The 62180-nt window shown below is 47.8% G+C and overlaps 1 protein-coding gene across 6 annotated transcripts; it reads right to left on the bottom strand.

Annotated features, from left to right (window-relative positions):
* Window positions 1-2867: 2867 nt before the first annotated feature.
* On the bottom strand, window positions 2868-59094 carry arnt2 (aryl-hydrocarbon receptor nuclear translocator 2). Of its 6 annotated transcripts, none has more exons than XM_030377168.1 (21): window positions 58809-59094; window positions 54327-54438; window positions 51031-51078; window positions 49249-49299; window positions 48348-48371; window positions 47723-47936; window positions 46918-47131; window positions 37569-37671; window positions 34473-34538; window positions 33738-33823; window positions 29614-29690; window positions 28168-28302; window positions 26487-26561; window positions 23993-24144; window positions 15445-15520; window positions 14646-14769; window positions 14256-14358; window positions 12987-13125; window positions 9637-9787; window positions 5185-5330; window positions 2868-4588 (listed from the first exon to the last, which is right to left on the bottom strand). In XM_030377168.1, exons 1-21 carry the CDS (start codon window positions 58837-58839, stop codon window positions 4490-4492), a joined length of 2226 nt encoding a protein of 741 aa, XP_030233028.1. In that variant the 5' UTR covers window positions 58840-59094; the 3' UTR covers window positions 2868-4489. The 6 variants fall into 6 exon arrangements, with proteins under 6 accessions (XP_030233028.1, XP_030233031.1, XP_030233029.1 ...); XM_030377171.1 differs by lacking the exon at window positions 58809-59094 and adding an exon at window positions 56015-56129; XM_030377169.1 differs by lacking the exon at window positions 48348-48371.
* Between the last annotated feature and the right edge of the window lie 3086 nt (window positions 59095-62180).

The following is a 62180-nucleotide window of genomic DNA, read 5'->3' as shown; positions in this document are numbered from 1 at the left end:
TCAGTGGCTGTATTCTGCCTCGCTATGACTCCCCAGAGATTAACAAACAAAGTTGTTGTTTTTGGCAAGCTCTGATAGAGAATAAAGGGGAATGATGGCAGAAGCAAAATGATCCAAAATAAATTCAACACTTTTAAATAGATAATTCCATTACAATTTGGATTCAATTAAAAGCAATTATATCCCAATAACAGCCTATGAAACACCAATTAAGCGTGCGTGCGTGTCTCTAATTAGACAGCATGCACAAAAAGAGCTTTCCATTTTCTTAAAAAAGAGAACGATGATTTCTCTTTGGATGAAGAAAGATCTTTCCATTTCTGTGCATCCTGATATGAGCATAAAAATAGATCAACCATCTCAGGCTGTGCTACTCTGAGTCACAAAAACACTTCAGCAGGTAGTTTCTGGAGGTCTGACAGGGGTTTACTTTCCGGCTCAAATAGATGTAGCTTTCAAAAGAACGCTCGGCCAATATACCCCTGCTCCCCCTGATCCCGGATGGGGAGAAATCGAATCGGCTCTCTCGGTTTCACTAAACGAAAAACAAATCCCAATGAAGGAGAGAGCCCCCATCATACTACTTCTGCAAGTGCGGATACAATTACTTTTCTTGTATGATGTGGCAGCAGAGAACGTTAATGTCTCGATTCATTCTCATGTCTGGCGTGATTGAAAGGCATGTTTGATAGGGTTCATGGTGTTATGAGCTCCATTGTTAGTCTATCGCTGTGTGTATCAGAGATCGAAGGACAGCCCTGGTACCCCTGGTATCTGTACGAGCATGCCGAAGGGATGGAAAACAAGAGATCTGGAAAAAACATGTCAGTAAGGATGATGTTTCCTTGGGAGGTGTTGCGTTTTGTGTGTTGTGCTGCTGAACCAAACAAGCAGTTCTATTGAGGGTATGGTGTGTATCTCTTGTTCAAGTAAGGGATGCATTTGTATGCAAGTTGAAAACCAAAAGCCTAAACGATAACACAATTACTCAAGCGGGGAATAATCTGATATTCCATCAAGTATTCAGTATTTGTTTTTGTTTTTGTACAAGGAGGAGGAAGACAATAGAGTGATGGTGCAGATCCTGTGAGTAACAGCTACAAACATCATTTCCCATCCCAGACGAGTGAGGGTGACTGGTGGAGCATGAAAGAAAGCAGAGGCTTGAAAGCAACACAATATCTTGTTTGTTTTTTTCTCTCAAAAATAAACCCTTTATTTGAGGACGGCGCAAGAACAACTTGATAGCCTGGATGGGGATTCATCACAGCCCTCCTGATGCTGGGAAGATGAATGTTATGTTAGTTTGGAATACATTCTGATCTAGTGGAATCATAATGTCAGTGAGATGTTGTAAATGTCATCTTGAGTTTAAGATCTAGGCTTATGTCTTGGTTAATCCACTGCAGTCAAGCAGACTTTAAGCAGTAGTCTGCACCATCGATGCATTTTCCATTAACTTTATTATCAGTATATAGTATTCAAAGCATTATCAAAGTAAGATGTAGGATTACAATATATGGCATTTCTTAAACGTGTTTGAACTGAGCAGCTCACAATACCATCCGTTCTTTCCCAGTGGGAATCGAACCCCACGGCCTGGCTCTACCGAAAGATTTATCTACCAGATGAGCTAGACAAGAGCAGAGGACCAAATTGAAATAAACATTTGACTATATTTCCTTTTTAAATTAAATGTGCTTCTTTAATTGAACCAAAACTCCTTGCAGGGCTTCTGGCTACAACCAGAAGGTCTACCACTGGCGTTGCCTTGATGTGACACAGCTGTGAGCCTCATCAAGAATATTTTAAGTACCATCAAAACCCCACCATGTTTTTTTAACGCTCCATCTGGGAAGAAATCATTGCTTCAGCCAATGAAGATGTGTTTAATGCAGCTAATAATACCGGCTGAGGCACATAAACCATAGGAACCAAAATAGATAAATATCACTATGGTGGAGATATGCTCTGCACCATGTTACTCATGTGAATAAGGTTTAGCATTGAGGGGATAACTGGTTTACTACTTCACAACACTATTAAGATTCAACAAAGCAATATCCTGAGGTTTTAATATTTTCTAGTTTCAACTCAAACGATATGACTACACCAAGCCAGTTCTAGTCAATGAAATTGTGAGCTTTGACAAATTGTTTTTTCTGAAGAACCACCTCTGACTGTAGACATCTCAAACCTTCTAAGAGCAGCATTGCCGAATCCCCCTAACAATGCTAATATGAATACATCTTACAACAAGAGAATACATTTTCTTAAGTCTATATATTTCATGAATTTCATTACCAATGTTTAACAGTCTTTTCGTCTTTTTGTGAGTGGCAGCCAACGATAATATAATATATATCGACATCCATTGCAACCATAAGCTCAAAATCTCTCCAGCTATGCACAAGTTCACATAAAGCACACCACAGAGCGTACTACAATTCTGTTAAGTTTCTCCCCGGAGCTTGTTTAAACAGTTGCTAGGGCCCTCAAGAGCATTTCCAGAAGGTAAATGTTTCTTCTTCTCTCTTAGTACTAATAAATGTATAACTCATGCAATTTAAGTTTATTAAGCCTCATTGTGTTCCCAAGCTGAGGCCGGTATAATGGGGCCTTTCATCATGCAGGAGGCTTAAGGAACAAGGTGGACATGATTGTGAGGTCAAGCCCAGATGGTGTTGAATATAAACAGGCAGGCTCTCTGTGATGAGTGGGGATAGTTCCTAGTGAGATATAGGAAATATTTAGCATAGTGCTCTACAAACACTGAAAACGCATTAAATGACCTAAGGAATCCCTTCCAACTTCCCATTCAACAATTGGCACGTATAAAATGCATTATATAGCCACACACCATGATGGAAGACACATTTCCAATAAGAATTTATTGTCACAAGCACAATTTGTTACACAAAATAATGGGTCACATTTACACAATTTATACAGGTCTAGAACTCAATGTACATTAACAGACTAACTACATACCAATAGTTAAATATGTACTCACATTGCACACAATGATATCATTAAAACCTACACAAACATGTACTGTGTAAAAGTAACACAGGTCAACATAAAAATCACATTATTTACAAAAACAAACATTGATTGGACGTTTATTTTTTTTTAACAAAAGGATTCCCAAGATCAGTTCAACAATTTCCTGTTTTGTGTTGCCCTGGTACACATTTATACAATCTATTGTGTAAAAGACCCCCCCCCGCCCGCCCGCCCCCTCTATAAAGTGTTATTCAGTCTCTGTTAATAGTCGAAAAAAGATAATTGAAAAGTAATAAAGTCAAGTAGCAAGAGCAACACCAAATACACTAGTAAATACTGCGCTTTGACCGTATGGCGTGATTTTTTTTTTCTTTCCCATTTTTCCTTCACCCCCCCCCCCCCCATCAGGCTGGTGAGTAGCGAACGGTAGCTTATGAAGTGCACGTTAAGCCTTAGCTCCGCCACTGTAAGCGGTCAGCTTGTTGTTCGCGTGTGTGTGTTTGCTTACTTCGTGGGTGTCTTCTATACCCTGGGAACCGTGGGGTGATGTCCGAGGACGAGGACGAGGACGAGGGTGATAGACATCGAAACGATAGTTTGAGTCTTTATTGATAGGTGTTTATTGAATTTACAACCGATGGCTGGACCCCTGGGGGGCGGGCCCCTGGGCGGCGGGCCCCTGGGCGGCGGGCCCCAGGGGGGCGGGCCCCTGGGCGGCGGGCGTGTCACCGCACCGTCTCTGTCCCCTGGTGCGGCGTTAGCTGTTTGTCAAGAAATAAGTTGTGCGCAAGTTGCGGCTCCCCCCCTCCCCCACACACACACACACACACACACACACACACACACACACACACACACACACACACACACACACACACATTGAACAATGGACCAGGTGGTCAGGAGAAGGAGTGGGAAATAAACCCATTGGTACACTTTGTATATCAACGTGTTTCTGGAACATGGTGAACACTTTTGAACTGAAGCTTTCTTCTTCATCATCTTTATCTTCTTCTTCTACTACCGGAATGAGGTACGCGCGTTACAATGAGCTATACATACTGCAGAGGGGGCATGGAGACAAGGGGGGGAAGGAGCGCAGAGTGTGGGAGGGATGTACACACACACACACACCGAAACGGACCATCCGGGGGCGACACGCACACCCCGTACGGGCGGCACGCGTGGTAATACATTGACGCCGCGTGTGTGAGGTGGGTGCGTGCTCGCCCTGCGTTGCACGTGTGTGTTTTTCTGCGGAAAAGCCGTTAAAAAAGGAAGGTTTTGCGGCGCAAAGGCCATCGAAGAGACGCAACCCGCTCCCGCAACGATCTTCGGCCGCATGTCGAGGGTTCGGCCGAGCGAGAGCGAAAGAGAGACGGGGGGAAAACAAAAAACAGACTTTTGAGATTCGGAGAAAGGAGGGTGAGGCCGTAACAGGGGAGGCGGGGGGAGGGGGGAGGGGGGAGGGGGGGGGGTGCGGCTACTCGGAGAATGGCGGGAACATGCCAAGGTCAGCAAAGTCCTCAATGTTGTAGTTGGCCGTTCCCTGGGTGGGGTCCCCGGCCATGGGCAACATGTCCTGCAGAGACAGAGAGATAAGACACACAGAAGAGAGGGCGGGGTTAGTGGGGGGGGATCACGGGTTCTCTGGGTCGCCGGTCGAGAGAGAGAGAGAGAGGCTAGCCCCGGCCGGGCTATGATGTTGTCTCTGGAGCCCGGCCAAGCACTGCAGCCTGTGCGCTGGAGGCCCGGTCCAACGCGCCACGGGCGGCCCCGGGGCCCGAGAACCGGCACAGCCTGTGTCTGGGAAGTGACGGGGCATGGTGTGTTTGTGGAAGGAATGAAAGGAAGCGATAAAGAAGGAGGGGAGGAACGACAGAACGAAAGCAAAACAGGTGAGAGACTTTTGTGTTTGTGTGTCCAAGTGTTTTTTTTTGTCCCTGTGTGTGTTTAGGTGGGATTGTCCGTGCGTGTGTGTACGGTGCGTGTGTGTGGGTGCCAGGGAGTACAATGTGGACCTGCCCGGGGTTGGGGTTCTGTGTGTGCGAGTGCGAGGAGAGAGGAGAGAGGAGAGAGGAGAGAGGAGAGAGAGAGAGAGAGAGACAGAGAGAGAGAGAGAGCGAGACAGAGACAGAGACAGAGACAGAGACAGAGACAGAGACAGAGAGCCCGTACCTGGAAGACCTCGGTCTGTCCGGGGTTGGGGTGTGTGTGCTGCTCGCCGGGCTGCTGGGAGTGGTGCTGGTTCTGCCACTGGGACCACACCTCGCTGGGACGCCCCTGGAACTGAGCCCCGCTCTGGCTGCTCTCCCCCGACACATCTGCACAAACAAACACGCGCAGGAAATGAAATGAGACCCGCTTTGAAAAGGGTCTTTGAGAAGGCACAATGAAACTCGAGCCGGCAGTCGGGCCCTTCAGCAGCAGGACAAGCACAAGAGGGCAATCTCAAGTGCTGGGGAGAGAGGATAGTCCAGTGGGGAGGGTGGTGCACTCCCAGAAGAAGGGCTGTGGGATTGACGCCCGATGATTGCACTCTGACTGTTATGGTGTGTTCCAGATGCCTCGTGCACCCCCTGCACGTAAGTGGGGGAATCTCTTGCGGCATTTCACGGAAGGAGTCCTCCTCTTGGTCGGTCCCACTCGGAATTCTGAGAGTAGACCGAGTTCAGTGAGGCGACTCGACAACAAAAATGTCTGCGCCCGTCAAGAGAATTATTTTTATTTGTATTTGTACTACGTTGGTTATTTTAATGTAATTTGTTAAATGCTCTTACACACTTGATTACATTTCTACTTTATTCCGGTCACCAATTTATTCGTTGCACGGTCTTGCTGTGTGTGCAGTACAATGTAAAGTTGTGTTGTTTGTTTTCGAGCTGGTTTGCTATAGAGGCTAATGTAGCTGACAATAACAATGACTAGCCAACGACATGAACGCAATAAGTGCTACATGCCAGGAAATGACGTTACAAGAGATACTTGTGCGGGAGGTGTACGAGGCATCTGGAACACACCATTAGCCCCCCTGAGCAGGGAGTCAGGACCCCTGCCTGCTCTTTAATGACCCAAGTCCTTTAATAAACATGTTTCAAGCTCAAAGCGCCTGCCTCTGTATGACACCATTAACATTTCACTCCCTGCTTATTCACGACCGATCAGGGACGTTAGTTGGGTTCTCTCCAGTTTTGTTTTTGGTCAAAAATAGTCCCTCTCCGTGCAACTCTTGAACCTCACCTCCAGCACCTGTCATAGCAACACACAGAGCGGTTTGTTGGATCTCAAACGTCAACACGCCTGGCCGCCGCCCAGTCAGCGGCGCCACGGCAGTGACCGTGGCGATACTCTAGCCGTGATGACTGTCTGTTTGAGGCATTCCTGGTTAAGGCAGAATGCTGGGGTTGCTGGTATGAGGATCATAATAACAGGCCTGGGAGTAGGGCCCGAACCTGGCATGACTGTGGCATTGTGCCCTGTCTTAATGTCAGACAGACACGTGGGCTGCAGTGATGGCACACACACACAAACACACACACACAGCTGCGTGGGCACACCAAACCCTGCCTACATGCACACTCGCAGTTGCTTAGGCCCACACAAAAAGGACACATACTACACATATACACGCACGCATACCACACTTGGACCCACAACACACACACACACACACACATACCACAATTGTCCCACAACGCACACACACACACGCACACACACACACACACACACACACACACACACACACACACACACACACACACACACACAAACATATACCACACTTGGACCCAAAACACAGATACACATGTGCACACACATCAGCACACCCACACATTAAAAGACAAACAGCAAAAGGTTGCGCTGCAGCCACAATCAAATGTTCTTGTCCTCTGGCAGATCCGCCGGAAAGCACTTGCCACTTTTTTCGCCGACATGGGAGGACGGACAATAAATCCTTTTAAATCATTTCTCCAAATGACTGGCAAGGCTACGCTTCTGTATCACGCTCACTGCCAGTAATGGCCATCCAACGCGCGGGCATTCACAGCGCGGCGGGTTACTGCCCACCGCCTCGCTCCACAGAGCGGCTGCCATCATAAGGACTGCGGATGTGTTGAGTGGGGGACTTTCAGGCAAATACTGAATGTGTAATGAAGCGCTGCCAGTTAACACCGGAGACTCTTATTGGCTGAGGGAGCGTTCACAGGCCCCGGCCCCCTCTCTTCCTCGCACTGCGTCTCACACACACACACGCTGGCACTAACACACGCGCGCGCGCGCACGCACGCACGCACGCACGCACGCACACACACACAGTCTAATAAAGATATTTAACATGAACAAGCAAATTAAATACTATCTGTAGCTCAACTCTGCAAGTACACACATGCACACACACACGCACGCACGCATGCACGCACGCACCCATACACCCTATGCCCAATAGCTGCAGGGCTGCTGTGGGAGCTTATATGTGAAAAAAAATAAATAAAAAAAAAGTGAGCGCCAAGCCCATTAGAGCAAGACAGATTGTTAAGCTGATTGCTCCGCCTGGCGCATGGAATACGCCCGCGGTTTGACAATCAACACTCTGAGCTCCCCTCCTCTCTCCTCCTATCCTCCACCCAGAGGTTGGACGTGGGGAGGCGTGTCAGTGCGATGGACGCGGAGGGCGGGAGGAGAAGGAGAACATTGAAGATGAAGAGCAATTAGGGGAGGAGGGTGCAGGAGGCTGACGCTAAGCGCGTTTACAGAGGCAAGGAAGAAAACACAAGAATGTAAATATGGATGCGAGTGAGGGAGGGGGGGTGAGAGAGGGTGAGAGGGGGGGGGGGGGGGGGGGGGGGTGACAGCCGGGAAAGCATCAACAGAAGAAATACGAGCTTGTCGTGCGAGGGCTTTCCTGCGCAGTCGACGCACGAGAGATAAATGAGTCGCTCGGCGGAGGGGAATGCACGCAGAGAGTCGTGTCTCTCTCCGTTGCTGTTGCTGCCGCTGACAGCCTCCACTCCAGCTGTAGAGGACAACGCCCCCGTCCACACACAGAGCGTCAGATCACAACAACATGCGGAGGATTAGTGCGCACAGGTGGCACGCTTCGGCGAAAAAACTTAAAACATCACGATTGTAAACGCGGTGCGTCAGTACCACTCTATGAGACTTGTACTGGTGTACAAAGTGTAGTAAATCAAACTCGACGTTGTGTTTCTTTCTACTCGAGACTTTAAACATAAAACACATTAGCCGGCGTCGGCGTGGCCAGCCGCGGTCCGACCCGACCACGGGGGAGTCGCTCGGCGCTGCTTCGACGCGAGGCGGGAAATGTGACCACGGCTGATACGCTTGTGACTCTTCGGCACAATGCGGCGTCCTGCTGTCAAAAGGTGGGCCGAGTGCCGGGAGCGGCCCCGTGGGGCCGCGGTGGCCCCCGGCGGTATTCGCCGAAGAGTGGCGTGGGAGCCATTAACTCCGCGTGAGGCCGGCGATTAGCCTGACACACTTGAGTGATACATGTGAGCCCTGAGACACGTAATGGGCAACTTTAACATTGTCTGGGTTTGTAATTACCTCTTATTCACTGGCGCAATCTCACAATCTGGACTTTCTGTGGCGCAGCGGTACTTATAGTCTCGTTTTTTTGTCCCGAAAGTGTTTTGAAAGACATGAGCTCATGGCCATTATGTTGCACGGTTTCCGCGTGTCTTTGCCTGCTCGGTGGTAGGGGGGGGGCGGGTTTAATGGGGCTGGGCTGTCAATCAAGGCATCCAAATGAGATGGGCTAAAGATACACCCGAGATAGGACTCAACCCCATCCCCCCCCAGGATCCAGTCAATCCCGCTGCAGCCAAGGTGTCAGAGGAAGGAAGCAGAGGGAACAATGCCCTTGTATACAGAACAAGGAATGCATACCATTATTAAAGGGGAGTTTGTTTAGGTCTTTCTGTGGGGGTTGGTTGGCGGTCAGAAGGCATTAAGGGGATACAGTTGTCTTTCAGTGAGGATCACAAGGTCGATCCCCATGCCAGACTATGGGGCTTTTCTAAGTCCTAGCAGTCATAGACCTCAAGGCAGACCCTGCCCCAGGTGGCGGTCCAACCTGGCAGACAGGGGACTCTGGCGTCAGAGAGTCATGGGTGTGTGTTTGAACGTAAAGGTGAGATTCATTGAATGCTACAAGTACCTATGTACCTATGTACTTGTACAATTTTAAATTTTACTTACTAAAAAGACTTTTTAACTTTCAATTTAATTTTCTATTTTTACCAGAAAGATACATGATCTGATACCAGAGAGAAAGGATAAGGGCTAGTAGAATCCGGGTTGGAGTCCCAGAGAAAGTACCAAGTTCCTTTAGGTCGGGTTGGAGTCCCGACGCGGATACCAGAGAGACTGTTGATCTGATCTTAAATACATTGCACTTTCTATTTTACTCATTTCTTTGCATACGTTTTCTTTTACTTATCTATTATTTTATTTTATTGTATGACAATGTTTATACGTGAAGCACTTTGAGTCTGCCTTGTGTATGAAAAATGCTACATAAATAAAGTTGCCTTGCCTTGCCTTGTCTATGTAAAATCTAAATTGACAAAAAGCAGTGGGAACAATCAACATGGGATCTCTTACCAAAAGCTGTGCTGCGGTTGGTCAGTCCTGAGTAGGCGTTGCCACTGGGAGAGGAGGTGGCCGGGGAAGACAGGGGGCTGTAGGACGCCGGGTCCGCCTGGTAGCTGTGTCCGGAGCCGATGCCAAACGGGCTGGACTGGGCCTTGTTGGTCTGGAGGGGCAGAGGGGCAGACGCCGTATAAACACCCCCACTCCAAACAAAGCCCCCCCCTGCCCGCGGAGCCACGGCGGATCAGCCCCAGAGCCGTCGTGGGGGGCTCTCGTGGTCGGGTTTGCGCAAACAAACTCTGCTTCGAGACTTGGCAGACAGTAGGTTTTAGCGGGGGATGTCGAGTTAGGTTTCATCCTAACTCAGTGGAATTATAGTGACGTGAGGGTGTGTGTGTGTGTGTGTGTGTGTGTGTGTGTGTGTGTGTGTGTGTGTGTGTGTGTGTGTGTGTGTGTGTGTGTGCGTGGTACATGCTTTGGTGGGCTGAGCTAAGGAAGATGGATGAGCCTGTTAAGAACCATATGCTGCTGGACACACTACTGCTCTCCTCAGGCTTTCACACACACTGACACGGGCACACACACAAACACACTCACATACTGAAACGCACACACGCGCACTAGATACACACACGCACACGCACAAAACCAACTATAGGGCCCATGAGTCCATTGCCTGGCAACCAAAAATTTGAGAGATGGAGCGAAGCAACAGCGGTATCCAGGGAAACCGGGAGGGCCTTGTATTAGTGATTCCAATGGCGAAGCCCTGCTGGCCCATAGACAGGAGATCAGCATTCAGCTGACCGTCCGGACGCCCGCTGTCACCCGACCACTGAACTACAGCTTCAGGAGGAGGTATGAGTGGGGCACAGCAGTAGCTGAGGAAGGCTCCCTTATCTTAAAGTAACCCAACACCTTCACTCTCTGTCCCTGAAAACCTCAATCAAAGCCAGAAATCTAGGGGTTATCATGGATTCAGATTTACATTTTGACAGTCACATCAAATCAGTTACAAAATCGGCATATTATCACCTTAAAAATGTAGCAAGACTTAGAGGGCTCATGTCCACAGAAGACTTACAAAAACGTGTACATGCCTTTATCACTAGTAAGCTTGGTTACTGCAATGGTCTCCTCACAGGTCTCCCAAAACAAACTCTGAGGAAGCTTCAGCTTGTTCAGAATGCTGCTGCTAGAGTTCTAACAAAGACCAAAAAATTTGATCATATTACACCAATTCTGAAATCGTTACATTGGCTTCCTGTAGGTCAGAGAATTGATTTTAAAATCATGTTGCTAACCTATAAATCCCTACATGGTTTAGGCCCAAAATATTTAACTGATATGCTTCCACTACATCAGCCTTCTAGACCACTAAGATCCTCTGAGACCAATCTGTTAATTATCCCCAGAGTAAACACAAAACATGGGAAAGCAGGATTTAGTTACTATGCAACAAATAGCTGGAATAAACTCCCAGAGGATTTAAGACTTGCCCCAACTCTGAGCACCTTTAAAACAAGACTGAAGACTTTTATGTTTGCTCTAGCCTTCTGCTAAAATCTTAAATACATTGCACTTTCTAAAAAGCTTTTTAACTTTGCCTCTATTTTCTATTTTAATACTACCTTTATTTTACTAAAATGCCTTTTTAACTTTTTACTTACTAAAAAGCCTTTTTAACTTTCAATTTCATTTTAAATAAATACATTGCACTTTCTATTTTACTCATTTCTTGCATATGTTTTCTTTTACTTATCTATTATTTTATTTTATTGTATGACAATGTTTATATGTGAAGCACTTTGAGTCTGCCTTGTGTATGAAAAGTGCTATATAAATAAAGTTGCCTTGCCTTGCCTATCTCTCCCAGAGGATAGAACGTTTGGAGTGCCGCAAGGCGTGTCATCGTGTGTCACATGATCAATGTTGAATGCAGCGTGGATGGGTGGGTTGGGGGGGGGGGGGGGGGGGGGGGGGGTGGCGAAGACACTCAGGTGTTCAAATCCAATCTGAACAGTACTGAGATCCACAATCCCAAATGTCTGAAGGGTACCTGTGGGCATCCTTGAGCTAGATTCGCAACACCTACTTAATCACTAATGACTAATGAATGTGGCCTAAGGGGGGGGTCGATGAACGCATGGGGAAATTCCACCAACCTTTAACATTACATTACATTCATTTAGCAGACGCTTTTGACCGAAGCAGCTGTCAGTGATTGGATCAAGAAATGGAGATTTACCCCAGAAAGTTCAAGAAAAATGTATGCGCATGTAAATTCACAAAATAAGCAAAGCAACTGATTTGAAGTGCTTCAATACAGATACAAGGGATTGAGATTTATAGATAGATAAATAAATAGTTAGAGAGAACTTGAAAGGGGAAAAAGGGAGATTGTTTTTCAAGTAATAATTTGATGATATCATCTGTAATATTTTCCTTCTTATTCTTAAAGAGTGGAAACATGATTCATTGTTTTACTGGTCAGTATGGCCGTTCAGAGATTTGAGGTATCCAAAACACACGCAAGAAAAATGACCTATTGAGCAACATTAACCTAAGTAAACATCATAAAGTTTCTTTCAACAATCTAACCTATCAATATTGACGTTGCCATTACTGTAACACCATGGCCCCTATTGTTACAAACTTGCAATGGGATGAATATAAACTTTACATGTTTTTATCAGTTCCTGCACCTGAAGCTGTTCTCTTGATTAAATCCAGCCAAGACTCCTTTCCACAAACAGAACCAGAGCAAGCACAACAGAACATCTGCAGAGATAACAACAGCATCTATCCGGTTCTGTGTGTGTGTGTCATTGAAAGATTGAGAGACCGATAGTATGGTCACTTTCAGCCTGCAGATTGAATAGCACAAATTCCAATCCTTTCAATAATTCTTTTTAACCGAATTTCTCTCTTGTCGGAACAAGACAAATATTTGGGATGTGAACTTTTCACTTGTCTCCCACAAACACAAGGACAGGCCAGGGTGAGGCTCTCACTTAATTTAGCAGCCAGCTCTTGTGTTAACGGCTAAAGTAACTTTTGGATACATTGCACCGATGCGTGGACTGAATAGTCCAGAAAGTGCAACTTTCAAATGACTGTGCTGAAGTTGTTTCTGCATTGTAAACGCAGAGGTAAACCTGTGAAGTTACCAAGTAATAGATGAATCCATTAGACTGGAATGGACATCAAGACGTACGGTGACATACCAAACAGGCCTACAGAACAGACTCAATCCCACTGTGCCAGTGAACACGCACTACAATACTGTTGGAAGTTATTGCATATGAATCCTGGTCAATTTGACCACTCTGTCATCTTCAGAGTGGCTCTCATGGGCTCACCTGTCCGGAGAAAGGGGGTCTGTTCCCTGACCAGGCCCCCTGTCCGGGGTTGAGTTGTCTGGAGATCTGCGCTAGGTTCTGATTGGACGAGCCTGATGGCTGGATGTCATTCACGCCTGGCACGTGGATCACAGAGGAACTGTAGGGGCAAAGTGTCCACACGCCAAGACATACATCAATATACAAACAGAAAAACAATGATGCCTTTCAGAGTAGCTAGCATAACCCGAGTTCTGATAGTGAGTAAGTGGTTTGTGACGGCAGTCTAGTTCACCACGGGACGACAATTTGTTGTGATTAGTCGCCATGATAGAACCCCTCAGGCGCTCCTCCAAACGATGCCAGCAAACTCAGTTTCAGTCAAAACAATCAGCTGCTGTTTAACTTTCCCAGAGATACCACCCAACCAACCGACCGTCCAGCACATTCCTTTGGCTGGCAATGGGAAAAATCCACTCAAACATGGATGCCGACCTTGGGAGTGTGAACCACTGGCTTTGGGTCCCCTGATATGAATATAAGCTTGCAGTACATTGCTGACATTTTTGATTATGTTGATATGTGATGATACGTTTCTACCGGGGGATATATATTTAAATAGTCCAAAATAAAGACGTCGCCATTGCATTGTTATTGAGACCGAAATCGGTTAGTTTTCCAACCCTTACTGGCTGGCTCGGGCAGGCGTTGTTCCCTATAGGTACCCCTGCCTACCCCATGGTAAAACGATGAGCTGAATGTGAAAGTGATGGCTGTATTGTGCTGCCGTGGTGGTGCGTTCAAAGAATCTGATATCTTAACTGCAGTGCATGTAGCACCATAACTTTCTTCCAAAGATGTTGGACATTCATATTGGCTATGAGACACACTGACATACATGCTACTAGGCCTTCTATCAACAGCAGTTCAGCTTTTATGCTTGTTTATTTCACAACCAGCGTCATATATCGTATAACATGGTGAAATTTCGGGAAGGTATGATGTTAGGACAAAAACATAATAACCCCCTAAGCCTACGACTTAATGATTCATAGCCTAAGTAAACTACAACCACTCATTTAGTATGTGGATGATCAATGGGATTACGGTCACCGGGACATGATATTACTGGCAGATGGGGATTTGATTAAAAAACTATCTGAGTGGAATCAGATGCAGAAAATGTTAAAAGTCGGGGGGTTGCCAAACTTTCCAGAGCTAGAAACAGGGTCACGGGCCAAAGGAGGTTGGGAACCACGGCCTGATATCAAGGAGGTGTGACTGGTGTACCTGAAGCTCTTCCCAGAGTGTCCCTGCTGGAAGGGGGAGGTCTGAGAGTACAGCTGCTGTCCTCCAGCTGTGGAGGCTGGAGCCATCATCTTCTTATCTCCAGCTACACACACACACACACACACACACACACACACACACACACACACACACACACACACGCACACGCACGCACACGCACAATCTTCTTATCAAAGCAGTTCATAATCAGACACACATGGGCAGCAGTGAGCCCATGAAGGACGGGTATCCCCACACACGCCTGTCCGTGTATGTCATTGCGTGCCTGTTTGCTTCTCTGCATGTTTGGTGCAGGTCGCTTGTGCGTGCGTCTCGATCGGCGATCATGCACAGCGTGTGAGTGCGTTTGTTTTTTGCGTTTCATCCTACCGCCAGAGATGCCGGTGTACATCTCGGAGAAGCGCGGGTCTCTCTCCTGGGAGAACAGCGCCTCCGTCTTCTCGATGCTCTTCCCCGCCTCGTGGACTCCACCTCCGACGCTGGTGACGGGCACCTGCGGAGAGAGAGAGAGAACGTAAGAGGGGGGGGGGGGAGACTCAGGGGGCGGGGGCGTGGGGGGGGGGGGGGGGTTCATAACGAGACGAGATGGAGCACACAGCCACGCATTGTATGTGGAGACGCAGGGGCACGTGCCACGACCGTGCACGTGCCTACTATCGAGCAAGTTCAATCCACTTCAAAGTTGCGTCGCGTTGCATCAGCCCCGTCGGCATGACGACCCGTCTCTCAGGTTGAACGGTAGGCGGTCCGGCTCGCATGCCAAAAAAACGCAAATCAAATGAAAAACTGAAATAAGATTGTGACGCGACTGCATTAAATATTAAATCAACGAACACGTTCTTGTCGTCATTTTCTATTACAATAAGATTGCATGGTAGCTTTAAGGATGCAATGCGTACGATTATTAGAATTGTTATTTAAAATACAAAAACAATTAACTCAGCAGAATACGATAACAAAGGGGATGAACTGTGCATTTCCTAGTTTCTTACAACAGGGGGGGACAGCACAACTTTCTGCTACAATTCGGCCCCCGATTTCGTGACTCATTCAACAGTTGGCCTCACACATTGCACCTTAAACCTATTTTTGCTGGAAAGTATCTTGGCAGTTTGCGATGGTTTCTACAGCTGGTACCTGTGATGGACGGGACGGCGGGCGGCGTTACCTGAGAGAGATCGTAAGCAGTCAGTCCATCTCGCTGGTGGACCTCCAGCTCTGCCTGCTGCTGCTGCTGGAGCTGCCTGCACAGCAACACAGAAACACAGAAAGAACCGTCAGGAACAGGAACCATCTGGTGCCAGCCCTGAAGACCAGACCCGGTGGAGGCATCCAGAGACACCCTGCCAACCCATTACCATCAACCCACGAACTGAATATCATGAGAGAACTACACTGAACAAATGCAAATGGATTAGGATAGAATGGGGGTTTGGGGGGTTTGACTCTGAGCCAAGAGTTTGAGTTCGAAACAAAATATCAACAGTTTAGATATCCCTGAGCAGGATGCCTTGCTGACTACCGACTCATTAATGGAATGTGACTGAAAACAACCTAACAAAAAGGTATTCTCAATCAACCAATAGTAGCAAAGGATAATATAAAGCACTCAGAAGTCTCATAATAAATACAAATCAGGGCTGTGTGTTTATATATGTTTGTGTGTGTTTCTCTGCCTGCTATCTAGCCCTGTACATTCTAGCCTCACCCTCCTCATAAAAACAAACATCCCTGTTAATAACTGGTTTGTTACTAGAACTTCTGGTAATTGGTTGAGATCAGACAGAGTGAGATCTTATCTGTTGCCATACAATGGAAACCGTTCGTCATCTGTCAAAGCTCGGGTAGGCAATTTATAAAGCGTTTAGAAGTGTTTTTAGTCATATTTATCCTGACCGCAATCAATCGCTCTGTCAAAGAAATCATGTACATGCCCCGCACACTCATGGTACATGACCAGGGTCTTCCATAATGCCAGGCAGACCCCTTGCTAAAACTAGCGGGATAGTCATATGGTTTGGGCGAGTGGCTTTGTAGGGAGGCCTGGAGGGATAGTCAAGGTTTTTTCTTACTCTAGTTTACACTAGCTTGTTTCTCAAAATTGCCTGGCCTAACTCAAATCATCCGATGAAACATCAATCATTCTAAGATTAGGCGGGATTTTAGCTTTGTTTTCAATCAGGTTCCCTATTTGTTTTAGAAAAGCAGCGATGAGTAACGTTTCAAAAACCGTGTGGCTTAAAATTACATGGGCATATATGTCCTCAATGCTGTTCGCTATTGATTTCAATGTTATCTAAAACCCACTCTATATATAAATGTATGTATGTATGTATTATGCAAATTAGAAATGCTGCCAGCCCATACGGCTCCCTTTGTTTACAAGAATTCTACTATCAACATCCCCTAAACCCCTCCCACCCAATCGGCCAGCCCGACTACGTTAGTCTGCGTCCTGCAGCTGCACATCCAGTTAGTGGACGGAACAATGTTATTTGTTGTTTTTATTCGGAATGACTCCCGCCTACTCACTTGGAGGGGGGGTGGGGGTATTTCACGTTGCAACTTTAAACAACATGGAGCTTGAATCTGACGAGTGAGTCAGAGGTCGAATGCACCAATAACCATGAGATTGAAAAACCTCTTGAAAAAACGAGTGGAAGTAAAACCCATGATAACATCAGGGGAGGCTTCCAATGGTCTCAGACACATTCAATTGCGTCTGAATGCTGTAGTACCTCAGGTGTGAATATGGTTAAAACTGCGCACAGAGGCCTTCCATTGACTGTAGGAATGCCTGCACTGTTGTCCTCTCTCTAGAGGTCTTCAGCAGAGCTCGGAGGTTCTGGAAACGGCAGAAATTTGTGGGAACACACTGAAAATCCCACAAACACCCTTAATCCAATGGACTGAGGCAATGATGTTCGATCTCTTATCCAAGAAATTGCCACAGATCCTTTTTGGTAGAGAAGTCATTTATATCTCGCTCGTGTTCTGGCTCATTAGTAGCATGGCAACTAAACACACTCCAGAATTACGCAGAATCCATTTGGTTGCCGTGCAAATTAAACTAATGTACCCACTTACTTCCAAACACACTCTGTTTTTTAATTCAGTTGTTTTTGCGTCTTTTAGCAGTTTCTCTCCATCTCTCCTGCTTGGCTTAGATCATCCTTTGCGCTGTGAAAGCGTTGCGTTTTACACACAGAAGTGGAGTGAGACGAAGCGTGTCTTCTTTATGTCAATGCGTCACCGACAGGCCCTTAACAACAAGCGCTCGGTTAGTACCTGCGGGTTAGCGTTGAGCTAGGTCCTTTAATATCAATCATAAATCGCACAAACACACACACATCCTTGCCGTGATTATCCTCGACTGCATGTGATTTATATTCAAAATAAGTGTTGTGAACATTAAAGGTGCAGTATATAGAATTTAGTGGCATCACTAAATTCGGGGGAGGGCGGGGGGAGGTCGCAGATTGCAACAAACTGAATACCCCCCATAAAATCGTCCCTTCTCCAACGACGAACGAGAAGCTACGACGGCCTGCACTGTTCCCGAGTGGCGAGTGACAAGGTTTGCTCGAGAGAGAGAAGAGGACCCGTTCCCCTACGTCGATATAAATAAATATATTCACAGGATTATACACTAATTAAAAACATACTTATGCGTAATATATTCCGATTCTGCCAAGTCCGTTCCGCTGAATGCCACTAGAATTCCACACACGCCACATCTTTAAAACCCCACAGCCGTCTGTCCCTGTTTTCTTTTCTGCAGTGACAGCACTCACCTGCGTGCAAACACAATAAAGAGTTGTGGAATTTGTTATCTCTGCCAGGATGCCGCAGGGGGCCATCTGCACACAGGGAAGACACGCTGAAGGATGTGCTGAGCACTCAACGCGTGGACGTGGTGTGCTGCAGCGGCTGATGCGATTGCTAGCCCGGCCTCTTGTTACTGGCAGCCCCTTGGATCGGCCACAACAACAACAACAGCCGCAGCGAGATTCGGTTGCGGGCTGGCTCACTCGCATGCGTGTGAAAAGAGGGAGAGGCGTGGAGATGTGTGCCATGGCCTCTTATTGCTTAAGCCCGACACTTGAAAACAGGGGGATTAGGGCTTTTGCTGCTGGAATGGCTTCCATGGGGCATGGCTGTGTTTGTCTATGGTCTCCGCAGATGGCCATTTGGCCCGTGGATATCCGCCTGAGTGCGTCTGTGTGAGTGTGTGACGGAGGGAAAGTGGGAGAGACCGGGACCGAGAGAAAGAGACCGAGACCGAGAGACAGAGATAAAGAGAGAGAGACCGAGACAGAAAGAGACGGACAGAGACCAAGAAGGAGAGACACAGAGTTGAGACACAGAAAGACAGACAGAGACACAGAGGGAGGGATAGAACGATTGAGAGGGATGGACAGGCACAGTACTATCATCCATTTACAGCGATTCAAATCAAAGCTTGGCCCTCCGCGAGGGTTAGTGAGGGGTTGGGGGGTTGTACCATTTGGCTTCGTGATCCTAGTTTAATGGCTTTGGACTTTGTGAGCGGTGGGGCTGAAGGAGAAGGAAACTAAATGGCAGGCACTAATGGACAGCGACAGAGTAATTGCAGGACTTGTGACCACAACAACAAACCACAAAGAACACAGTTTACCCCGTTGCACTGTTTATTCTCTGCAGAGAGCGGGAAAGCATCAGGCTGCAGATTCTCCTCGCCTATCCCGCATGCGCCCACAAGAGTAAACTATCTAGGTCGAGAGCGGCGACCAATTGGAGAAGGACACAAACGACTTCCATCTCAGGGCAGAGCACAAAGAAAAGCACACCGATTGAGCCACCCCTGCAAAGCAGCAGTCAGTGGGGGAGCACTGCAGGAGTGACACACACATACACAGGGCTGAGTCCTTTGTGTGGCACAGCGCCACCTAGTACGCCATCCTCGATTTCCTCAAAACTGCCAGCCATCAATGTTGTCCTGATCCATATGAGCACAAGGTGTACGCAGTCTTCACCAGGCTAATATGGAGAGAGCTGCACGCACACACGTGGGACTGCTGCGGTCAGAATCCGAGGCACGTGCAACCCGAAATCAGCGAATAATCAAAAGATGATCCGATGACCCGCTGCAAAGCTACAGTCGAGCGATTCCGCGCCTTAAATCAAGCACTGCAATGCTGTAATACAGGCAAAGGACACACAAGGGACAATTACCTGCTGAATGCCCAGCTTAGTGAGTCAACAATTACCAGGTACAGGGCTATAACACTTCCACTGTTTCATCCATCTAGGAGCTGCATGTAGGACTAAGGAGCCCTAATACGATTAACAGCAGCGTCCGTCCAAAATATCCCAATTGATGTACCGATCGACTATCTCCCTGCATATCGACTGGCTCTCCGGTGTGCTTTTATTGTGCGGTGACAGTGTGTGTGTGTGTGTGTGTGTGTGTGTGTGTGTGTGTGTGTGTGTGTGTGTGTGTGTGTGTGTGTGTGTGTGTGTGTGTGTGTTGACTAGCTGGTGTGCATGTATAGGGCACTGCTGTGAGGGGGCTGCTGTGAGCCTGGAGGGGGGGGGGGGGGGGGTGCTCATATATCTGCTGCCTGCTGATAAATGGAGTTCCATTTCTTTTAACTAGGCCCTCATAAATCTTCCCCGCGTTCCGCTAATACCAGGACTCATGGCTCTCACCTCTGCCGCTAAGCATACCCAAAGTGATGTATGTATTTATGCGCCACAGACCACAAAGGCATCAATGCATAGAGAGAGAGAAAGAAAGAGATACCCACGTTGTTTGTCACGCGAGTAAAAAATAAATAAATAAATACACATAGGCTCATCAATGCAGCCAGTCTCGCACTCGCACACACACACAAACCAGTCCAAATGCACACACACACAGACACACACACACACACACACACACGCACACAGGCTTTATAGAGACGACAATGTTTACACAGCGATATGACGGCCTCCTTGACGCATGGTACGACCAAAGAGCGAATACCGTGGACCCCCCCCCCTCAAAATCACGCAACGCCTCATTACATACACAAACGACAAGACACGGGCGACACACATGCACCGGGAGATAGAGAAAGGTAGCCACCGAGGAGGGGGGGCTTGGGGAGAGAGAGAGGGGGAGGAAGGGGACAACAAACAAACCATCTGTCAATATCCATCCCCAATCTACGGTGAATCTGGGGTGTTTACAGGCCGCTGGAGGGCGGGCCATCAACGCGTTTGACAAGATAAGGGAGGGGTGGAGTGGGGTGCTGCGTCATTCATGCTTGGTCTCCCTCTCCGCTCTCCCTCCCTCCCGCCCTCCCGCCCTCCCACTCTCCCTCCCCATGGTGGGAGAACCTCAGCAGGGGCGCCACTGCCCCCTACAGTTGCGCTCCGCTGCCTGCCGGTGCGGCCGGCGTTGCGTGGCCGACGTACTGTCACATTAAATCTGTCTTCCACCGGGGGCCCCCCCCCCCCCTTCGATTCACGGCGGCCATTACGGCGCCCGGAGACCACGGTGGGAGTGAATGGCCGGCGCGGGGGCAGTGAATGGCGACGCCGTTTCCATTTTCATTCGATAATTGGATAACTTTTAGTGGTTTCAAGGTTGGGTGGAATGATAGAATTGATGAAATATCGTTATCACAGTCTTATGAAAAGATTGAGCATCAATATATTACGGCCGGGCCTGAATATTTATACGTTAGGTGGTTGGTTATTCGAATCTCAAGTCAGTATTCGAAGGCTTTGTTTAAGTTTTATTTTAAGGGACATTCTTATTTTCTTTGGGTCTATGGATACTTGTGAACTGAAGGGAGAAGGCTGGTTTACATTTCGTCCGAATATCCCAGTGATCAAGTATATATGAAAGGGTGCTATACGTCAGAGAACGCGTCACGTCAACGCCTCAGTTGAGGCATCTTCAAAGTGGCCAAATATGAGATGAGATTTTGTTGCTGGATATTCTAACATTATTTAAACATTCCAGCAGCACTTTTGACAGCTGCTGTCCTGTGTCGGGATATGCAAGCCATTAACCCCCACATCCACCAAAGCATTCATGGTTTTAAAAGGGTTAAGGGTTTTGGAAGGGTTTGAATAATGAACGTATTTAGCAGCTATTTCGATGTTCTAACGAGTTCAATAGACACTAAAAAGTTCCACCTCCTAATAATAACGTGTTGGTGATTACGTAAACGTGGTTAGAAGAGGTAGTGATGTTTTTCCTTTCATGGCGATCCGTCCCTCACAGCAGCGCCTGTGTGATCTATGGCCGGGTGAACAGCAGTAGTCCTGCAGAGAAATGTTCAAACCACCCATTTGCTTTGTGATGATTGGAAGTAGAACTACTCTCACACTTTGGTGACAATGTGTTGGGAAACTTTTAGGCTGAAGAGTGGATCTGAAGGCCACTAACGTGATATGGTTGTTTTGCTATTGTACGTTAACACTCTCCACTTTAGAAATTCAACGTTTTAATTATGATATAAATATTATTTCAACAATCTTTATCGTCACGCTTTGACATTGAGCTGGAGGGATTATACTTAGCACTCCAATAATGTTAAAACATGTTCTGTTCTCTTTCCAAGTTAAATAAGGGCTGCGTTTTAAAATGCAATACAGAGCAGAGAGCCTTTGAAAAATCTGCATCATAAAATCAGGTGCTTCCTTTTAGAAAAATGAAATAGTATAGCTTCAGTTTCCGTATTTAATTTTTTTGGTAAACTCCATTTCACATATATTAACAGCATAAACAATTGTATAATCAACAACCTGAACACATCTTTACAAGTCGACAGCTTTAACAGCTATTTTCCTCATTCTACCCCTCATACAAGTGACATCCCACTCGCCCACTTTCTATGGTTCGTTGAGAGAAGTGAGCTCTATCTTGTCCTGCCAGGATTTTAAATCTGGGCTGGAAGGGTGTCAGCTCCATTCTCATACACGCGTGTAGGTGCTCATTTCTGAGCCTTTAACAAAATGTGGTTAATCACAGATAGAGCTGGATGTGCACCAGAACATGGTCAACATGTATAAACGCCACAGTCTCGTGTCTGTCCGTTGTTGATTGAAAGCTCTTTCTCCACTCTTTATTTTGCTCTCTCGTCTCTCCCCTTTGTTTGCACGTCACACTCAGTGACTTGGGTCGCAGAGCTTATCGGAATGCACAGATTCCTTTGGCAGATTTCTTGGGCCGCAAAACCAGTGCCTAAAGGCTGTTAATGTCTCAGTCGAAAGGGAATAATTCTTAATGGGTCTGGTTATAGGTCCGGACCGGATACGACCATGTCTGGGTCCAGACCCGGGCCGCGGTCTGCATATGAGCGACCTCTGCTAACCACTAACAAACTATGGTACAACGCTCTCAGGACCGCAGATTCGCTCACTATCTTCTGAAAAAGACTCAAGACTCACCTGTTCAGAGTCCACCTCGACACTGCATAGCCACCCTCCCCCTTCTGGCCACCATTGTACACTGTATTGTATTGTGTTGTGTGTATTATAGTACTTAACTGTGTAGCAAATGCAGTAGCTGCTATCATTGCTGTAACACAGGGAATTAGTTTGGCTAGCGATTGTTGTACTTGCACTTGGTTCTATGAACATCCTTTCTGTACCGACAGCGATATATTGATGCACTTCTTATGACAAATGTACTTATTGTAAGTCGCTTTGGATAAAAGCATCTGCTAAATGCCCTAAATGTAAATGTAAATGACACAAAATGATGCTATAGTAATATATTTTTCTTTTATATACCTATATTTCTTAGAGCATATCAATGCACAACACGGCAGTGCCACAATACAGCAACACGTCGACGATGCTCACACACGATAGTAATCAACGTCCCTTCCCGATACTATTGACTTCCTGCCCGGGCCTGCTTAGGATTCCGGGGTCCAATACCGTGTTAACAGCTCGCAGATCAATATTACTAGGTCAATATTATATTGGGCATGGCGAGGAGCGAGCAAGGGCGTCGAGACAGTGGCTCTCTTTACGCGGCGGGCACAGAGTAAATATTGGTTCCCGGTCGAGGAGAGAGGCAGTAGTGTTTGACTCCGGACGACGTAGTGATGGAAGTCACAAGAGAGTGTGTGTTACTGGGCTGGAGTGTCCACACCACTCTGGTTGCTCAGAGCGAAGAGTGCCCAGATGCAGTCGCATTAACCACTATTTTCATTCATAACTTGTCCCTTACTGTAAATGCAGGATTTCCCACCAGAAGAGGACACACCATGAACTACTAATCGATATATATATTCGTATATATTTAGTTGTGAAGGATTTGAATTTCTATTATCCCTATTGTTTTTAAAATAGAAATGACCAACTGTGCTGTATTACAACAATAAAGGCAGAGTTATGCTATGATTTTAAAGACAATTTTCCATCTTAACCTCCTATTGCTGCCCATTATCCAGAAGTGATGCAGTGATTCAGAAACTCTCCTGTGCAGCCACTCCGATTGTTGCTTGCATGCAGTTATAATTCCCACTCGCTACGCAGCTTCAAAAGGAAGTTAAACAACCATGGAGGGCAGAGAGCAAGTCTACGCCATGTATCCATGACATACCGATGACATCGTTCCGTGTTGTTGCGTTATGTAAGCCCGCTGACGGTGGGCTCGCGGCCGCCCCCCCCCCCCCCCCCCCCCCCCAGTGGGTCAGCGGTCGGGGGTTCGGTCGGCTACTCACTTGACGTTGGTGTTGGTGCAGATGATGTACTCGATCTCGTCCGAGTACGGGTTCTGGAAGGTGAAGCTGCTGGTCCGGATCAACATCCACTCCCGGTTCTTCATGCGGAACCGGTACATCACCGACAGAACCTGGCCCTTCAACTTCACCACCTGGGGGAGGGGGAGGGGGAGGGGGAGGGAGAGAGGCGGACACGTAGGCGGGGTAAGGGCGGGGCTGGCACAGCACTGTTCCCACGGTTCAATTCTTCTGTGACGAGCATGACCGTGAGATCTGCAATCTTTCATCTTCCTCTCTGTATTTATGACAGCAAAACCTATGCTCTTCCTCACTTCCTCCTTCTGCATCATTCCATGAAACCAAAGAAAAACACAAAAAACACTCAAATACAAATTCGAGTAGGGCTCCAAACTAGCGAACGTAGCCACTTGTTACACAGTACTTCAGTAGTGACGATACACACTCTATTCTGGTCCATGTCCACCCCCAACATGTCTGTATTCTGTTGCATGTCCACCCCCAACATGTCTCTATTCTGTTGCATGTCCACCCCCAACATGTCTCTATTCTGTTCCATGTCTACCCCCTACATGTTTGATATCTGTTCCATGTCCACCCCCAACATGTCTCTATTCTGTTCCATGTCCACCCCCAACATGCCTCTATTCTGTTCCATGTCCACCCCCAACATGTCTCTATTCTGTTCCATGTCCACCCCCAACATGTCTCTATTCTGTTCCATGTCCACCCCCAACATGTCTCTATTCTGTTCCATGTCCACCCCCAACATGTCTCTATTCTGTTCCATGTCCACCCCCTACATGTTTGAAATCTGTTCCATGTCCGCCCCCAACATGCCTCTTTTGATCCACCCCCTAGTTGTTTGTATTCTGTTCCGTGTGCAGCCCCCCGGTTCACTCTGTTCCCTGCCACCCATACGTCTGCTCTGAGGATCCTGCCCCGCAGGCGACCCCCGCCGCCTCCTCCAGAGGAGTCAGAACACTCGGTTTCCATCTGACTATGAAATTGATTCTATCCACAAGCTGGCACGCATGGCTGAGATGAAGCAGTAAAACGAGAGGAAACGCCGCGGCTGGCCGTTCAAGACCGACATGCGGGGACGGGACGGGACGGGGGTGGAAGCAGTTCTCCCAACAGCTTCCTATTGGGGCCAGAGAGGTGGCTGACCTCTGAACTCTGATGGGGAGAAGCGGGCGGTTATTATTGCAGGGGGGGATGTTCACCGCAGGGCCGGTGCAACCGCACGCCAGCCAGCGACGCTTAGCCTCTTCAGGACACAGAGGGATCGTGTTAATATTACCACTATTGTCAGAAAGCAAGCTTTAAATGTCAGCTCAAATGTCAATTGAGACACTCGGGGAGGGACTAATGATACATCAATGACAATAAATATGAGGTGCAGAGAGTCAGGTCACGATGGAGCCTCTCTTCACTCTGTTGTTTGTTGACATCGCCGGCGTGTGTGCGTGTGTCCGATATCGCTAGGGGCGTGCGCGTGTGCGTCCTTGCGTGCCGGTGCCGACGATAACAATACTGTTGGGACGCCCGCGGATACGTTAACAGGATGAGTTACGGCGGACGTAGAGAGTCCAACTGTTTCATTAGTTTTTAATCACGTTAGCGAGCTGCACGTGAACACGGTAATGGCACCTGACACGCCGGTGGCCCACAGCCAAAGCCGTTTGTCTGCGGTTAGTGTTCTGGGCTCCTGTGATTTACTGCGTCTTCAGCGTGGTACAAACTAGCCTCGGCAGAGATGTGGACCAAGGACACACACACAGCTGAAATATACACTACACACTCACGCAGGTAAAACGTGGACTACACACACACACACAGCAGTAATATGGACTAAGCACACGCACACACACACACACAGCCGAAATATAGACTACACACACTTAAAACATGGCCTACACACAGACAGAGGAGGAATATGGACTACACACACGCTCACGCACAGACACACACAGAGCCGAAATATAGTCTACACACAGTTAAAACATGGAATACAAACACAGCATAAATATGGACCTCTCTCTCACTCTCACACACACACACACACACACACACACACACACACACACACACACACACACACACACACACACACACACACTCACACACTCACACACACACTATAAATATGGAATGTGTCACGCAGACAGCCCTGTCTGTATTCATGAACCTCCCAGTCCCCTGGTCTTGTCTGATGTATACTAGGGGAAGTGATGCATGCTCATATAATATGGGAACAGACAAAAAGGAGCGAGTGAAAACATCACGGGCTGTCAGCTAGGTTTCCATCTTTCAGAAGTCTCTGGAACAGCAGGTTGCAGAGAGAGCGGATAGTGTCAGAGACGGAGTGGAAGCAGCATGGGCTCCATATGGCAGTGATGGAGGCTCCTTCTCCGCCCACACCTTCCCTCCACGACCAAACACTTGAGATCTAACGGGCGCGCCGGCTCTGTACCTGCTGGAAGCTTTCCCTCAGGTGACTCTGGTCTTCTGGATGACAGAACTCCAGGATGTCTTTGCCCAGCAGGTCCTGTGTGAAGGGAGAACCAGTTGAGTCGGATTAAGAGAATGAATCAGTCAGGTGAGGTGAACTGACACATGGAGGGGTAACTGACTAAATAAATAAAGACGTCATTTTATACGCACACAGCACAAACTTTACAGTATATATTTGGGATCTCAATAAGAAACTGTAAATAAATAAGGCTCAAAAGACATTTAGGATACATAATGTTAAGCAATCAATAACACATTTGTGTCCAACATTTTTTAAACATTGCAAAAGATAATCTTTCATTAATTATTCCTGGTTCTACCATAGCTGTGCCATTGTCTTGCTCCTGGACGTTTCTCAAAGGTGTGTGTCCCTAGGAGACACCTACTGTGTGCCTGGCTGGCCCAATTATAGGTTTACAGATTAAAGACAGACTTCATATTCAATACATCAACTTTGTTATGAAAGCAATATCAATGTAAATTCAACTTGATTTAATCTCCTTAACGTTTTTTGTGTTGAAAACCTTCCAAAAGCCATTGGAAGTGTTTTGATAATAAATGGTCACCGTAGGGTTCAACTGCTCCAAATTAAATTAAATTATATATATTATTATTATAAAATGTGATTTTATAATCGTCTATGTTACCCCGAGAGCCAAGCACGTGAATAATATAACTAGAAGATATTCATACGTATATAAAACCCATCAAGCCAGAGGAAGCAACAGGCCTGGTTATTATTCCCCGGTTCGCCTGCAAAGCAGAATCACGTGTTGGCTGTCCTCGATGCAAAAGGTCAAGAGGTGGTAGGCTGGCCGCCTTCTAGGAAACGCCGCTCCCTAGGAACAGCGAGTGCTCTTTCTATCCCCTCCCGTTTCTGTCCCCGCGGCAACACAATAACCCCCTGCACTGCGCTGGAATGCATCCACGGCTGTGATTGGCAGGCACGCGTGCGGGGGGGGGGGGGGGGGGGGGAACCAATCTCAGAACATATAGATCAACTCCGATCACACAGTGTTCCCCAAACAGAACTCCCCCTTAAAAAAAAAAAAAGCTCACATGATGGGTTATGGGAAATGGGGCCCCCTAGACACATTGCTTTTTTCCCCCGCATTGCGGACTCGCTTGCACAAAAGGTCAGAGGTAGTGGAGGAGCGAGCGGGGTTTTTGGTTACCACTTCAAAGGCCGTTTTTCGATGTAATAAAAAGCCCAGTTTGAAAGGGAGAAAACGAAAGCAGCCAAAAATAGAAAAGTTGCTGACACGCTGAACCGCTAAACTCTTTGGTCTCGAGAGTCGAGACGCGGACACAGTTCCAGCCTGACAGTTTAAGGAGCAAAGAAATCCTGCCGTCGTTGTCATCGCCGTCTTGTCGCCGGTTCCCCGCCAAATGAAGACGGACACTTTTAGTATACTTATATCATTATATGGGGAAGGACAGCCTAATGGCCGGCTAGGGTGTTTGACTCCAGGCCTGTTCCGGGTTCATTTCCCGGTGTCTGGGGAGTCTACCTGGAGTTATCTCGGAGCAACGATGCCTAACTCCGGAATCCGTCTGAAAAGTCCACTGCTGCTGAATAACTAAACGGTTCGGAGACAAATGTAGTTTTAAAACTAAAGTTAGGAGTCTGTGCGACCGACCTGCGGCTGGTAACCGATGACGTTGATGCAGCGCGGGTCGACGAAGGTGATGACGCCGTCAGAGTTGTGACGGGACAGGAACTCGGTGGGCACCGATAGGCCGTTCATATCCATGGAAACAGGAGAGCTGGTCACCTGTTGGGAGGAGGTAATGATACAGTTGGGATTGAACATTTAATGGGAAAATAAGAAAAATACGGTCAGATGAGGTCAAAACCAATAATAAAACTAATTAGAAGTTGAACTCAGACTAGTCAGTATACATCCTTCACGGCAGATCAGCAAATAGGAAACAACCATACCCTTAGGGATACACAAATGATTTAATCAATTGTCATCAGAAAATGGCAAAAACAATCTAGTATAGAATTCAGATTAGATAAATCACAAAACAAAAGCCTACAAAAGCCGAAACCGGTGCCTTAACACCATTCCTTAAAGAACAAGTACCACGCCTGCACGAAGCATCAGACAGGTGCCATAGTGCTGATGCTGCCATGCGCTAAGAAACCCAAACACTCAGGAGGGTGGAGTGTGGGGGGCTCACGGGAGAAGGGGCTCACTGCCAAGCATGCCTGACGTCTCCTGGCACGCGAGGGGCTCGCTGTGTTAGCGTACGAGCTCTGCCCAAGACAAAGGACCAACCAAAACAGCCAGGGGCAGGGGCCACACAGCTCGGCCTGGCTTAGACGCTTTCACCCCACGCTAAACAGGGTCGTTACCGCAACAGATCTGCCTGAATGGTTTTTATTTCTCAGAGGCTTGCGGTGAGTAAATGTGACCGTCAGCTGCTAAACCCCCCGACCGCCTGACCTGGGGGTGTGTGGGGGGGGGGGGGGGGGGGATCAGGGGAAAGCACAGAGTAGCACCACGGGAGAACCGTGAGAACCTTGATGGAGCCCTGATATTACTGGGCAGGGCCAGGGTTTGGAGAGTGGAAGCAGAGCTCTGAAGGGAGTTGGCCGAGACGGGTCGGACTGATTAGCCATGAGGGGGGGGGGGGGGGGGGGGGGGGGGGGGGGGGAGAGAGAGAGAGAGAGAGAGAGAGAGAGAGAGAGAGAGAGAGAGAGATAATGGTATTGGAGGGAGGACACGACAGGATGTGGGTCACCTCTTTCCTCCGCTGCACTGATCATATAATCCTGGACCCCCCCAAAAAAAAAAGTTTCCTTGCTGATCGCCTCCGGTTGAGCGGGAACAGTCCGGCATGCATGCAAATGGGCCTTTGAATGTGTGCCACTGTGTGTGTGCCACTGTGTGTGTGTGTGTGTGTGTGTGTGTGTGTGTGTGTGTGTGTGTGTGTGTGTGTGTGTGTGTGTGTGTGTGTGTGTGTGTGTGTGTGTGTGTGTGTGTGTGTGTGTGTGTGTGTGTGTGTGTGTGTGTGTCTGCGTGCGTCTTGAGGGTTGCATATCCCAGTTTAAGTAACACAAAACTTCATATGCGTACCTGCAGTCTGCCGATGGCCACCAGACAGTATTTACCAGTCTGTCCCGCTTCGGTGTCCTCGTCTGGTATGGTCATCCCTGGAGGACAGGGAGGAAGGGAGGGAGGGAGGGAGGGAGGGAGGGAGGGAGGGAGGGAGAGAGAGAGGTGATGGTACAAATGTGAGTTCAAATGTAACATATCAGACAAATAGGGAAATGTTCCTTCGATCAAAAATTCCTATATCACACTACACTGTCATGACAATTAGTTTTGCTCAAATGGTAAATGGTAAATGGACTGCATTTATCCAGCAAATTGCTAGCCAGTGCCACCGGTGCACTTTCCAATATTGCCTACCAATGACCCCTTCATACACACACATTCACACCGAAAGCAGGGGTCACCATGCAAGGCAACAGCCGGCACACTGGGAGCCGTTAGGGCTAGGTTAGGGTTTGGTTTCTTGCTCAGGGACACCGCCAGACTCCTTCGCTCTCCCTCCTTTGTCGACTCGACAAACAAAGCGACTCGCACAGAATGTTTATGAACATTCACGAGTCAATGCAGAGGTTCACATGTGAATTATTAATCATAGCTGGCCTAAAACAAACAGCTCCTCAGTGATGACAACTGGCATCTGGACAGAGTCACACACAAGGGAACCCAAAGCAGAGACGCATTTGTCAACGAGCGGTTGTCAAGTTGCTCTCGAGAAGTCGCCCATTGTCAAAGTCCTTGGCCGATCTAAAAATATATACGCAGCTATCTTGGAATTTGATAACAATGTTTTTCTGCGCAGATTCCAATAGTCGAAAGAAAAGCCATTCAAACGATGATAACCCTGGTTCGCCATCGACGGCATTGGGCAGTGCTTGTTAGTGCTGGCCCCGATCGTGGAAGATCATGACTCACGTCCTTGAGGTTCTCAGAGTAAACCGCATGACGCGTTGCCGATCAGTGTCGTGACGTACATCGAGGCCCAGTCAATTAAATCAGAGGTGGGTGAATGTAAATACTGAAATGACAATACGTCTGTTTTTACGTGAAGACCGTTGGAAGTAAACTAAAGTAGAGGTTTGATAATGGTGTGTCACAAGGGCCGACCACCTTCTGTCTTGCCAAATGCTGGGAGTAAATATTTAGAAATGGGTTTCGGATCGGAATCTCGTTGAATTCAGCACACAACAGAGGGCTTTGGAGGCTTATCGCCAGCTAATGGGAATCGTTCACCCTGAGGGCAAACAACAACCAATTCGTACTCATTATCCTCTAAAATTGACACTTTTGTACCGACCGAAATCAGGTGACCCTCCTGTTCATTTATGAGACGGTAATAAGACCCTTGTATAGAATTCTTTGAATGAATATGTACAACTGACCTCATATGAACATACAATACTAAATTCTTGCATAATCGCCCCTTATTAACAGTCAACCCCTTGGGTAACACAGCAGCTATACGATTACAGGGATGACGGTGTGTCCTTCAAACGCATCTGTACCTTGAGGTGATTGACATCGTTCCTCACCTGTCATGAACCCCAGCGATGGTTTCAATTCATTTAAATAACAAAATTCTTGGTCCACCACACAACATTATTCAGTGATGGGGGGTGAAGGGACAAGACAAAGAGTGACAGATACACAGGGCCCGCAATATTACCATAGCAATAAGAAATGTAATTTTCTCCAAGCCGTGGTTGATTACAAATAAATGTTTTGGTTGCGGGGGACATTATCATGGTCCCGCAGTCTGACAGGAGTTCCTGTCATTGCCAAAGCAAGGTGTCACTTTTGTGTAAAAAAGGGGTTGACATTTCATTTGTTAGGATATTTTGTATTATTACCAGCTGTTCTGCGATTTCATACTGTGGATATTGTCACAAAATAGAAGGCTTCTCCATAGAGTAAGGAAGAGGCGTTATACAGTCTGCTGGAAAAGCTCCAGTCAAATAAATGAAAACCTGTGCCATGAAATTGACAAAATTGCTCTCTTATTTTTGGGGGGCTCACTAAGGATGTGAATTGAAACTCTTTCTCTTGTCGACTGACTGTGATTTCCATAATGGACCAATTTTCCATGTTTACTGATTTGTCATCCAATGTCTTCTTCAAATGTCATTCGTCGTGATTTGTATTATTTCTCGCACAGACACACGCCGTCACCTTTGTCCTTGTGCGATCTCTAACAGAGCCATTTGTCTGTGGGTTTAGCAAATATCCCCCCCCCCCCCGTGTGTTTGGTTATTGCCACAGCAGGGGTGTCGTGAAGCCCTTTTTGAGCCGCCAAGCGTGGATGAAAGGACTATAGGGATAATATGTGCATGATATCTGCCGCCTTGTTTCTCGGTCCCATCGTTGCCGTGCAACACACACATATTCTATCTCCATGATCAAAGGCCTCACTGGGCTGAGAATTTGCTGTGTGTCATGATCGTTTTCATGTGTGTGTTCAGCAGTTGTGGCACGCATCTGTGTTATATATAGTCCCTATCGTTCTTTAGAAACATTCCAAGGGGATATATTTAGACTGGGGAAGGCAGGCCCACGCCAGTTGTTTTGAAGCACACATGGAACGTGTTTTGTTGTGCGCACATCCACAACACACAACGTACCCCAGTCACTTCAGAGTACTGAGCGGGGCTCTAATTCTGGATGCCTGCTTTTTGTCTTCAATTCATTATGGACACCTGGTCACAATCACATCACTGATGACAATTCCAGACCCCGTGTGTGTGTGTGTGTGTGTGTGTGTGTGTGTGTGTGTGTGTGTGTGTGTGTGTGTGTGTGTGTGTGTGTGTGTGTGTGTGTGTGTGTGTGTGTGTGTGTGTGTGTGTGTGTGTGTGTTTACATGTGTACGCGTGCGTATGTGCATGCGTGTGTTTACACCCGTACGCGTACGTATTTGCGTGGGCACGGAAGACGGAATCGGAGCGTGCGAAGGCGGGGACGTTGTGCAACCCAACCTGTTTATGCAGACATTCCGACAGCTACAAACAATTAAGAACAGACCAGTGATAACCACAGTGGCTCCATGATATTAACATCGGCTGCACCAGAAATATGGAACAGAAACCACCTCCTCCAGTAGACTCTGTGCCATCCGTGAGAAAAGGAAAGGGTTCATCCCACAGACAAAAGAGCAATTCAACCCAATCAGCGCACATGAACGGCGTAAAAATGTGAGACAGATATGTGTCCGGGAGAGTCTCCACGATGTACACACTTGACGGTGCGTAGGAACTGTTTGCTGAACACTTCTCAGCCCTCCGCTCTTGATAATGTACTCCTTCTGATCCTCCTCTTGTCCGCCCCCGCATCAATTTTGCCCTGTATTTGTTTTCCATCTGTTGCAGCGTGAACACCCGCTTTTACGCTGAGCCGAAAGCACCTGGCCCCTTCTCGCTCACAAACGGGAGGTAACAGACACTGGAATGTGATTAAATAACAGCAAGATAAATGCCTGCGTGTTAATGCCTTCCCCCCTCGAGACACAGCCAACAGATAAACTCCATCACCTCTTTTTTTGCCTTTATAGAACATAATTCATGTCTTTTTTTGCTGATTTGTTTCTTTTCTTTAGACCGAGTATTAATTACCACTACATTCAGCTGCGGTTGGCAGCCATTGTCACGGGGCTGTGAGAATAGTCACGTTGTAGGTCATCCAAAACTCTTTGGGGGATGTGTTTGTTTTTAATCATTCTGTAGAGAAGACCCGCCTGTTGATTCAGGATCTGATAGAAAGCCCCCGCTCTTGACCTTGTCACCGCGCCGACACACACAGCCAACACAGACACAAGGGTCATTGAGCCGTTCATCAGACTCGTTCATCCAAATCCATTTACACACAATCCAGACACAAACCATGAAGAGGCAGGCCAGGGGATGAGCATCCAGACTCGAGGAGGCCAAAACGGGCAGACGGCGCTCATTCAGGGGCGGACCACCCTGGCCACTACACTAGCCTGCCCCCGCAGTCAATACACTGTCCTCGGGACAAGTGCAGGGCCGTGACGGCGAGCGCTGGAAGGTGTCGGACTACAGATGGCCCAGTGTGCCGTTGAGTGGTGCTGAGATTGAGCGAGAGAAGTGGTGGGTAGAGGAGGGTGGATGCGCTGGTGGGGGGGGGGGGTGTTTGTGTACCTGCAGGGGGCCATGCTTTGATGTAGCCTGTGCAATGCACCACCGAGTACTGAGCCTCTCCTTCCTTTGAGGGTCCGAGGCCGTTTCTGTCGACGAAAGAGAAAACATGTGAGCGCAGGCACACACACAGGCACACAGGCACACACACACACACACACATTCAGACACACACAGATAGAAACACAGACACACAAGACAGAAACGCATACACACACACACACACACACACACACACACACACACACACACACACACACACACACACACACACACACACACACACACACACACACACACACAGACACACGGACAGAAACGCAGACACACAGAGAGAAACGCAGACACACACACACACACACACACACACACACACACACACACACACACACACACACACACACACGCACACACGCACACACGCACACACGCACACACAGAAATACTGAAACGCGCACACACAGAAATGCAGACACACACACACACAAACAGCAACACAAACAAACATGCAGACACAAATACACCCAGATGCTTGCACAACCGCACACACACATGCACCCAGACACAGACACACAGACGCAGACACACACCCACACAAACACAAACACCTGTCTAAGCCGAGAGGGGTTGTGTGATCCATTGTATTTTAACAGAAAGATCGTTGGTTGAGGGAAAGGGAGGGGAGGAATACTGGAGAAACATCAGTAAAGAGAGGAAGTGAGCGTGTGATGTATTCACCTGTATCTCTTCCTCATGTTGGACAGCCGGTTCAGGGAGATGTGATCCAGGGGAGCGCTGCCGCACCTGCACACACACACACACACACACACACACACACACACACACACACATGAATCACAAAATCCTGCACACACTTCTCCATCAGCACATGATGTATTGCTACAAAGCACTTGGTCCAGTCCAGTTTCTCTAAACGTTGAATGTATCTGTAGTCACTGTAGGCTTTCGATTGTTCTCAGCCTCACTTCATCGCTTTCGGATAAAGGCATCTGCTGAATGTTTAAACGCAATGTAAATGATTCAATGCTCAAAGACATTTATCACACAGGCACACAGACTTCAAAGTAAACACATGAATCAGTACCTAACGTCCAATTTTAGCTAACGGATAAATATATACTTTTTATGACCTCATTATCCAAACATAAGATGCTACGGTGTTTGAATGGGCATGAGTTCTATCTGGTTAGAAAAAAATTAAAAACATTATAACCGGCATCCCTTGCATGTAATGTGTGTTGGAACATGTGCCATGTTGACATGTCTCACACAACACGGATGACGAAAATACACAAACAAGCGGGCCAAACTGCTAACGACTCTCCATAAGTGATGAGTAGCATTGGGGCTGTAGCAGCTCTTCCACATGTTGTCAGGATGTATTTGAGCTGATTGTTATGCCATGTTTGACAATGCATGTACGAACGCATTTCCTTCCACCCAGGACATTACACAATGTACAGAAACGGACAGAAAGAGAGCGCCCGGTGAAATCCGATTCGTTGGTCCACGAGCCGTAACTCCAGCAACAGATGTCCCCTCATCTACCCCCCCCCCCCCCCCCCAGCCTTCTTCATCTTGTGAGATGGATGGGTGGACCAAGTGTTACCGAAGACGAGGCCTGCACCCAATAACCTCCCTTAGAAAACGATGTGCTCCGAACCCTAGGTAGCCTGTGCACGCTTGATGCCGCGGCCCCTCCGTCTAGCAGCCTTTAACAAGCGTGCCTGTGAGGCGAGGGGCTGGTTTCCCCTTTCCGCCAACGTGCCTCCAATAAAAGGCTCAAAGAGGAGGGAAATTCCTCCCGTGGCGCAGTGCGGTTGTCGCGTGCGATAAGCAGGGGGCCCCAAGCTTGACGGATTGAGACATCGCAGTCCCCCCCCCCCCCCCCCCCCCCCAAAAAGGCAGACGGTCGTGCCGCCCGCTCAGCGATACGAGGGACAGCGTACGTGGAAACGTAATTGGGGAAACGTGTGATTTTTTCGCCGGGCTAAGCACAAAACCCAAAAGTATTCCGCAGCGGTCTCACCACCGGAGCCGTGTTTTCACTTAGGAGACATCTTGAGACCAAACAAAGACATTTTTTCCTCCCCCGATCCGCCAGACGCCGTGTGTCCTCTGTAAAACGCAGGGATGGAATTTTATTTGTCGCAGCGCGCCGTAGGGTCACCGCAGATTTCCAAACGAGCGAGGTATTAATACACTGACGTATAGGGGATCTGGGATAACGATATGACAAGCGTCGTTTAATTACTTGAACGCCATGAGAAAAACGACACCAGCAATTCTTTATACTTCCTTCCCCCCCCAACCCCACCCCCCAAGTCTGTGAAGCGAAAATATGCCTGGCGTCAGAAATTACCGCACTGTGAAATTGGTTATGGCACACGCACGTCTTACCTTTCAGAAAGTCAGGTGTGAATCATGTGGTTGGGGTAGCTTGTTAATATTATGGTATGTCTGCCATCAGAGATATGCCTGCCTAGTGTAGGGTCCCCCCCGGGCTGGAGTTATTGCGTACGTGAGTGAAACGCAGGAAATGTACGTTCACCTGATATTTTCATTGCTATTATTATTGGAGCTAGTTGTAACAAAAGACAATATAAGTACGTGACGAATACAGTAGAAGTGATTTATAGTAATTAAGTCATAATTAATTAGTACACATGCCTTCCACACTCTTTTTAAGAGCCTCGTATTTAGAAGACCACAGATAAAAAAATGATGTAATAAACCATAGTGATCTATTAAAATATAATGACTTTCAGAATCTGCTTTTTCGTTGCACTTGGCAGTAGATATATGTACTGCCATTTCCTGTAACAGTAATAAATCACCCGGTGGTTGAGCTTCAGGAAATGTTGGAGCATTAACGATTTGCAACACAGTAATTAATCACAGTTGGACGAGTTATTCTTGGGAGCTTCGTTGTGGCTAATTACTTTACTTTGGAGATGCACACCAAAATATAGGAGCCACTTAATACACCAAATGTCTGTTACTCTGTGGGTGTGAGTGTGTGTTCTACAGTATCCATTATGCATTCATTATCCTTATATGAAATAGATAATGTATTTCCCTGGTGCTAAAGGAAAAGGCTCCTGTGTGATGCAATTCTTTATTTTTTTAACGTGAGTCAGTGGTCATCTCTTACCATGGGTATACTACGCTTAGGTCAGGTATATGAAACGGTATCCACCTCCATAAAGTAAGACAAAAGTCTAGTAGTCAGCCCTTCCTTTTAGCTTTCTGCACGCCATCTGTCCTGTGTCTGCGAGGGTAATTCCAGCTTACTATATATCCACATTTATAAAGGCTTTCCATATATTAACATATCACCTTCCTGGTTCATACAACGGCTGTCTCGTTACACATCTGGTGGTCAACAGATGGCCAGAAAATACATCTTGTACTTCTACTTTGTTCCGACGATGGTTGTTGACAAGTAAACTATTTCTTCAATCATCAAAACTTGACGTTGTTAAGACGGACACACACACACACGCACGTGCACACACACACACACACACACACACACACACACACACACACACACACACACACACACACACACACACACACACACACACACACACACACACACACACACACACACACACACAAACACACACACACACACACACACACACACACACACGCTCCCCTCCTGCTGTTCCTTAAAACTGCCAGCCATCAATGTTGTCCTGATCCATATGAGCACAGGGTATACGCATTCTTCACCAGGCTAACATGGAGAGAGCTGCACGTGCACACATTGGGGACCGCTGCGGTTGGACTGAGGAAGGCACAAACCTCATGCGGCAGATGAAGGAGCGCCGGGAACCCATGCACATCCTCATGGACGACTGCTGCCCCTCCTTCTTCACCGTGCCTGTCTTCAGGTCCAGGATCCTTCCTGCACGACACAAAACACATGGTGCATCAGCATGCTACGCACACAACACACATGGTACAAACACAACAACACACATGGTGCCTCAGCCTGGTACACAGACAACAACACACGTGGTGCATCAGCATGGAACGCACACAACACACATGGTAGACACACAACAACACACATGGTGCCTCAGCCTGGTAGACACACACACAACAACACACGTGGTACAAACACAACAACACACATGGTACCTCAGCATGGTAAACACACACAACAGCACACATGGTACAAACACAACAACACGAATGGTACATCAGCATGGTAAGGCCTAAAAAAAAAAAAAGTGGTTCCTGTTGGTTGTCAGTTGAGGTCATGGGTAGGTAGGGAATTTATTTTATTTTTTTATTTTATTTTTTCCAGCGGCAGCGAATGATAGGTAGGTTGTTTTCATTTAAAAACGAGAAAATTTGCTCATCCTTGTACAGAATAAAGAGGTGCTGTACCAAAACGTAATTATAGTTTGCATCAAAAAAAAAAAACTTTTTTCTTTTAAAGCTCATAAAATAATTTGGGTCACACATAAATTGACAGGGTCGGTCGGAAACCGGAACCAAACAAAAACATTTTTTAGGCCTAAACACACACAACAACACACATGGTACAAACACAACAACCCACATGGCACATCAGCATGGTATACACACACAACAACACACATGGTACAAACACAACAACACCCATGGTACATCAGCATGGTAAACACACACAACAAGACACATGGTACAAACACAACAACACACATGGTGCCTCAGCCTGGTACACACACACAACAATACACATGCTGCCTCAGCCTGGTACACACGTGGTACATCAGCCTGGTACACACACACACTACACACATGGTAGGGTTAGGGCTAACCGAATAGACGGACACAGATACGGGTGAACTCTGAGTCCACCCATCCAGACAATTATGTTTTTGTATGTTTCTTTTTATTGCGGGAGTGAATCGCCCTTGAAGCAGCACAAGGAGCGGAGAAGAGTGAATCAAAGTCAAACCCACGGCCTAATTCAACTGGGAGTCCGCGACTCAGGTCACCTCATCGAGACAAGAGTCCTTCGCTGGGGAGAAAAAGTGTTTTTCTGTTCTGCGTTGTGTCTGGGCCTCGCCCCTCTCTGTGGAGCTCCACGGAGCGATTTGCTCAACAAGTGTTCTTTCCCTCAGACGAGTTGTGCAGAGGGGGTCAAACCGACCCCCTGCTGTGATCGTGAACCAAGCACTAAATCACCCTCCCAAAGTGAAGTATTAAAATGGTGCCGGGCTCAAATTGAGATTCATCCTTGATAAAAAAAAAAAGTAGAAATTCTGAGGAATCGCTAGACAAACAGCCAAGGGAAAATACAGCTGTCGGCAAACCCCCCTTCCCCACCGCATTCTCCCCTCCCTGAGGGAGAGCAGTGTGTTCACGCCGGAGCGGCCCGGCCTGGGGGGGGGGGGGCTACTGGGCCAGACTGATGGGAGACCCTAGAACATAGCCACGGGCTCAAAACAACAGAAACGGAGAGAAACACACGCGTGTAGGGTGGAATATAATGCATAACATGCATAGACACAGACACACGTAATGCATTCGACCGGGACATAATGCATTACATGCATAGACACACACACACACACACACACACACACACACACACACACACACACACACACACACACACACACACACACACACACACACACACACACACACACACACACACACACACACACACACACACACACGTAATGCGTTAGGCCAGGACATAATGCATTACACGCATAGACACACAAAGAAGCACACTGATAGACACACACACTAGACAAGGGCAGGGATAGACAAAAGACGAAAACAAGCCGGGGGAGACGCAAACCTTCCAACACTAAGATTAAGGTCGCAGACAGCACTATTGACACAGACACCGAGTGTATGAATTCCCAGAGTGAGCGCACGTCATCTCATTCCGTCCTGCCCGTCCAGACAATGAAAACGATCAGTAGCTATGGCAGCCAGTTGACTGGAAATTGCGCTCAGCTTGCCTGAAGTATTCATAGGCGAGATCCTTTGCCGGTCATTAAAAGGGAATAGGTTGGGAAGCCGCCGACAATGTGTGGATTGCTTTGGCTCCGTATTGGGATTGTACTGCGCAGCCGCTCGAAAGCAGAGCTGGAATGATGTTTGCACGCTGAACATTAACTTTTTATATTTTAACCATGGGCTCGACGACTAATTCGACGTGACAGCGTTACGTTTGATCGACCACCTGTTGTGTCGTTATTCGGGCGCGATCATCCGTGCAGACCTCAGGGCTTGCGTGAGACCGTTGGGAGAATATTATGAGCTAGGGCTTCCACGCGTCTCGCTGTCCTGCAGTGTTACGACTGCGATGCACTGCACGCGTCTCTCGTTATCATGATCAGTCCTGCTTTCCTCACCATCCACCGCCCTCTGATGCTTTCCAGATGGAACAATGGCAGTCCTAGCCTCCAAGGTGGAGGTGGGTTGATCATGCACGTACGCACACACACGCACACGCATACACACACACACTTCCAGAAATGCGTGAAGGCAGGATATGGTGGAAGGGGGGCCGGGGTCGGGGCATAGAAAATACAAACAGACCCAGTTACTTCTTTACAGTTGATTGCAATTAAGAACCACGGCAGGCAGGCAGGCAGGCACGTGCACGCGCACGCACACACACACACACACACACACACACACACAAGCACACACACACACACACACACACACACACACACAAACACACACAAGCACGTGGGATAACAAAAGCAAAGTGACCCAAAGTGACCTCAGCCTGCTGGGATTGTGTGACCTCGTGTTTAGAGTTTGACATGGGGCATATGGTGGAAATTGCCAGGTGACATGTCAGATTGCAGATGAGAAGGGTATGGTTTGATGTGGCTCTGGACATTCCTTTCGATGTTGGCCTTCTACACACGCACACACACACACGCATGAACAACAAGTCTGTTTACAATAAGACTGACTAGGGAGGCACGTGGCTGCCTCTGAGCAAGGCAGTTGACCTAATGTAGCGCACCCCATGTACAGTACAGCAGGGTGCAGCGGGCTGGTGTGTGTCAGCGCTCTCAACGGATCAACTTCTTCCATCATCACGTCACCGGACAAAAATCTTCAAAACACTCCCGGCACAAAAGTCACGGGCAAATTCCTCCCCTTGATCTTTCCCCCGGTGCGCCGGTTGGACGCGGGACCCTGTCACGTCCAAGGAGCGTGTGCGTCGGAGAAAGAGATTCACCCGAATTAACCACCGACCCAAACCGCAGCACCGCAGATCGTCACACTAGCCAGAACGCAGGCGGGCTGAGCATGGGGGGGAAACAAGGGGATCATAATTGGAGCCAGAGCGAGAGGACGTTGAAGAGGAAGACAACAGTGGGCGAGCGAGGCAGCTGCTGCAGCTGGCACTGTGCGGAGGGACGTGAGCGAAGAGGATGCCCCCCCCCCCCCCCTTCATGGTGCAGGAGAGGTTCCCTTTGGACTCCGTCTGCAGGGTTAAGGGGTTCCGGTTCGGGCTTCAAGGCTCCGTGACCAGCCTTTCCGGGACACTTGGTTGTTGGTGGAAATTTCCCAGAGTCATCAAGCATCACCCTTTGGCTCGTACCTCACACGCATGCACTACCGAGTAGGTTATTTCTGTTGAAACAAATAAACGACGATAGCACATAACGCTAGGTATGCTAACAAAGTATGCGTAAGCCAAACAAAGATGTCGGGAAAAAAAGGACGTCATGAAAGAAAACAACAAGCTAATAATCAGGCGTAAGGAGGCGAAAACAAGTAGACCAAAAGAACATTGGAAATAGAGCTGGCGGCCATAACTAATTCAATCGAGGCTTTGGATAAACAGGACGTTTCCCCACAGCACTTCACCCCGGCCTGGCCGGCCCCGAGTCCCGGCCAAGCTGTTCTGCTCAAGGAAGTATTTATGGAGAAAGCAGAGTACTGTACCAGGAACGGCCATCAGATCCACCTCTGACCCGCCAACCATTTATTTATCCTTCTACTCCCTTCCTCCTCTGCATTCCAACGTCCACCTGATCTCCCTTCTCCCCCTCGATATCCCACTGAGCGCATTCGTCCCGTCACAATCTGCTTGTCTCGGCGTGCCATTTATCCCTCTGCACACTGGGTTTCTGATGGAGGCGACGCGCAAACTGAAATGGTTTCCTGCCCCTTCGATTAACCACTAACTAATCCACTTCTTTTTATTTTGGGAACCCTTCAACCTCTAAAATCATGATTGAAACTATGGGCTCAGAATGGCCAACGCAGGATGTCGCAGCGGCTGACTGCGGCGCCGATGGCATTTACATGCATTTATGAACGCGACACCGTTATCAAAAGCCACTTAACCAGGGGGGGTTGAACCATCAAAAGCATAGAGTCGGAAATTGGAACGGCTACAACACATAAGTGCTTCGGCAAAGTTCCTGCATTTTGTTGAACAAGAATCGGGGCATAGATAGGGCGAGGAGAGGAAGGGCAAGGAAAGCAGTGTTTTAGATTAAGAGTGAATCAGGTCCAATACGTCAGTGCCGCTCTTTCTGACAGTGATTAGGCGCCCACACGCAGAAGTGTGGGGGATGGGGGGGGGGGGGGGGGGGAGAGATAACATGGCAGTACGATGAGAAGGGGGGGCTGGGACTGGGAATACACAAGACGCTCAGGCTGGGCGACCCGAGGCATCGCTATGGACGTGGGGGTCTTGAAGCGGTCGGGACGGGTGGGCTCCGCGCTCACGCTGCCTCCGTCGATTACAAGCTAAGTCGATGGAGGCGCGGGGGAAGAAGCTCACCTCAGCCAGGAACCCCAGTGGCGTTCAGGCAAACAGAGCCAGAGTATGCTACCAAACCCACCCCCCTCCCCGATCCACCTCCGTCGACATATTTCAAATGATTAAGGCGTCCAGGCGTGAACATTGTGTGTTTGCGCTGCGGGGGTAAATATGCGCGCGTATCCCTTGCATGCCGGGTTTCAGACACGGCTTTAAAAAAACGGGAACATTGTTCCAGCGGCCGCAGGACACCCCCTGGATCGTTGACGCCGAGTAGGAAATCAGTCAATCAACCCCTCCGAGTGTGAAGTGGCCGAGATCCCCTCGAGCCAAGGAGCGCAGGTATAGGGTGAACTTCTTTGTTTGGGTGGAAGGTTCGGCAGCAATGCAGATCGCCCTCGAGGGGAGGCGGGGGGGGGAAAGGGCAGCTGAGCTGTACGGCAACGCTCTCTGTTCCCTTAGCTTCACACAATGCCACGGACCCCAGGCATAACGACCATGAGGACCAGGGTCCCGGATACACGGGGCTCCAAATGCGCTTCGTTCCAGAGGGGTACCCAGGCTAGCTCTGCGGTGAGGTGGGGACGGGGAGTTCAGCCGATCCGTCTCTGGGCCGGCAAGAAGGGGCCAACAGAGGTGGTTCGTTCCTGCATCTTCTAAAGATGCCCTAAATGCTCCTCCCAATCGCGGGTTCATGAGAAGAGGACCACAAGGACCAGACCTGGTTAGGATGCGTTATGTCACACTTGGTGGTTGGTTCCGGTTTACCCCTTGGGGGCGGATCCCCCCCGAAGACGGATCCGCCCACACCGCTCTACTTAACAGTTTCAACAGCGACCTGATATGGATTAGGCAGAATTATAAATTATTTTTAATGACTGAAGAGAGGCTTCATTATATTATAAGCTACCGGAGCATGCATCGAATTTGTTGCTAATGTAATGATATCTTTCTCATTAGGATTTTCCATCCAAACGAATTATCACCTCTTTTTTTCCCGGAAACAAAATAGGCTGGAGCGGCATGTTCCACTAATGACGCAACGGTTTGGTGAGACGTCAGCTTTTTCCTGGTTACCGGGCAGAATAGCAGCAGGACGCTACAGCAACAACAACAACGCCCGCTGTGGCTGTTGACATGAGTGCAGCTCTGATGTCTGCCCGGTTACTTCCGTGAGTCATCACCGGCATGACATTTACTGCATCGCCGGGGCAATGCCTCATGGTAACTGCGGTCTCTCGCCGTCGTTTGCTATAAACACATTTTTGGTCCCTGACGATTTCCACTTCGTTGTTCCTTTTCCTACCTTGGCAGCGACTGAACTAGTGAATCAAAGCGGGACAGGTCAACTAGAATGGTTAGTCACCGTAAGATAGAATATCAAATGAAAACACATTCTTACGCGTGGTTGAATAGGTATCCAAAGACAGACAACATCTAACAGTCGTCTCGACTTTCCTGTGGACGACCTCACAAGGCTAACTTATCAGGCCCCTCTGCTCTTCAGTTCGGAAAGTTAATATGCAACAAGCTGATATCACTGCCAATGGTTAGTTGAAGCCAAACACAGCCTTCCTGTACAAAGCATTGCAATGATTACAACAACCACAGCCTCCGAGTGCATTCCACCAGCACACGCCGGTGCATCCCCATCCAGCATTTTGCCAACAATTATTTTTAGATCACGATGGTGAAAAACAATAATCTTCAATGCAGAAGGCTGCCGCCAGTTCACCCGGACATGTGGACACCTTCTGCGCAGCCTTATGCAACATTGACTGCCATAGAAATTAAATCCACTGCAATGTGGCAGGACACCATTATGGAAATGTTTTAGAAATGCATGGCTCTCACAGCATCAAATGTCAGGAAATGAGTTCAATTCTGTGGGTCGGGAAAAAATATGACCACATATGACCACTCAAACGTCGTTAAACCACATATTTTGTCGCATTGCTTTAATATTTAAAGGCTTTCTGCCTCAAGAGAAATTACTTACTTTACCTCCCCTTAACAATTTTTGGCAATGCAACTAAGTTTCTTTCCTCTCTGTGTTGGCTGTGTAATACTGAGGAAGTGGAGCGGCCCAGACGCACGCCGCATTGAAATAAATCTCATGCTGTTCAAAGCTCAGACCGCCTGGCTCAATCGCGGCCCTGCATGGCTGTGGGGCCCAGACGTCTACTTTCCATTGTGGAGCGGGAGGGGGGAATAAAACACAACTTCATGATTTAGATCAATACGAACTCAAGAAGCCCGAGACACAAACCGAAGCAGAGGGGACTTCACTTTGGCTGTACTTACATGAAAGCACGCGCACTAATTCAACCCGACAGGCTGTGAGTTGACTTAAATAACCCCAGTATCCCCTTTTTCAAGTTAATGAAACAGAGAAAACAGGAAGAATTCCGGCTTGTACATTCGGTTTAGTTTTAACAGGGTTAGGCCTTAGTCTAAGAGGCGTACATACCACCGCCCAGCGCCGTAAGATGAGATCCAAGGGGTTTATTCAGAGGACAAAACAGAACGTTTTTTATTGTGACTGGGACCTTAACCCACGGAAAAGAGCAACAACCGGGCAATGACAAAACAGCTACATCTTTTTTTTTATCCGTTGTGGTTAAGGTCTGCCGCTCCGACGTAAGCAGCGGACAGCTGGAGAAAACACCAAGTGCCACGCACACCAAAATTCACCCTGCTATGCATCAACACACACACACACACACACACACACACACACACACACACACACACACACACACACACACACACACACACACACACACACACACACACACACACACACACACACACCAAGGCGGTGCTTGGAAGACATACGGCTTTCATTCCATTGCTTTCCTCACAAAGAAATTTCACGACGGGACGTGGACCTTCATATCATGTTTGTGTCTGCATCTACTTAAGTGTGCAGTTGTGCGTCTGTCTCGGTGCCCGTGCGTCCCTCTGCGTGGTTTTATCTCTCCTCCGCAGCGGCACTTGGAGGAGATAACAACCTCTTGTTGCTTATCAAAGCCTTCTGGGTAATAAAGCGAGCCCTGTCGGCACGGGGGATTTCAGTGAGCCGATTGGCTGGCGAAGAAACTGAGGCTGACACATGGACAGATGCCTCACCTGGATGGAACCTCTGGGCACCAAGGAAATAATGGGAGGGGGGAGAGAGAATATAACTAGACAATGGCGCCATCTCGTGGTCACACGAAGTACTACGCGTACTTGTACCGATAATATCAGGCACTTCAGATTGTGCGAGCCTCTAAGATTGCTTTCAGTAGCAGGCAACCAGAAGGAGGAAACCGTTTCAGTTCACGTCTCGGCTGTGTGATATGCTGTCTGAAACCTTCTCATTTTTTTTCTGAATCATTCTTATTTGACTGTGGACATGAACTCTTCTTAAAAGCATTGTCTGCATTGTAATGAGTGCAGTACGAGGTACATGGTACGAGGTGAATACTAAATACATGAATCCAAGTATATTGTTCTGATTACAAGGTAACAGGTACACAACATGGTGCTGAACCGATGGTACTACATGGCTCTGGATACCTAGTAGGAGGTACATGGCTCTGAATATATGGTAATTGGTACATGGAAATGAATACATGGCACTATGTACAAACTTCTGAATACTTGGTAATATATATGCAGGTACATAGTCCTGGAAACACGGTACAAAATGCCTGGTACTGAATACTTGGAACAACGTACATGGTACTGAATACTTGGTATAATACGCTGGTACATAGTACTAGAAACACGGTAAGAAACACAGTACAGCATGGTACCAGGCAAACAGGACCAGTGACTAAACAGGACTGTATGGTACCGGACCAGTGACTACACAGGACTGTATGGTACCGGACCAGTGACTACACAGGACTGTATGGTACCGAACCAGTGACTACACAGGACTGTATGGTACCGGACCAGTGACTACACAGGACTGTATTGTATTGGACCAGTGACTACACAGGACTGTATGGTACCGGACCAGTGACTACACAGGACTGTATGTTACCGGACCAGTGACTACACAGGACTGTATGGTACCGAACCAGTGACTACACAGGACTGTATGGTACCGGACCAGTGGCTACACAGTACTGTATGGTACCGGACCAGTGACTACACAGGACTGTATGGTACCGGACCAGTGACTACCCAGGACTGTATGGTACCAGACCAGTGACTACACAGTACTGTATGGTACCGGACCAGTGACTACACAGGACTGTATGGTACCGGACCAGTGACTACACAGGACTGTATGGTACCGGACCAGTCTGTATGGTACCAGACCAGTGACTACACAGGACTGTATGGTACCGGACCAGTGACGACACAGTGACTAGTAGACACACTAGTTTCGACTGCGGCTACCTGTCATGGAGTTCTCGGAGGTGCTAAGCTGCTCCCGGAGCTTGTCCACGTCATCGGGGTGCACCTGCTCGTACAGGGTGCTGCCGAACCACTCCGCCTGCGGGTGGTTCAGCACCGGCGTCACAGAGTCCGACACGTAGATCACGCGGCCCGTCTCCGCGGCAACCACGAACAGGAAGCCGTCCGCCGCCTCCAAGATCAGGTGCTTCAGCTCCTACGCCACACACAGTGCACGCACGCACGCGCACAAACACACACACGAAAAAGACGTAGAGGAGTGAGTGACGTGTTCATACATCGTCTGGATGAGGTCGGCCCAGGATTACAGGGGTTTGCTTCTGCTTGGTTTTTAAAAACTTTTAGAATACGTTCAGTGTCTGAACGGACCTTCGCACCTTAGCATTAGCATTAGCATCGGCGTTTCGGTTTGTTCATAACAACCGAGGATGTAACATACAGCTCAGAAAGGTTGACGTCCTCCCGGGCGACCACTGCAGATATTTCTTCAAAAGCCCAAAGCCCCAGGGGAACCCAACTGCTAAGTGCTCTCGGTAATGGGTAGTCATAAAACACAGCAACCCCCCCCCCCATCGACCTTACATCCCCTCTGCTACACGAAACACCACCACACTGGCTTCGGACGGTTGCCCTTCAGCACGATGCGGTCGTTCAGAACGACACGGTCGTTCAGAACGTCCGTGTCGTTCTGAACGTCCGCGTCGTTCAGGACGACGAGGCCGTTCTGAACGACCGCGCCGTTCAGGACGCCGCGGTCAGTGCGGGTGTGGGGCTGCCTGTGGGTCACCTGCTCGGTGAGGAAGGAGGGCTTGTAGGCGCCGTCGGTGGAGGTGTTGCCCGTGCCCCTCATGGACTTCATGTGGGACACGGCCATGCGCAGGATGGTGAGCTTGTCGGGCTTGCGGGCCAGGGCACTGCAGGTGGGCACCATGTCCGACAGCTCCGTGATGTACTGGGTCATCTTGTTGCGCCGGCGCCGTTCGATCTCACTGTGGTTCTCTCTGAAACAGGGAGGGCGTGTTAGAGCACCGGGGTCGGACCGGGATGGGGGTGAGGGTGGCGGTGGCTCGGGGTGACACATGGGGTGCACATACACAACATAGACTTTCTACAGGTATGGTACTGCCAATGGTCTGACACCCTATTTCCTACCAAGGACTATCACGGATGCAAGCATGCAATAGCATTTTTATACAAGGTCCAAGGGTATGCAGACATAGAACAGTCTAGATAGAATAGGAGAAGTCTCTTGGTCATACCTCTAAGGCTTGGTACCCATTTTATTTGGCTTGGGTTTAATTTGCTCAAAATGTAGTAGAAAAGGCATTTAAAAAGCAAAAAGGTATAATCCAGATAAACATTAATTGACCAAATATAGCATTGTAGTGTATAAATTAAAAACTGTAGCCTACGTTTGATAGGATTTGCTCCGGCAGCTAAGGGCAGAAACATTATTTGATTCAATTAATGTTGTACTTGCGTGGTGTGCTTTTGATACAGCGTGTTATTAAAAAATGCAATTCAAGAGCACCTCTTAATGAAAGCCTGCACTAAACAGTGGTTAAAAACTAAAAGGTGGCCTTAGTGATTGTTGGGGTTTTGTCTTTAAGCTTGTTAACATTACTGTGTGCATTGTGGAAAAACTGGAGAATGACAGGATGAGAGTATATTAACCATCCTGGTAATCCTGTTTCTCAAATGTCCTTCATCGGGGAAAGACATTTTCATACATATGACTTTTTATGGCGGAACATAAGGTTTAGTTTTTGCCATTGACAGCCGTGAATTGGAAAAGAAAACCTTGTGGGGTGGGTATCTTGACAGGACACGCACGGTGTGCTTCCCGTTTATGAAAACACATCAAACTTTATACATAATATCTAGTCTAAATGTATACAACTTAACAAATGCACATCAAAGTTAGGTTTTTTCAGTTCATTGCTGTGATTCGTGAATTAAGGCTTGAACTAGAAGCGAACCTTTCAGTCGAGGTAACAAAATTAAGGAGAAAATCCTTAAAACCATTCAGATTTAGATAACAACTTTTGGACACAAACAAAAAAGAAAATCACACATCAAAACAGTTATCCTCTTCGCTCTGGGTCGACAGTCGTCAAGGGTTAGTGCTTGTCTTGCAGTGGCAGCGTGTGCGTGTGTGTCTGTGTGTGTGTCTATCTGTGTGTGTGTGTGTGCGTGTGTTAGAGGAGGGGCGTGCTGAAGGTGGTGGTGTCGGCCTGTTGGAGCTTAGTGCTGACGCTGTCCCTGAGCCGGGGGCAGGACCACTGCCGGCCCCCCCATGCGGGCTAGGCCTACCTGGCATATCTCTCCTTATCACCACCACCAGGAACCTGCTCATCATCATACCTGCGCAGAGAGAGAGAGAGAGGGAAGAGAGAAACACATCTGTAACCAAGCGACACACGCTGCGGGGCGTACGCACAACATGGGGCTGAGGTCCGGCACCCGTGGCTTACCCACCTCGCCTCGCCACGGGTCCCGACGCAACCGCGGCTCAGTGGACGACGCTCGAGGCCGTTTAAACCTTCTGACGGCTACATGCAGCAGCAGCAGCAGCCGCCGCCTCGGCATGGCTAGTGCCAGGGGAGCAGTGAGACAAAGTAACGGGCGCATGGGGGTGTCCCCTCCTCGGTAATGGATGAGCTCAAATAAAACAGGCACGCTGGACAAATAAAAGAAATAAGGTCGATAAAAAAAAGGCATTCCGTGCGATGAGTGCGCTGGGTAAATTAAAATAACGGCAGCTCTGCTCTAGAGGGAGATGAACGCCATTACCAAAGTTGTGTAAGCACACTCCTGTGGCATGTCAGATCTCATGGCCCTAGTGTGTGTGTGTGTGTGTGTGTGTGTGTGTGTGTGTGTGTGTGTGTGTGTGTGTGTGTGTGTGTGTGTGTGTGTGTGTGTGTGTGTGTGTGTGTGTGTGTGTGTGTGTGTGTGTGTGCGTGCGTGCGTCTGTCTGTCTGTCTGTTTTTCCTTTCCAGTGTGATAGAGGGAGGGACCACAAAGTTCTCCACAATTCAACGGTAAACCAGTAGTCAATCCAATTGCTATTGCATATAACGATTGCACAATTGCATCTGCATTTGTTTAACTTGCAAGATAACGTGACAACATAGCGATAATGTGGTTTAACTACAACCACCACCAAACAACCACTATGCAGTTCGACTACTCTATTGTCAGCGGAGTGGGTTGCTACACTTCCTGATATCCCCAGCAGAGGTCAGTGTCTCCCCTCCACGCTGCACCCCTTTCGACAGAACAAGGGTGATTGTGTATTGGCTTTGAACATAATGGGGCATACAACTACAAGAGAGATTACAAGGAGTGAAACAAGTGGGGATCAACAGAGTGTGAGAAGATGGCCGCAATGGAACGCTTCTTCTCACACAATAGTGCACAGAGTGAAAAGAAAGGACCCAGTGATACAGTGACCCAAACACTTGACATAAGGCAAACCAAGCACTTGATGTACATTTGTTTGTTCATTTGATGCCCCGCCCGGGGATCAGTTAAGTTATGATGTTATCTTTTCCTATCTTATCTTAAAAGAGCAAAAGGCAAAAATGGACTGCATCCTTTTTTATGATGGACCGAACCACCGTGGACCAATTAAAGGGGGGTCATTCACACGACAAATAAAAACTCAGCTGCTCAATGAAGCAGCTGCTGTTGTAAAGAGGAATTCAACAGGGCTGCATAAAAGAGTTATGATCACTGTTGAATATTTCAATGATTATTTCATATCAATCAATTTATCTATGAAATGCTATTCATAGTCGCAAATGTCATTGCAAGTTAAGAGTCCAAAAGGATTTCTTAAATGTCCTCGCTTATTCTGACAAGCAGCCAATAATTGCGCAACTATTCTTTCTATAATAACCCATGTTTGTTATTTGAACATGATAAATAGCTTCAACCATTAACCGATATACGTTTCTGTCTATTGACTAATCGTTGCAGCCCTGAAATGAATGACTAATAAGTGACAAGTAAAAACACATCTTATACAGAACAGCATATGTGACAAATAAAAAAATATCTTATAGAGAGCAGCCTCCACGTCGTCTTCCTCACCTTGAAAATTTGCTAGGGCCCTCTCCATCCTCTTCGTCAAAGTCCATTCTGAGAAGCAAGCAGAGAGCAACACGTCATGACTCAGAAGCAGAACCGGTGTCTTTGATGAGGGGGAGCAGCTCATTAAGACTATGAGTGAGCACCGACGGGGTGTGTTCACACCTCAGCTTAGACAAAGAACAGGCAAATACCAAAGAGGAACACCTACTACAACTGTCACCCACAGCCGCCCGCATGTTTTCACACAACCCCCAGCACAACCCCCGAGCCACTGCGTATTATTATTTGCCTCTCTCCCCGGCAATCTGCCCGGATCACTGTTCCTCCCGCCGCAATCACCCCGCCCGTACCCCAAGATAGATGTACCCCTGCATCAAATCAGTACATGCCCCCCCTCACCTCCCACCAAACCCTCACAGACACCGGCGAAGGCTTTAGAATGTGACATCTGCGCCGCGCCGCTTAGCCGCTGCATCTCGGTGACGGGCGGAATGCCCGTCGCCGGGAGCTGACACATCCAATTTAGGGGCCCCGAGTGTGAGCCAGCTGGGGCCGGAGGGCGGCGAAATGACTCTAATATCACTGCCGCGGCGCTGGCCTTTATTTATTTATTTGCGGTGGTTATTAATGGGGGGGGGGGGGGGGACATGATGTGTGGAGATGCGCGGAGAAGAGCCACATTCGGAATCTGTAATCCTTGTTTTAATCGGGACTGAGCGTGCGCTGTGTGGCGCCTTCTTGCGCATGCTGACGACGCGCCACGGTGTAAGCGAGGCGGTGTCCCATTAATGCATACGGCGGACAGTCTCAGGCCATGGATCTTCTGCTGGCGCTCGGGTCGCAGGTCGTCCCCATTATAATTGATTTGCGTCGCCGCAGACGACTATGAATAAATGATGCCGGCGAAGACCTCCGGTGAGCGATTGCGTGCTTAAGGACCATTAAAACTGAGGGACGTTTCCCGCAGCGCTACGGTGAACTGAACTACGGTGAAGAGCGCCGGGGGGGGACCCCCCGCAGGAGACCCTCAGCTACGGTGGGCCACACCGCCAGATAAACCGAGCCCTCCAGAACCAATCCGGGCGCGGTAGCCATGACAACGACTTCATCCCCTCATCCCTTAGCCTTTCCTCCGGCAGAGGAAACATATATACAATACTGTCCTAGGTGTGTGTGTGCGTGCGTGTGTGCACGCGTTCATGCGTGGGTGTGTATGCGTGCGTCTTCAGCATGCGTGTGCGCGCGCACGCACAAGGGCGCGATTCCAGCATGTGTCCCCGTTCCCTTGAAGCCTGGCGCTCGACAGAAGCGTTGACGAAACGACGTAGCCAAACGCAACAAATATCCCAGATTGCATAAAGCCCTTCAAGAGCGGGTCGTGACAAAAGAATGACTCAACGCTTCCCCGTGTGAGGCGAGGAGCGCGTCCACGCAGCTAAACAGGCCGACAGAGTGCTGAACGCGGCCGTATATCGCTCCCTGTTCTCCCATCTGCCAGGGCGCAGGGCTAATTATTCGGATATTCATAAGATGATATCTGTAGTGATGCAAGCAGACACAGAGTGTTGGGAGACGGTGCGGTCTTATTGCGGTGGGGATGGAGCCCGGGTGAACTGTGCACACCGCAAACGAGACACACAACGCACGTAATATCACACTGCCATTATCTCTCGTTATAAAACTCAGGCTTTCGATGGGCCTTTGGGGCATTTCTCGAGATGTTTTGCGGTTTGTGGTGTTGACTTGTTCTGTGAATTACAAAATAAAAGCAATTATTTAGCAAAATACCTACATAGCCACTTTTATTGATTGAATACATTCAACTTCCAAATTTTTGTAATCTTTTTTTTTTTTTTTTCGTATTGAACACTTGCTGCATTGTCTGAGGTTTTCCCCCTTGATGGAACCCCTGGCCCTTACCATCTCCCAGCTGGGAGACCCCACCAAGCTCGCCAGCCTGGCCTGGGGCCGCAGGGTGGGGCTCATAGCGGGGTACCAGGAGCTGTCAGTATGAACGAGCACCGAGGAAACGGGACTGGGGTTTCATCATACCGAGACATAGATCACACACACGGCTCAACAGTGGGGAGCAAGGCAAGCAGTGTCCCTGTGTGTGTGTGTGTGTGTGTGTGTGTGTGTGTGTGTGTGTGTGTGTGTGTGTGTGTGTGTGTGTGTGTGTGTGTGTGTGTGTGTCATCAATCTATGTTCGCATAAGACATGCTCGTACCATGGGGCTAGGTCTCGCAGAGACTCTATAGTCTACAGTAGCAATGGGGGCTCGATGGCCTTTTCCCATACTACTCTGTAATAGTACTTTAGTAGAGTAGTAAGTACACAAGTTATTATAGTTGTTATATTCACTGCATACTTTGATTATTCCCAGACAAACATGGAAGTCAATCTCGGACAAAAAAGTTTGCCAATGCTGTGGCTGAACTTCTGGGGGGCGGAGCTACAGCGCCTGGGCAGGGTTTCTTGATTGGTTACTCTTGGTATTCTACCAAGATCAAGGTTTCAGGGGACGATAACAAATGTATTCCAAAAGTGGCCGGTCTGCAACAGAGGACTGATTTTAAACCTTTGGAGAGACTCTGGGGTATCTGGACCGGATGTTATAGGTTGTCTTGTTGTTGATGGTACATATCCCTGCAGCCACGTCTCCTAGAACCTGTCACCTCGACACATAAGCCTGGGCCACGACTCTGTGTCTGTGTTCAAGTGCAAACATAAAGGTTCAGTTTACTGAAGTGTGCACTGAGGGGAATGACTGCCAAAAAGGATGGAAAACCTTCGATCGTAAATGTGACGTGGTTCGCTTCGATCAAGGATGTTTGATATGTTAAACCGCAATTGCAACGGTATCGGTTGTCTGACATTTAATAATGTTTGCTTAGCAATTTGTTATTCGGCTTAGCTTAGTATCGCACTGTATTTTGTACAGTCTACACGCAAGATTAGTCTGCTTGGAGAACAGCACAAAGGCATACAGACAGGGAGGGCTGTGTCTGTGCATTGGGGCATCAACTAATAAACCTATCATTGTGTTTACATATAAAACGAAAGAACAAATCTGAATAGCTGCCAACATTGAATATAAATACATCATTGAGTCATTACTACAGCGTACTACAGTGTGTTACTCATAGTTCAAATAATGACTCATAACCCAAACAGATACAGTGACAGTTGTAGGTACTGCTTTCGATAAAAAGCGATCGCTAAATGGCTCTATGTGTTTGTGTGTGCTGGCTAGCAAGCTAGCGAGCTAGCACGCTACACTCTAATGCAATACTCACCCTCCTGATCTCCGCTTGCCGCCGCGGCCTGGCACGGCCCCGCTCATCCTCACCTGGCCCGCGCCCACTGCCCCGGGCATCGCAACGGACCCTGGCAACTCACTGCCCATCTCTGGAAGGGGGAACAACAACAACCACAGCGTCAGCATCACGAGGACTACTGCACCGTGGCCGGCTGTGTAGCCGCACTGTTAGCATAATAATCCATTTTGGTTTCCCAACCAAAAGGCGCAGAGGACAAAAGTGTGAAACTTGTTACTACGTTAGATTATGTTATTAATGAACTATTATTTAAAACTGTTTTCTTAATGTAGATACATACATTAAGAATATATACATTAAGATATATTTCTAAATTGAAGCCTATATACAAGATGTACAAGCCAATACCAGACGGATAATATGCAGGCCCAAACCACACGGATACACAGGCCTAAATCATACAGCTACACAGGCCTACAGAGCACAGATATACAGGCTTAAACGTCAGAGATAGACAGGCTAAATCACGGATATACATGCCTTAATATAAAGGCCTAAGCACAGATATACAGGGCCTTAATCAGCATATACACAGGCCTAAAGAGCAAAGATATGTAACAGGCTTAAACCACACAGATAAACAGGCCTAAACCGCACAGAAAAAAAAAAAAAAAGCCTTAAAGCGCAGACATACAGGCATAAGAACAGACGTGCAGCCCTAAAGAACACAGGTCCATATACAACAGCCCGAGGTGCAGGCTGGCAGAAGCACCGTCGCAGCTGGATTAAACATCGGCTTAATGATTGGAGAAAGCGGTCATTAGCAGGAGGCTGAACTGTAGTGCGTGCCAAATGAACCTCCATCTTTTTCGCTCCCCTTTGAGTCACTGTTTCTTTATCTCCCCGGCCCGTTGCTAGCGGCCTCTCTCTCTCCCTCTTACACAAATTCCCTTCCATTTGTCCCTGCTGTCTCTGTGAACTATTCATTTATTCACTCACTCACTCAGGCAGATGCAATGGATAGGCCAAACAAACCCTCTGGTGTGGCACACTACTCCCCGTAGCACGGTTAATATTTGATACAGTGTGCATTCCCACAGCTACACCTTACCACCCTACAGGACGCGCGCGCGCACGCACGCACGCACGCACGCACGCACACACACACACACACACACACACACACACACACACACACACACACACACACACACACACACACACACACACACACACACACACACACACACACACACACAGGGTTGAACTGAATGTTAAATGTCGGCAGGTGGAGCGTAAATAGCTTTGTTGTTGTGTTATTTTGTTTCGAATAACATTTCTCCCTTTTTTGGGGTTTTAGTTCCAGTGTTCATATGCGGAAAGGTCCACGGCGGATGACATCATTACAGTATACAAATATGACATGTAAGCTGTAGTCTTGTTACAAACTAACCATCACCGAATACTTTATGTAAAATCTGTGTTCTTAGAAAATGTATTCTGCTTGCACTTAAACAACAACTACGACTAGGAACTACCCAGCCTACCGAATGCTACAAAGATGAGGGTGACATATCGACGAACTTAACGACTGGGACAGGCACTTCCGCAGCACCTAGCCTAGCTCCCAAAGACAACTTTCTGTCCCGGTCGATGGACGATGCACTCATGCCCAAGCCATCGTGGTATAGGAATAGGAACCTCACCCTTTATGGAGCACTGGTGTCTCCCGCTCCCCCCGCAACGCTGTATCTCTGGGTAAAGCCTAGCTTCTCGACGGACCGGCAGCCAGTGCACCAGTTGAACAGTGCGTGCTCGCTGAGGGTTGTATCGTACGCCTGGCTTTTGCTCCTCCAACTGAATTATTCCGCCTCCTCACTGGGTCCTCCTCTGTACCAGACTTCACTTTTTCCTTTTCTAATTCCCTTTTCCAACCGTCACTGTTAAAAGAGGTAAATAGCCATAGGACACTGCAGTCAACACTTCTATTAGAGGCTCCAAATAAAAAAGGGGTTCTCAGATAGAACAAATTACACTCAGAAAGAACTTACAACAACCCCATATTATCAATTCCCTGTAGCTAAAGATGAGCCACACAGAGTGAATGACTCACCACGACTCAACACAATTCTGTGTTGTGTAGTTTGATGTGAAGGTAGTGAACCCTAAGGGTTCAATACACTTATTCCGAGTACACTTGCTCGAACCAGACTTTCTGTATGCACCCTTAGGCTTCAATAAACAAATACAGAGTACACTTGCTGCAACCAGACTTGCTCTGTGTTTCAGCGACGTGCTCATACAGATTCCCATAAAACAATTAAACACAGGCACATCTAGGGTGTTAACCTTTCCATAGAGGTTGGATGCCTCTTGAGAAGAGGCATTCACGATGACAACTGTTACTCTTTAAAACTAGAACTGCTACGATTAGGGTCACGATACACCCAGTTTTACAAGAAGACAGGAACCCCATAACATTGACATAGTGCCGCCGCAAAATATGAAAAGGAGTACTCTGAATGCTAATACCATCAATGCTAATAATTATTTCTGTGCTTGGTTGCCAACACAACCCTCCTCTAGCCTGGAGCCCTTCCTAGGATCTCGTTCAGATGCTTAAAGAGCAATCGTATCCCAGCAGGCTTGAACTACGCCCTAATCCCGCAAAGACACCACTCTCTCCCACCACTACACTGGCTCCTACATCGTGCGAGCGCCTGCCATCGCACTGGACCTGAACGCCCACGTGAGTGAGGAGAGGCGGTGGGGCTGATCCCAGATCAGCTCTGGCTAGCTCTGTCCTCTGGGTGGCTAACAGGGAGGCCAGCAGCTTGACTTAATGCTACGAGCTAATGACCTAATGGTGTCAGTGTCGGAGCGAGGAGCAATGTGTGGGGCTGGGCATGCTCGGGACTGGAGCAGGCTCTCTCGATCTGCCACACACACACACACACACACACACACAGACACATAAACACACACACAAAATCACACAGACACACACACACACTCTTGGCAATAAGTCTGCTGTGGCGTTCCTTGAAATGTCCATCGCTGTAAAAGATGACAAAAGTACAATTTAAATCGCGCCGTCTAACTAACTAGACTAGTATTAATGGCAGGCAGACGGCCAAGGCGTGGGCAGCTTTGTGGTTGTCGTCTCATTTTGCCATTCCGATTATCTGGCAGGAGGGAGACATTTCCATGCAATGATTGTTCTCCTGATGTCTCGGGAGTCACAGTGCTATTAACGCTGAAATTCTTTATTTATTTCCACTTCATTTGCATAGCTAATGAGGTGATAGAGTAGAGGAAAAGGTTGACCTGTTTTCCAACGAGGTCCCCAGGCCCTGTGAGTGTCCTCTACACACCAGAATAATTAGTGGTCTACCGTTTGGAAATTTGACTTTCAACATCCTTTCTTCATTCGCTCTGCTTGCTTATACATTGATATGCGAGTGAGTGGGCATTCTCTTTTACCACAGTGTGAATGTAATGGTGCATATGAATGAGTGCATCCTATTTTGATTCATAATAAAGCATGCAATAGCTGGTGAACAACACATTTGTTAACCAACAACACACGACAATCCAAAAATCGGAATCCACTGTTGGCCATTGAAGCTTGTTACACATAAGACATTACAATTAGGTATATAGTGACTCAGTGTTCTTCTGCAGAAACACTAAAAGACAACAATACCATTACAAGTAGGTTAGGTCAAAAATAACATGCAGTATACAAGAGTTTGTTTAGCGTAATATCAGCCTGATTCTTAACATTGATGCACTGTAATCTGTAATCGGTTAGAAAAAAAAAACGAGCTATTGCTCTTTACACACACAATAACCCTCTTCAATGGGTGACAACCCCGCTGGAGCCCCGCAGCAGTCAGACACCCATAGTGGGCTCCAGGCTCACTGAGATCTCCCCCCCAGGCTAAACCCCAAACCAATCAACAGGCAAAGAGGGACCCTGCCAGGCAGTGGGGTTTAAACCATGACGGTAAACACTGATAACAGGCAGCAAGCATAACATCCGATGTATCGCACGGGCAATGATTATGCGTGGAAATCCCTTTGTACCACGGGTGGACTGGTTCGACTGAATCAAAGCGCGGAGGAGAAAGCACTTTCCCGGAACCGACTAGACGACCACGGAGCAGACGCGGAAGACACGAGAAATACTGATCATAGGAAATACTCAGCGACGGCTGTCAAAGCCGGCGAGACATTTTTTAGCCCATGTACGTTTGTCATTTCGACGCCATCCCCCGGGTTGCGGGGATAAAGACTAGCGGTGTTGTGCGGGGGCCAGTGGGGGAAGGGGATGCTGTGTGCGGCGGCTCGCCTGCAGGCTTCGGCGGCCTGGCGCGGCTCTACTTCTCGTCTCGTTAATTCGTTGTAAAAACAATATGCGTTTTCCTTTCTTATCATCACCCGAACTTCCCGTTTAGCGTTGTTGTTTTTTTTAAACAAACTAGGGTTGCTACTTACCCGACGGGTTGACCGCAGCGGGAGTTGCCATGTTGCCTCGGTAGAAAAACACAACGCAGCAGCGATGAAATGACGCACAATACGGCTGCTGGAGAGCGCCGGGAGAGACTATCTGGAGCAGCAGCGGGGGTCGGCACACAAGCTCCCGTCCTCGCTCCTTCGCTTCCACGTGTAGAAATAATCCCACACGATCCACAAACAATTGAATAGATATGTTCAGGAAAGAAACCAGTGAGCGTGTTTCATAAATGTCGTTCTCTAGATGCGTTAAAAAAAAATGCAGGCTTTCTGAATGGTAGCACCGCGAGAGTTTAGGCTACTTGAATTAATTAAAGTTGAACAGTCTCTAACTGACTGTGGAGGCAACTCCCAGTGTACACTCAGGTTACCTATATGATGCGGCCTAGGATAGAGGAATGTAATCATAAAACTTACCTGAAAAATAAGACACTGATTAATAATTGATCATAGAATTTCGGGTTAATAGACGTATAATTATTGTGTATAACTGTTAATTATAAATTATGAATGTCCGTCTAGTTTTTCAGGTAAGGGTTATGAATAGACCACACAGTCCAATTTCTTGGGCTTAACATATTCTAATAATTATAATGCTCAAAGCAACACCATGTGCCTCAAATTTAATTTCTCATATCTTAGACAAATAGCCAGCACGGAATTATGTGTGCTTAAATCCTTTCAATACAGTCAGGCAAATTGAAAGCTGGAGGATATCTTTAATGATAGCATGTTTCTAATAATAGGCCTAGTCTCATAAAACAATGTATTGTTACAAGGTTTTGGTTATTTGTGTCACTTATTTAGTCTAAACTAACATAACTGATTGCTCCTTGGTCTTATGTTTTACTATTCTTGAGCAAAAGTTGGCTGCACACCCATTCAAACACTCCCAATCAATTACAAGCAAACACATGCAAACACGTGTGTGCAACAAGTGGCATAAGCACACACACACAAGCACAAACACATATATATACACAGAGACACATACAACCACATTAAGACACATTCAAACGTATAAACCCACTTAAAGCAGCACCTGATCTGAGTACTTTAAAACCACTCCAGTCTGCTGGTGATAGACACGTATGCACAGGGCCGACGGACTGCGGGGACAAAGGGGACAGTTGTGGGGGGGCCCAAGGCAGAGGGGGGGCCCATGAAAAAAAAAAAAAAAAAAATTACTTATCGGCCACGTCTCCCCCCCCCCCGTCAACAATCGTCCCATACCCCCCCTCCCCCCCCCCCCCCCCCCCCCCCCCCCGTCAGCAATCGCTCCATACCCCCCCCCCCCGTCAACAACTTAGCGCAGGGGGGCCCATTAGTACCTATAGTATAGGGGCCCAGGATTTGGTGCTACGGCCCTGCGTATGCAAACTGTGTACTACATGCTAAACAGTGGCCTCATTTGGCCTTAAATGCAGTTATCACAGGGCAGTGAAAGAAGAGGACACTTTGGGTCGGTCGAAGAAAAACGCAGCCATGCCTCCTCTCCCATGTACGTAGACTTTGATGGGCTTCTCCTTGCACACATCGCCACACACATACACACACAGATCATAAAGATGACATATAGACACATTTTGATGATTTTGAGGGATGGTAGTGAGTGTGTGTTCGTTTGTGTGTCGGTGTGTGGGGGGGGGGGGATCTCGGCTCCCTTTTCTGTTTCTGTTTGCAGGGCTCAGAAGGCAGAACAGAGCAGGGGTATGCAGCAGCAGCAGCAGCTAGCTTTCTTTCTCTCTCTATATATTTCTCTCTCACTCCGCCCCTTCTGTTCCATCGCTTCCCCCGCCATTCGTCCACCGTTCTTTACTTACTTTCCAATTCAATTTCAGTTTCTTCCTCTGTTCTACTTCCCTGCCTTTACTTCCAGTCTTCCCCCTCCCTCCCTTAATCGCTCCCCCCTCCCTCCCCCCTGCTCCATCTATTTCTCTCTGTATCTCTCTCTCTCTCTCTCTCTCTCTGTCTCTCTCTCTCTCTCTCTCTGTATCTCTCTCTCTCTCTCTCTCTCTCTCTCTCTCTCTCTCTCTCTCTCTCTCTCTCTCTCTCTCTCTCTCTCTCTCTCTCTCTTTCTCTGCCTGCTTCCCTCTCCGCGGTGTCTGTGCATGCAGGGAGCTGGTCCTCCTCACCTTATAGCAGCAGCACGGGATGTGAGGAGAGCAGGTAAGGCATTCTCTCTCTCTCTCTCTCTCTCTCTCTCTCTCTCTCTCTCTCTCTCTCTCTCTCTCTCTCTCTCTCTCTCTCTCTCTCTCTCTCTCTCTCTCTCTCTCTCTCTCTCTCTCTCTCTCTCTCTCTGTCTCCCTCTCTCTCTCTTAATCATACCCATTAGCGTTAGGTTATGAATGAATGGGCTGGGGAATCTTCTGAATCTTCTGTCATGTTTGCAATGCAGCGTGTGTGTGTGTGTGTGTGTGTGTGTGTGTGTGTGTGTGTGTGTGTGTGTGTGTGTGCTTGTCGTAAACACAGCTCTAATGCTGGGTGGGGTGAGCCTTCGATTAGAGTGAGGGAGTTAGGATTCATCTGCGTTTGTGTGTGTGGGTGGGTGTGTGTTGGTTTGTGTGTGCATGCATTTTCACATTGTTGTGCTTGGTATTGGGTAAAGATTTTGTGTCTTCCAGTTATTGGATAGGAACGCATACAATTGTACATTGTCTTTGTAAGATATACAGCATCTCTTTTAACTTTACTCGAGCACAGGTGGCTATCGCGTTTCTTTTGGCATTTGCTCATTTGATTGATTCTTCAGTTCTCGTCCCCTTCTCTTCTTATGATATATTCTCTTATTTTCTCCTCTCTTCTTCCTCCCCTTTCATCTTATTTTCTTCTTCCTCTTCTCTTTGGTCTCTTCAGCCATTCCTTTTCTCTTCCATGTCTCTTGTTCTTTACACAGTACCATTAAATGGTATCAGGGGTGTTTTGCTAATTGTCTTTTAAAATTAAATGTTTTAAAGGTTTGACATCTATTTTAGAAGTCATAATTCTCCCTAACATCCCGAAAGGAATCGATAAAGTGCTCTGATACATAAATAATCAGGTATCCTTGGCTGGCCTGTAATATAAACCAATAATTTAACTTGGCCCAAGTTCAAAAATATATTTTCATTGATGGGCATACAAGATGGAGATTCAAACGGAGACCAGTTCGGTATATAATAATCCAAACGGAGCATCAGAACATACGTCCCAGTGCAGTAGAAGCTGCTGTCTGCAAGTTTATCTCTAAATTCAGCTACACAGTTTATACCATCTTCATTTCCACTATGCAAACTGGCCTTAACTTTACTAGATAGTATAGTAAATACCAAGTCAGAGAACAGTTCAAAAACGCCTGTTTTAAAGTACAAGGAG

The sequence above is a fragment of the Gadus morhua genome, chromosome 14 (genome assembly GCF_902167405.1).
Source record: "Gadus morhua chromosome 14, gadMor3.0, whole genome shotgun sequence".
Classification (NCBI taxonomy): domain Eukaryota; kingdom Metazoa; phylum Chordata; class Actinopteri; order Gadiformes; family Gadidae; genus Gadus; species Gadus morhua.
This window is presented reverse-complemented; position numbering and strand designations above follow the sequence as displayed.

Coding starts and splice junctions, on each gene's coding strand:
- arnt2 (XM_030377168.1), bottom strand. CDS start 58,839: ATGGCAACTCCCGCTGCGGTCAACCCGTCGG. Junction 37,672..46,917: donor CTCCGAGAACTCCATGACAG/GTAGCCGCAGTC, acceptor TGTGTCGTGCAG/GAAGGATCCTGGACCTGAAG. Junction 15,521..23,992: donor TGCACCAACACCAACGTCAA/GTGAGTAGCCGA, acceptor GTTGCTGTGCAG/GCAGCTCCAGCAGCAGCAGC.